The following is a 71,577-nucleotide window of genomic DNA, read 5'->3' as shown; positions in this document are numbered from 1 at the left end:
AAAGCTGATTCCAGTGTATAATACATTGCAGGAATCACACTCGGTCTGACCAAAGAAACTGTTTGAAAACTGGATTTAAACGCAGAGCAAGTGCTCGAACTCCCTGCAGTGAGACAGGCTGCCACGGCCGCCCCTCTCCTCCACCTCTCCGAGTGCTCAGCAGAGGTTGCGGGTGTTGCTTAGCTGAGGGCAAGCACTGCCCGGGCTCTGACACAGCAGCAACGATGAGAAAAGAGGGGAGGGAGAGAAAAGAGGTATTGCTATTCCTACTTACACCTACTTTCGACTCTGCGTGTTTGTACAGGCTTTTTATAGTTGGCCCAAGTATGGCGAGAACAAATCGAGCAAGCAGCTGGACAAAGCCTTGGCATTTGTGACCTATGCCAGCATGGAAGCATCCAAGCTTGCAGCCAAGTGGGCCTTGGGATCCAGCAAAGCTTTCAGGAAAGATTTGACATTCTTTTTCACGTCATGAGTGGTGCAAGTAGCAGCAACCCTGGATGTTGTTTTGTTAGTAGATTACACTACTGAGAGGCGATGTTTGGATTATATTAAATAGCTGTCAGCCTCAGAAGCTGTTCAACAATTTGAACTGTTGATCTTTTACATGGATTTTTTCCTGAGAGAAAAGATTTAGTTAACACTCACCATTAATCAATGAAAAAAATACACTTTCCCAACATTTATTCTCCTTGATCTTTGCTAATTCTCAAGCATCTCTGTTTATACTTGTCTTTATCATCTTCATAGTCATTGTGAGAAAATGCTATTTTCACATTTTTTATGGCTTATACTTGTTTATATTTTGTTCTGATATGGTCAGCTTCTAGTATTACATGTGGTTGAAATAGAAAAGACACGGCGGTAAAACAAAATTTCTGTGATTATTTTGTGGGTTACCCTTAAATTGACCGGTTCAGCTTCAAAAGTATAAAGCAATTAGTAGGAAAGGGAGAAAGGGCTGAGATGCCTGGAAGGGACGTATCATCAACCCATTTTCCAGACCTCCTCTCAGGATATCACCCATGGTGTTTGAAACTTGCTGGCTCCCCTGGGTGACCCATCGGTGGGGACGGCTGTACAGAAAACATCTGCTTCTCAGACCCTTGTCTTGTGAGGACTCGGCACGTGCTTTGCTTTCTGAGTATAACCAGCCTGCCGAGTTTGGTAGGACTGTGTACGTGAACGCACGTAAGCACAGGCAGGAGTGTGGCCTTCAGCCTTCATTTGTCCAAAAGCACAGATGGAAAAGCAGGTCCATTTTTTTCTCCTTATCGATCTACGGGAATTATCATATCATAGCGTGCTCCCTCACCTCGCGGCATGTGGGGATCAACGCGGTTTTAACCAGGCACATAAAATACATAACCAACAAACGGCAGGCAGCGAGGACAGCTTTAGAAGAGCCCCTTGGGGCTGGGAGCGTGTCCTGAATCCTGACCGTGTGAGTTCGGGACCTGCCGAAAGGTAACTGAAACGGTTTTCTCACGTGGCAACCTGCACAGATGCAATACTGGCCTTTCCAAAGTCGGTTCAAACTTTCTCTTTGGTGTCAACATGACCAAGATTTAACCTTAAATATTTCTAGTATTTTGGATAGACGTTGCTCGTTCTTTCAAAAAAAAAAAAAAAAAAAAAAAAATCAGAATTCCCATAGATTCCTTCAGCAAGACTATTACCACGGTTCTCACCGTGCCCTACGTGTTCCTCTCAAAATGGCGCGCTGCCCAAATTGTTGCTTCCTAAGCAGAGAGGCACATTTGCCTGTCTGGGCAAGGCACAGCTCCACCCTCGCGTTACCTGTCGGGCTTTTCTCTGCCGTCCTCTTTTTTTTAGAGATCCAGCCATCTTTTGCTGGTTTTCACTGCCAGGGTTAATTGACAGGTGTTGAGTACTGAGGAATTCTTGGTTCGGGTTTGTGACAGTGTCACAGAAACGTGTGCTGGCTGCTTTCAAATCCCCCACGAACCCTGGCACGGGCCAGCTCTCTCCAAAGAGTCACCTTCAAGATCCAGAGTCTTGGACTTGGCCGTGGAGCCTCCTGTCAGCATCTGGTCCAAGAGAGGAAGGGAGGCAGGACTGGAAGGGTGATGCCTCTGCTGTCCCTCACAGAGCCCACAGCTGCTGACGCTGATAGTAGTGCCCCGAAGGGTGAATTTGGGGAAACCACGGAGGACTGCTAAAATTTTGATGCTTCTAGAGGCATTATTTTAAGGTCTTAAAGACCCGTCTGCTTATGTCAGAACTGGTATCCACATTCAACACATTAGTATATTCTGTTTATTAACTGTTATGTATTAGCTTCAACAAGGGGGATATGGTTTTCTTCATACAGTCTTACTTCACCTACAAACCCTTCTGCTTCTAATAGACACGGGGAATATGATGAAAGAGAATACACTGTACCGTTCCAGAGAAGCTTAGACACGTTTTTATTTGTTAATGCATTCCACTTCCAACATATTTACTGCTGTAACATCTGGACAAAAAAAAGATGTTTGGTAAGCAGTGAAGTAACTTGGTAAAGTTGCGATGTCTGCAGGGGATTGCTCTTGCGTTACTATGTGTTAGTCACACACGCTGTGACGATATATCCAGTTAGTTAGGGTCCCAGGTTTATATTTTTGATGAAGAGATGAAAATGGAATTTTTAATAGGAAAGCAACAGAATAAAAGGGCCTCGGTGCGCATAGTTTAGTCTCCAAATTCAATTTTATTTACTTTTTTATCATTACGGTTGTACATGTGAGGCAACAAAGTGTTTCTTTTGCATTAGTTATGAAAATGTTTTAATAACTCAGCTGTCCCTAATCAAATCATACAGCTAATTCTTTGAAAATGTTTGATAACCAAAACCATTTGTAAATGCCAACACTTCTGTACACCTCAGCAGAACTGAACTTCTGCCGAAAATTCGAGCCAGAAGTATTCTTTGCCGTGATGATTTTTCTCATGCAACGACTTTGTCCCAAGGCTAGTCATCATGTATCGATAATTAGTACCAAATAGCTGGTGGTCAAAGAGAACTGTTAGAAAGCATTATGTCAGCCGTAATTTGATTAACAATAGCAAATTCTTTTTTGTAAATCATCTGGAATTAACACAATGAACAATCTAGGAATTACTACTCATATCTGGAAATGCCTAACGTTTCTGGAAAGTTATGTTTCCAGAAACAGCTAATGGTTCCTGTATTATTCATTGTGCTGATTCCCAGAGGACTCACAGCCCCAAAAAAAAGAAAAGAGAAAAGGCTACTGTCTGCAAGTAATTTGCAAGTAAGCCAAGTGCAAGCGAGCCAGTTACAATATAGAGCAAAATATTTCCAAGATTCGTCTCTGACTCTGCCCCGCCGAAGGCACGGGTAAAGTCCCCATCACTTCCAGCAAGAGTTAGAGAAAACTTGTTTAGAAAATGCAGTCCTCGTGTCTCTTTCTGAGTATCCTAGTTACCAAGGTAGTTATTTGCTCCATTTATGCTGAAGCAGCTTTGGACTCCCTTTTTGTCAGTGCAGCAGAAGCAACACCAGCAAATGTCCAGAAACCCTTCTCAGCGGTGTGCTCACATTCTTGACAGTGAATTAAGACTAAACTGATCCCTTTCACAAAAAAGGAGGGGAAATAATACTGATAAATGGACTAAGGCAAACAAAAGATTTTATATTGTGCAAATAATACATTTTAAATTATTGCCACGGAATTAGTGGTCCTAGCTATGATTTACAACTTGCAAGTCTTCCCAAAAGCTGTAGTATAACGCTCATTGCTCCCTTTAACACTTTTGAAAATCCTGTGCATACATTTTCAGGAATGCAAGAGACCCCCACAAAACAAGCTTGAGTTTGCAGGCCGTAGTTATGTATGATCCCAGCTGGACTACTTAAAAAGAACGGTAGGTTAGTTTTAATAGATGTCTGAGTGCGTTTTGGTTAGAGCATCCGTCTCAGCAGCTCCTTGTTAGTCCAAATTATTCAGTTTTACAAGCAACCAAAAGATTAACAAACTACCATCCGTGATTATTCAGCGAGTAATGTTAGAGAGCTTGGCCTGATACTTTGTAGGCTGGATCGGTTCAAAAGTATAATGTTTTTTTAAAAATCAGCAATAGGAGAAAATGAGCAAATTGCAGTTCTCCGAAGATAAATACATAAAAAACATAGAAGTAGGTTTAATGGCAATGCCTCTTACTTGCAGCGTGAGTGGCAAATCCTCAGAACTGTGCCTGGACGGCAGCCTGACCCAGCGTGGTTTCCTGGGGCAGCAAAGGTCAAGCCCATCTCGAAATTGTACCCTGCACAAGGTGCTTTGGGAGGTAAGTGTGAAGACAAGTAGAAAATGGGAGAACCTGTATGGTTTCCTTACCCAAAGAAATCTTTGCTGCTATTCCCAGCGTTTTTAGTTCTCGTAAACTACTCCTCCATCAAATTTACACGCAATGACTCCGGTGCAACAAGAGGTTAAGAAAACACAGGATATGTCACCCCTGGCCATCATCCCACGTGCAGACTTTCGGCAAAAAGGGAGCGATTCTGAAGTCCAATGCCGCACCAGTCCAGGAGCATAACCTGCAAAATACATTGTAAGACGACAGAGTAAGTAGTGATTTAGCAGGTTTGAAACCGAGGGTGAAATCCCACCTCCCACCAAAGGTACGGCACAGTGCCAGGGGCCAGCTTTTACCCAGAGGTTATTGCTAGTACATCCCAACGTACCACAGGGGAGCCAGAAAGGGGAATATTCGTTGCCTTTTTTTTGTCAAAGCAATATTTGTGCCTCTGATTGTGTCTGCCCTAAGCTATTTGGTAAACGGGGTGAAAGAGGCCACACGCTCCAGCTATTCCCTTCTAGTTGGCCGTTGCTGCTGCCACCTGCAGATTTAATGCTGGAAACTTAATTACGCAGGCTCTCCTTGGGAGAAGGGTGGGAGGGGAAGAAGAGGCAACCCCGCAGTTGTGGACACGCTCCCTCCGCTCTGAAGGCCGCTGGCCCCAAATAAACAGCGCACGATGGAGCCGTTTAACCCGCAGAGGTGTTCTCCCTGTGGGTTACTCTTGCAGAGAGGACGGGTTGTCCAGCCCTGCCTTCCAGGCACTTCTCGGTTTTGAATGCACCCTCTTAATTTTCATTTCAAACCGTTGTCACCAAAACATCGCTTCGGCTTGGTTGAACCTTCTTAAGGCTCCGAATAGCAAAGTGTTTTGAACACCTCCGAAACTGTGAAACAGAAGCATTAATTCTGTTATCGGAGGGAAGCTGCTCTTCTTTGTGCTTCTGTGGGTTTGGGCTCTGAGATCCCTCAGCAAATTGACGCTTGGGCATCACCTGTCTAACCCCGGAGGAAATCCTTCCAAGTCTGCCGCAGCGTTACGGCACTGCTGTCTCAGGCTTTCCAGCGCCCCGGCAAGATGGTCCCTGGGGAAAAGCGGGTTTATCAACTGGCCCAGGCTCTGGGAGCATAAAGCCCAGTGGGATTAAAGCACCAGAACGGACCGGTTTGTGAGAACAAATGTGGTGTTCAGAGGCTCTGAATGCCAGCAGCAGGGCCGGGGCTTTCTCATCCAAGGCGACCAAGCTGGAAGAGCCATAATATTTCCTAAACCTAAATAAGCCCGCAAACTTTATTCACTCCAGCTTCTTTCCATTAAAGCCAACCGTACGTCTTTGCTTCTTGACCGTAAACGTGGAAACAGGCGGGTGGCATTCCTGCCGCTCTGCCGAGCACCCCGTGCAGGCTGGTTCAAAGGCAGTCGCCGCAAACGACCGCGCTGGGGCTCCAGGTCGAGCTGCGGGGGCAAGTCTTACCAGCGCCCGTCGCATCCTCTGCAGGAGGGTCCGCAGAGCCCCAAGCGAGTCATCTCGGATGCCGGTTCCTAAGCCATGCCATTCTGAATAAAAGTCATAAATTGTAGGAGGAGGTATAAATTCCCTATCGCTATTCTGCACCAACCTCCGGCATGGGAGAATAACGCAGTGTTAGGGCTGCTGAATGAGTGCTCTGTGTGCGCCCAGTCATTAAAAACCTGTGGAACAGTCAACCATGACTGCACAGAAATAAATATAGAGCTGACTGTAAATAGTACCCCTTCACCTGCTTCTTCAAGTAGAATTTTATAAGAATGTTTGTTAAAGGGAATGATTTTTACTTTTTTTTAACAGGGAGATGTTGGTATATTTCAATTGAAACCATATGCTTGGTCTTACGCTGCTCAAATACAAAGTCAGCCTAGTTTTAAATTTAATACACTGTTAAAAACACCTAAATAAAATCCGAGTGAACGTGTTAGGATACAAAAAGGACATTTTCCAACTCCTAAAAACCAGATCTGGGAATACAAGTGAATTTTACTATAGCAGCACGTTTTGTTTTAGTCTTTATTTGCTACATTGGGAAAGGTACGGGTGAGAGGAGATTAAACCCGTTAAATCCTAGGATTATTTTGGGGGGTCATTTTCCATCTTCTCTCACTTTTGTCTGCACAAAGGATACTATTATAAATATTTCAGTTTTATCTGAGGCAGAGAATGGACAGGCTAAACCATAGTGGAGACATGTTTAATAAAACTACGTGCAGTCGGTTAGCCTGAACGTGTAGGCTCCCACTCTAAATTCAAGAGCAGGGACTGTAAAGGATTGGTGAGAAGAGGAAATCTGATGACTAGCCAGTATAAAATGTGTCAGGATCTAGCTTTTATTCAGGAATTCATCCCTGATCTTAATACCTGAGATCATATGTGTAAATCAGAAAATGCCATCCTTGTGAAGGTGGTGAAACTGGAAATTATGTAGGGTAAAATCTGCTTAAATTGTTGGGGAACTGACCTAGAGAATAGGCCTGGTTGAAATTCAGCTTTCAGAAAATTTCGATGTTTTCAAAACCCTGCCTCAAATGAATACATTAGATCACAGGGCCGCAAATCCTGAGCAACTCTATCAATGGATTAATCCCGTTGGAAATGACATCAGCATTTCCCCACCAGACTCTCTTAGACTTCTTCCAAGGCTTTTATTCAAATTCTTTTCCAGCCCTGCCTGAGCAGAACATGTCAGGTTTTAAGCTTTTTCGATTTTGTGAAGGAGGGAGAGAAGGAAAGAGAAGAAAAGTGTTTGGGTTTTTTTTAAGTCATAAAAGAAACCTTATTTTTCTCCTAACAGGTTACAGGCAAGGAGAATGCATTATCATGAATAATTAGTGAACTATGTTTCTGTGACATCTGCAAAGTGTATGTTTTCACATACAGCCTTTTCACGTTCACGTAGAGCATTAAAAATAACACAGAAAGGACTGAAAATCAAATCAACATTTTAACAGCACGATACGCTGTCTCTGTAACAAACCACATTTACAGTAATGGGAAAACTTCTCCATGTGCTGGCCAATGATGATGCTTTTTTAAGTGTTTTCATTTCCACCGAGGAAGTGTTATTATTTCCACTTCAGGACCTTGCTGAAGAAATACTAGCGATGTCCCTTTTGGAGTTTGAGGTTTTTCATCAACAGACAGCAACTTCACTAGTATAATACCAGTAAATATTCACCCCTCTTCATCTCTCTTTTAACCTCTTCCCTTCTTAGGAAGCATCCAGATGCATCAGCTCTCTTTTCAAAAATAACCCGAGCACATCCTCAATTTTCTGCTTTAAGCAAATTATATTTACATAAAGTAAACCAGCACCCACTACAGAGAGGGGCTGTGGTAAAATCTCTTTCTGTATTTTTCTGCCAAGGCTGAGCTCATTTTGGTGTTGGCTAACGTTGAAGAGATTCAATACTAATTGCATGTTCTTCTGAGACAACCAGCCTGACAGACCCTTTCTGTTAGTCGTATTCACGTTCAGCCTCATACCCGATACTTCCTACAACTACTCGTGGTTTTGGAATTTTGTTTTCTGTGTTGCTTATCCAAGAGGAGCCAGTGCTAAAGGACTCTATGCCCAGACACAGGCGTGGTTTCAGCCTGAATTCTGTGAAGAAGAAAAGTGTTATCAGAATCCGTCAGCCTTAAACATAAGCTAACAACAAAGTTGTTTTCTCTACAAAGTTGTATTTGAGAAACCTCTTGTTCAGCTGTTCCACTTCTGAATTAAACGCGCCTTTCTGAGACATTCAAGATTTCAGTGTAACCGCAGATAAGCATGCTGGTCCTGGAACATTCAGTACGGTTCGTCCTTCAGCATATTCATTCCTAATTTCTCTTGAATTCCAAAGTTATAAATGAATATTAGGTGCGTTATAAAAGTCTCATTCTACAGATCTTTTTTTTATTCTGCAGCATTTCTGCTACGTTCTTACGGCAACTTTCCTACCAAAAAACGGCGTTATTCTTTCACGGGCTACTTCATGCCCACCTCACTTGATGCCATTTGAGCATTCAGTGCTGCACCCTACAATTAGAAATTACACACACGTACTTGTTAGTCTCATGTTTAAACAAGGTATCTTTATGTAAAGCTATAGAACACTTCACAGCAGGAAAACAGAAGCCAGTAGTCAGAAAACAACATTTATACCCTAAAGCCTGTGGGGCCTTTAGGACCATATAACATATATCTGTTCTCCAAATTCATGGCCATTTACATCTGAAACATTCTGATGCTGCAAAGTTCACCGTGATCTGCGACAGAAATAGCAAGCACGTGTGAGCCAAGAACCAAAGAGGAAGCACTGCTTGCAGAGGGAGGTTTATGCAAGCGCCACCTGAAATCCAGTGCCGAGCTGCCTATTTGCCATCAGTTTACAGGCAATTTCTGGACTGCGGGCTGATTTTGGTGTTGTTGCCTAAGAGGTTATGCGGAGTCAATTCTGCAGTTCTTTACAGCGCTATAAACCTGATGCTGTTCGGTGGAAAAACAATGGCTTTACCACAGCAGAGTATATCATGCCAAGTATTTGTAAAAAGACAGTATCGGTATGCTGCTTTATTTTTGTTTCCAGTACTTTTTCCTCATTTTATGCAAAAGGGATTTTTAAATGCTTGAGCAGGCACGGAGGGTGAAACGCTGTCATGCTGAAATCAATGGGCCTTTTGACAATGCCAGGATTTCAATGAGGGCCTTCATGGGAGCATGCCACAAGGAGCAGCTGTTTCTTGGATGCATCCCAAAAGCTCCCCAGATATCTGATCTCATACAACTACCCCTATGGGTTCCCAGCAGAAAATACAACGTTCAGCAGAAAACAGCTTGCTCTCCTCCCTGGTTCTCTCCACCCCGCGTTTCTGGTATTCCTGAGAAATTCCCTTCTGCCCTCCTTCGGTTTTATTGCCCTCCGTGCCTTCCAGATAAAGCCAGAAATTACTTTTGAAAACTCTACGTTGACACTGATTTTTATGTTGTTATTTCAGCCGTTTCTGTGGTGTTCCTGTTGCCGTTAACTGTGATGGAAACGTCTGACCCTTCAACCCAGGTCTTGATGGATAAAGGTAATTGTTACTTTCGGTGTGCGTCTTTCAGGAAAAAAAAAAAAAAAAAAATCTGATTGTCATTCGTATGCACGTGGCTTGATGGACAGTTTAAGGGTATTCATTCATATTAGATTATCTCACTGCAGTCTTAAGATTTTTGTCTTTTAGGTGCGATTTTGGAATGAATAACGGCTAGTCGTGCACAGTATTGTTCTGTCAGTGTGGGCCTAAATCTTTTCCACTGTTTGACGCTTTTCAGTTAAAACTTAGGGTTCTGTTGCATTGTAATCCCGAACCACGAGAGGTATTGCCTTGGATCAGGTTGTTGTGTATCTTTCAGCAAGTTCCAGCTTTTACCAGAGCTTTGCCCACTGAGTCACCAAGGCTGCAGATCCCGTATTGCAGACTTCCCTCAGAAGCAGACATTCCAAGTGGGTTACTTGGGGAGAGACTATTTTGATGTTAAATTTAAATAAAACTTGGATAATGCACGTTGGGTTGAAAACAGCAGTGGCCGGGAGTCGGCAGCTGCAGCAGGGAGCAACAGACACCTCTTAGTCTCTTAATGTATGAAGAGACGGAGAAAAAGTATTTACTAAGGCTGGATTTTTTACCCACTGTGGCACTGGTGAAAGCACGACCATGCTGACAAAGCTATAGCGGAGTGATTTACAGCGCGGTACTTCCACGAAGAGACCTCAAAAGTGGAGTCCACCACAACCCAAGTATCAGCCAAACCAGTCAACTGGCAGTAACACCAGCCTGGGTGGAAACTTATGTAGATAAAGTACTACGGCTGGCAAAGAATTGGGAACCAAATAAAATATTAGGTGAAAGAAGAGCATCCTGGGAATAAAATTGTTTGAAAGAGCCCCTGTTGGCAAACACAGACCAAGGACAAACGCCAAGCAGGCTCAGTTGAATAAGCTTTAAACCTTTTATAGAAAGCTGAAGCACAAAAGCTTAGCCTAATCCAACCTATTTATATGAGCGTTTTCTGAACTTAATTACAAATTTAAAACGTTTCCAAATGTGCGGAGTGTTTCTGTTTGGATGGCTTGTCTGGCCTGGGTTTTCAGCAGTGCAAAAGAAGTTGCCTGGACTCTGCAAACATTGCTCACCTTGAGGTGTGTGTGCGCGTGGTCTTAACCGACTCCGAGACTTGGAAAGTCTCCTTGAAGCAATTCAGCAAGTGAACGGTTCAGCTATTACCCTTGCTGTCTCCGGGTTAGGTTTTTGTTGGTTGGCTGACTGGCTGGTTTACTTTTCGCTCTCGTTTCTTGGTGTTTGTTAGTCTTGTGACCCCCCGCGCTTACGTAAAGCGCTTCAGCAGGCTCTAAAGTCAACAGCTGGGAACGCCGATAGCACAGGTTATCGTTAAGTATTAAAGGCCACACTGACAGCGAGAACTTGCATACAGCGCTGCTGTGTCCTACCCTAAAGGGCCTGGCCACGTAGTTAAGCCCATCACTGAGCTCCCAGGAACCTACCGACCTACCCACCGGTAGCGGGGGCACCTGGGGACGGAATCAGCAGCCAGCCACCAAAGCCAGGTAGACGGAGAAAGGGGCCTCGCTGGAGCCTCTCAAGGAACCGCAAGCAAAGAAAGGAGCAGCTCGTGGAGCTCGGCACGCTTGGGCTCGAGAATAGCAGCTGGTCTCTACAGCAGGTATTTGCTTCACTTGCGCCCAGAGGCAGGATAGTTTATGATTAACCGAACAAAGGCGCCGAGAGGGAAGGGCTCGAGACTCCGCGTTTGAAACGTAGGGGGCTAAAGTCATGGCAGCATAAGAAACGGTAGAGCCAAAGCTCCCTGAGCCCCATAAGGCTCTGATCTACAATGCCGAGCGTAACAGTGAAAAAAGCAGAGATACAACATAAGCGCCTGGCCTATTTCCCACTAAAGTCAACTGTAAGCCCCATAGTTATTTACGACATGCAGAAAGTATCAGGATGATAGCTAAGATATTTACGCTGAAGAGGCGATACAAATATTTTTTTGCCTGCAAAGCCCTCCCGAACAGCGGTGGGAGTTTTAACTCCGGATGACTGCGGGATTTGGTATAATCTCTGCTAGCTGGTGATTTTTCCCATGAAAGGGGAAAGATGATGTGAAAGGAGCTGCTGGTAACTTTACGGACCCTTTCTTTTCGTGATCTCACCTTGATTTGACAACTCAGAAACAGTAAGGACAGATTTATACTAGTTACGTGCAAGGTTTGACCCTGCTGTCACCCAGCCACTGGATCCACGCGGAACACTGTTTCGTGAAAGAGAAACGCTCAAAATTCGACATAGTCAGCCCCGTAGGACGAACCGTATTTGGGTTTTCGTCAGACGCATCTGCCATGTCATTTGAGAACAGATTTTGCGCTTCCTTTCCCCACCTTCGCCCTATCGGGTTTATTGCGTTACACCTCCTACTCGAACCTGCGAGGTTTTTAATCGGTGACCGGGCGCGATGCCTGAGCCACCGAGCCCGTCCGCAGCCTCGAGGGCTCCCTCTGCCCCGCACCCCGCCTGTACCGAGGGGCACCGGGAGCTGCTCTGAAACGCAGACGATTCCGCAAAGCGGTCGTTTCAAACGGGAAAACGAGAAAAGCTGAGCGATTCCAGGTTTGGGGAGGGGGTGTTTAGTAAGGGGGGAGAGGTGCTCCGCCGGACAACCCCCGGGGAAGGGGCGGCGGGAGGCCGATGCCGGGAGGCGATGCCCGGGGGCGGTACCCGCCGACCGATGCCCGGGGCGGGTTTGGGGGGGGGCGGCCCGGCCCGGCCCTGCCCTGCCCGGCGCGGGGGCCGCTTCCTCCTCCGGCTTTTAAAGGCGGTGCAGCCGGCCCCCGGCCCCAGAGCGCCGCCAGGCCGCCGGCCGCTCTACCCGAGCCGGCCCGGAGCGGAGCCGGCCGTGCCCGGCGGCGGCAGCAGCGGCCCGGGGCCGGGGGGAGAGCTCCATGGGGCGGGAGCAGCGCGGCTCCGGCCGGCCCTAAGGCTGCCCGCCGCCGGCCGCGGCAGCATGCCGGCAGCGCTGCTCTTGCTGTGGTTGGGTTGCGTGTGCGGGCTCTGCCGCGGGTACTTCGAGGGCCCGCTGTACCCCGAGATGTCTAACGGGACCCTGCACCACTATTTCGTCCCCGACGGGGACTACGAGGAGAACGACGACCCCGAGCGGTGCCAGCTGCTCTTCAGGGTGAGCGAGCAGCGGCGGTGCGGGGCGGCGGCGGGCGGAGGAGGAGGAGGAGGAGGAGGAGGCGGCGGCGGCGGGCTCAGCCTGCGGGAGGAGCTGACGGTGCTGGGCCGGCAGGTGGAGGACGCGGGCCGGGTGCTGGAGGGCATCGGCAAGAGCATCTCCTACGACCTGGACGGGGAGGAGAGCTACAGCACCTACCTGCGCCGCGAGTCCGCCCAGATCAGCGACGCCTACTCCAGCTCGGACCGGTCGCTGAGCGAGCTGGAGGGCAAATTCCGGCAGGGGCAGGAGCAGGGGGGCCGGGAGGAGGCCCGCCTGGGCGACAGCTTCTTGGGGCTGCTGCTGCACGCCCGCGCCCTGCTGCGGGAGACCCGCCACATCTCCAGCGGGCTGCGGGACAAGCACGACCTCCTCGCCCTCACCGTCCGCAGCCACGGCGCCCGCCTCAGCCGCCTCAAGAACGACTATCTCCGCGCCTGAGACGGGACCCCGGCCCGCCGGCGCCGAGGGGGGGGGGGGCTTCGGCCGGCGCCCGCGGCCGCCCGGCCCCGTCCCCGCCCCGGGAGGCGCCGGAGGGCGCAGCCCCGGGCTCCGTCTGGAAGGAGCGCCCTCCTCGAGCGAAGGCGTCGTCCTTCGCCCCGGCAAAACTTATTTATTCGAGCCGACTTCCTAAACGAATAGCGCGGTTCCGTCAGCCGGGAGGTCAGAGGTACGGCGAAGTTAATAGCCCGTATTTAAAAAAATCACCCCACCCCACCCCGCTACATCGCTCGTCTTCGCTTAGGAAGCGAGGTGCGCTTTCTCGTACTCCGGTTCCCTGCCGTCGGTTTACGTATCGCCCGCTCTGCTGCGGCTCACCCGCCGCCAACGTGGGAGCAAGCGTGGTGCTCGCTAGCCGCGTCCGGACCCGCGTGTAGCAGAGGCTGAAATTGCTCGTGGTGCCGCTCCCCTTCGCGGCGAGACCTCGGGCCCTCTATTACCTTTCCTAACCTTTTGTAACGGCATGTATTCTACGCGCGTTAAACGTTGTTCTACTACGTGACTTAAAGCTGTGATTCCCACTCGCGTTTTGAAAGACGGGCACTATTCTGGCAGGATTTGTACTCTTCCAGGCTTGCTTATCTGTGACTCTGAGCTATCGTAACCCCAAGAGCCAGCCAAAAAGGCTGATGTCAGATCCTGAGAATGCTGATGCAGACTTTTATAGTAAGAAGAAGGAGTCCTAGCGGTGATTGTAGTTTCAGATCCCGAATTGGTTTCTTGGAGCGTTTCTCTAAAGCAGACAAAAAGGGTTTGTCTGTGCCAGCACAGTGACACATTTCTTGTTGGTGCCTTTGTACTTTTGCTAGCTAAGCTATTAATAAAATTATTTGTGCTCCCAGACAATAGCAAAAGTGCCTAGTGGGAAGGAGGGGGAGGATTGTTTGGGTTTTCAGACTCACTGCTATTTAACTGTCAAGTTGGGGTAACGTGGCTACTGGGTTACAGATACTGCAGGCAGAATCACTGTTTGGATGAAAAAAGTTCATATGTTGTTCTAATAAATATTTGAAAACAATGTTAAAGCACTTTTTTTTCCTTTTGTTGTTCTGCTTGGGACGCTCTTGATTTGAAACATGCTGTTGTAATATGTCTTTTCAGCAAAAAGTTGTGAGTATGTAGATCCTGCCAAACGAAATAACTTGCTTTTTAGTAAAAACAAATAAAAATGTACAGACTCAAGAGGTAAGCAAGTTTCATTAAAAGCAATGGTACGGAAGGGCGCGCAGGGCGGATTTTTTTGAGTTTGTAAGCCTTTTTTAAGAAACCAGCAACCTCATGGCACTGCAAGAGAAGCTGTTTGAGGCACATTTGAGGCCCGATCTCGTTAACCCTATGCTTTTGCCTGCAAACCATCCAGCTGGTAAGTTACTCAGCAGTGCAGTGGGCCAACGTAAGTCACCTGGGACCAGAGCGCTGGAGGCACCGGGCAATGTCTGGTGAAGGTACGTGCTTACAGAACCGCTGCAGCATCCAGGCAGCTCGCTTTCGCTAAAGGCGGTGAGGTGTAGCTCCTAGCAGGATACTTCAGATGTCAATTTGCACCTTTAGATCCCCGGTATCTTTGAAGATCTGCCTGAAAAAAAATGAAACGTTTTATTGATCGACTTCAGTGGAACCACTCAGTGTTATTTTCAAGCATGTTGTCAGGTTAGAAGGAATGACGGGTTCTAGCTCTTAAGGATTAATTTATTTGTGATACTGCCCTTGCTGCTAGGGTGAGATAGAACAACACAAGAACAAAAAGGGCCACCTGAGTCACTGAGTCTGGTCTGCCCACTATCGCAGCAAACCATTATAGCATTTCTGGGACAGATCCAGCTCTAGGAGCGCCTGAGGGTTTCATTCGCGTCCAATCTCCCCTTGCTCTCCGAATCTTACCCGTTTAGAAGTAGGTGCCGAAGATGTCACGTGGTTCCGTTTGTGCCCGGATGTTTCTTAAAAGGAGTTTTGGCCTCTGCTGACCCACCTTCTGAGTCATTGGTCATAACATGAGCTGTAAACATCAGTAAAGAAACTAAAATGGCAGGCCATGCTAGTTTTTTAGCCATATGAGAACAGTCTTCAAATCCTAATAGAAAAATACTAGCAGCAGTGTTGAACGCAGCTTCCTGAACATGCTTTAAGCAGCTTGGCTATTCTATTTGCAGTAGCAAACTTTTAGTCAAGCTCAAGCTATCCCAACGTATGCAGCATACCAAGAGAGTAAATGTTCGCAGAGCGCTTACTTTTCGATGCAAGAGATTACGTGACCTGTGGAGATTTACAGTGTAACGCATTCTGCTCAATACCCCTGTCTGTAAGTTGTCATCCAATGAAACAAAACCACGGTTCTTTAAAATCCACACTAATGTTTCATGTGATAAATATGAATATTTTGATAATTATCTCCATTGATTTACGTTTCAGCAAAATAGAAACATTTTTATATTTGAAACTGAAACAAAATCAGAATTCTGCTCTGTAATGTTAATTATGAAAGGCTTTAAATGTTCTTTTTCAAAAAGAAAATGCGTACATCTGAGCCTGGTCTACGCGTAAGTTCACGTGTTTAGTAAACGTGGGTCAATCTTACGTGGTTTTGATGAAGCCAGCGCAAAACTCTTTTAGGACATTTAAATCTCCTAGAATTTGATTTACATCATTTTGGCTGCTCTAAGCAAATGTATATATTAAATGTATCCATTAAATGTATCAATCTTGAGTCAGAGCTGACAGATTAAATGGCTTTTATAAATCTGCAGTGCCTGCAAGAACTGGCTGTTTAGTGATATCCAGCAGTTTAAAGTTTTAAATTCAAAGCAGTTCCTTAAAAACTATGAAAACTATATTGCAGTCCTCTTTGCAATCTTATTTTTTTTTCTGCTTTTGCTTTGTTTTATCTGATAGGACTTATTTAATTAGAAGAGATGAAGATCCTCTGGTTTTATACAGCCTGTTTCAAATAGTAAAGGCCTTTTTATCGTTGAAAACTCAGCAAGGATTTTAAAGCACAAGGCTTTAAAAGGATGATTGTAGCAGCTATTTTGACGCAATAGCTCCTCCTGTTGTGTTTAAATATTGCATCAGTATTGGATTTTTTTTTGATTTTTTTTTTAATGCAGAAGTTTCAACTAAGATTAAGCTGACTTGGTCTTTTTTGTGGTGTTCTGGAGATTTTCAAATCTATCTCTTTTTCAAATGTACATATTTGAAAAAATATATATTGCTTTCTGAATTTATTAAAGACGTGATGGTACTGAAAAGCAGATGACAATGTTTTCTGGAAAAAAAAAAAAAAGTCACGCAGCTGGAATAGTCACAGAGAGCTTACTTAATACTTAAGTTTTCTTTGCCACTCAGCCTGTGATTTAACTCATCGAAAGTCAAAGCAAGGCATTAAGAGACACGCCTCCGCTCCCCTCCGGGTAGCTTACTTCTGAAGGCAGTGTTCTGCTGTGGACGTTCTCACCTCTACTGACGTACACATGGAGAGGAAGATGCTCGGGGTGTGAATAGAGAGCAAACTCTGTGTCTCACGTCAGCACTAATAAAAGCTTGGGAAAGAAAAGGCTGTGCTTGCCTTGTGACAAGCCAACGGCTAGGAATTTAGCGGGGTGGTGGTGCAAGTTGTGGCTTTCTAAACTGCAGCTTCCAAAGTTTCACAGGTTGACCTACCCAGGACCATCCTGAGAAACAGAGAAGTCGAGGGAAGCTTTCAAAAACATGGTAAGCCTCTCGAAAAATCTTACGTGTGCCAAGCTGGGTGTACGCACTGTCTGAAGCCAAGTTGTCGCTCCTACGGGTTGTCGTGGGCTCAGATGCAGGTTGCCAAGACATGTACCTAGGAAGCAAAAGACATACTTGCCTTAGTCAATAGAAACAACCTCGTGAGCTACAGAGAAAGCATCAGCTCTGGTTATCATCTTCCCTAGAAAACCTGTATTCTGTGGAGAAATTCTATCGGGTGCCTCTGTTGCTGTTGGTGCAGCTGTTTATTTAGATGGGCTTCATGTTCTTTTACCAGCTTCTTGCTCATGCTTCTCAGATATCGCTTTTGGGATCGGTAAAGAAGTTTTCAGCTAACACTGAAGTGTTGTTGAGTGAAACGTATTTGACAGCCGTTATTCCTGAAGTAATCCTGTATGTTCAAAATCTGGCATTTTTCTATCTTTTAAAATGCATTTTTACTTACAGCCCATTGGGGAATTTATTTTCTATTACTTTGCTTTTTGGGCGAGCCATTAGCAAAAATTGAACAATTTGTGGGTCCATATTTCCTCCCCGAGGTATGTGAAACTGGCAAAAATACTGACCCCACTACATGCTTTATTAAAATCTTTTATTAGAATATATACGTATAAAAAGACTATAACTCTGTGCTTATTTTATTTTCTTCATAAAGTTGTCATCCTGCCTACAAGATCGGTTTACAACTGGAAAAGGCAGAATTTAATGACTAATTCTGTAACAAGAAAAACATATGGTCTCCATAATCATTACATTTTTAATGATGTGGCTTGGACAGAGTCATTCACGGCTTGTAGAGCCAGTCCTCCTTGAAAACTGCCTTACCTTGGGGAGGTATCGCTGACGGTCTCCAACATGCCATTAGCATTCTTTCATAAGAAAAGACAATGCCAAGTGTATCATACTTTTGCAGATGACAGACTTCCTTAGGCTGTATGTATACCTCTTTTAAGGGCTTAGAAACTGCTTATGTAGTAGTAATTGCTCGTGTCTGAACTTTCTTGGGGGGGGAAAAAAACAAAAGTCCTTGGAGAAGGTTGGCTTAGGGAGAGATTCATTATCTAGCGCTAGGTATTGGCAAGTGCAGGAGGACCGAAAAAGCGATGTACTTGCATCATATTTTCCATACTTTTTCCATGCTGCAAACACTTCACTGTGACAGTAGTTACCGAGACATAAATTAGTTTTAGTGTAAATAATAGAGACTTTACTATAGACAGGCTGTCCAAACTGCAAGATGATTTTTCTTCTGTCTACTTATCATCTCTTCTCAAAAATAACGTGACCAGGATTTTCTGTTTAGTGTTAGGTCCAAGACAATTAGTTCAGTGGGCCTTTGGTCTTAGGTTCTCAGCTTTTTTAATTAAATTTATCTAAGAGCTTGTTATGCCTTTACCTGGGTAATGCTAAAGAATTCTTTCCCATACACTTTCTGTGTTGACGGCTCTTTGGTTAATCAAGAGCGGTCAACTTTTCTCAATAGCAGGCTTTGTCCTTTTTTACGAATATGAATTTTTCTAATTTCATGTGATTTAACTGAGATTTGTATTAAAATTCAGAGTAATATGAGTGCATGTGTTAAATAGCTTGCAAATTATTTTTATGTTTTGATGCATTTTTACAAAGTAATATACTTATTAGCTCTGGACTCTTAACAGAGGCACAACAAAACACAAGCTAGTTCATAACTGGGTCAGCACGAAAGTCAGGATGCTATTAGGTTTGTAATTTTAAATAATATCTTGCATAACCTCTAATTTCAGAAGAGTAACCCTAGGGAAAAAAAAAAAAAATAGTCAATGAACAAGAGATAAACCACGCTCGGGTTTTCTTCCCCGGTACGAGTGCAGAGGAGTAACTCTGACCGTGTACATCAAGAATGAACTGAAGTTCACCCTGTGCTCGTTTACCCTAGAAGCTAATTTGCAACCAGGCCCAGTTTTTGTTTCTAACATTTATATTTCTGTGGCAATTGGGGTTTTCAAAAAGCCAGGCATCCCCCTGTGCTACATATATCCTGATACGTAGCTCCTATCCTAATCACCTTTCCATTGCGTCTGGTTCCGCAACCATATGCGGGCTGCGTGGTATTAATTTACTTACACAGTCTTACTGCATTTCATATTAATTCCTCTACATTTCTAAGCTACGTTTCAGTCTGCCCTGCCACACAGATGTCTCAGGCCTGCTCTGAGTTGCTACTTGTATGTCCTCGGCACGCGTGCAGAGCCGGGGCTCGCAGGACCAGGAAAACATTGTTATTGTTGGTATGTCTGACTCCGCTGGGAATACTGGTCTAGTTCATAGCCTTTTACTGTCATGTCAGGGTAACAGATTTATTGGACAAACATCGTAGTTTGCTTCCTAAGGATGTTCTGCTTCTTATGCTCTTTGCATGTTAGCCTGTGACCTTAAATTTTGCAATGCCCTTCACCTACTAATTGCTGCCAACCTTCAATTTATTTGGCAATAACTTACTTACCGCATAGACGAGTAGTCACATGGAAACCTACAGCATAACCCCCATGGTATCGTACTTCCCCGTACGAATGATAGTGACAGCGTAAAGCCCAAAGGGAATCCGTGAACTGATCTTGCACTACGCGATTCAGCAAAACGATGTTGTGACAGTAAAAAGGCACGTAAATGTACTGTAAAATAAATACGGTCCAGATTTTTATTATATAGCACTTCTGCCATGCCTCTTAAAATTCTTTCATTTATAGATACTCAGCAAATACAAGCGCAACACTAATGAGTCAGGTTTTGCTGAGTTATGTCATCTTGAAGGCAGTTTGTTTTTATTTCCACTCGGATAGGATACTTTTCCACTTGCGTATTCTGTAACGCTCATTACAAAAATAGAGACCCGGTCTTGCAAACGCCTTGGAGTGTTCTTGTTACAGAATGAGACTTACGACCGTTTCAATTCTCACACCCTCCCTATTATGCTTATAATACTTCAGAATGTTCCCTTTTGGCTTGAAAAAAAAATCTCCATTCTTGGTCTATGTACAGCTTTGCTTCCTAAGGTCTAAACAAAATTTCTTCTGGTTCTTTCTTTTTCAGCCTGATGGGGATTTGTATGTATGTTTATATACTTAGTTTATGTTACTAACAGATTTCACTCATTAAAAATCTCTAAATACATTATTTAGACACAACTTGACTTGTTTCTCCACATGAAAAAAATTGATTCACTTGATTCTCCTTTTAATTAGTAAAAATAAGAAATGAATTAAATGTTTTCTTTTAGCCAGTATGCATTTAATAGGGTGCGCACTGGTTCTAAAAGAACACAAAGAAGCAAAAATACTTGAGAAACCTAGTGTTAATGTAATAGGTTGCAAGGCCAACAGCATAAAAGTCAGGAAATTTAAAAACTGTGGCTTCTCAAGCAACAATCTACATTCAGCATAGTCAGAATGTTCACACTGCCCTTTCCTAAGGGCTACTACTTGCAGATTAGCAATTGACACAAGGAATAAGGTATGTACTCTTTATAGAATATCTGCAGGTACAGAATTCTTTTTTTTTTTTTTTTTTTTTTATGAAGGGTAATTAAAACTCTGGAATAAATAAGTAAAGCAATTTGTAAACAGTATATATTTTGTAAACAGTACATATGAAATGAACCTAATTATCTGCCAGACGTCCAATCTATCAAACCTTGAAAATAATTTAGAGTTTTTAAGCTCCTGGTTTCAAATAACATATTTAAGTGGAGGGGGGAGGTATACATTGGTTACTTATTAAAAAAAAAAAACACAGGAAGACAGCCATGACAACCATGAATATGTGTGTTACATAGAGAAAATGGGAAAAAAAACAAGGCAACGATGTGAAAGAAAGGTGGAAAATGGATTTGGGACCTAATTAGAAAGCAACTAATTCCTACCAGTCTTTCCTTAAAAGAAAGTAATGCATCCAACTCCATGTATTACAGCACTGTTTTGGCACGTGAAGATTGTTTTTTATTGAAGATGTCGAATGATAACTACCAACGAAAATATTTAATTTCCTATAAGTCACAGGCTCAGCCTTAGCCCTTTTTAACTGCCAAAATGCTTAGACAGTCTCTAAACAGTCATTGAATATTTTCACTTCTGCATGTACTCGTTTCCATCCAACTAGCCAACATTTCATTTTTGTGAATGCTTTACTGTCTGTGAAAAGTGCTGCTTAGGCAACATTTATGTTGAAGGTTTTCCCCTTTATTGGTTATACTGAGATGCCAGGACTTTTCTGGGTGCTTTGCAGGCCACAGTATGGCCACTGAGTGTCCGGTGGAGCAGGTGCCTCTTGCACAGCTGGGGAAAAGCTTCCCATCAGGAGGAAAATAAAGGTTGTCCTTTTCCTTTTTAGTTCAGCTCTTCTTTTTGATGTCAGTCATGCCTCCAGCTTATGCATACTGAAGAAGGTGGGGATTCCAGTCCAGTACAAGCTGAAAACTTCAAGACCAACATGCGCCGCTCCAGCCAAGAACTGGTAGGTGCTACATCCCACCGCTGCCTTCGGCTACACAAGCCATATTTCTGTCTGTTAGAACCTCCATCCCTTCAACCATGAGAAACACACTGTTCAGATAAATGCAGCATCAACATATTTGCCAGCCAGAAGGTATCAGGCACTAAATAATGAGCGTATGTTAACGCTGTTTTTAAACTTACTCCCAGGAAGCTCGTCTTCCTGAAGCTTACTGCTCACGAGATTTGTTTGACAGTAAAATCATGTCGTAGAATCATTTAGGTTGGAAAAGACCTCTAAGATCGAGCCCAACTGTACACCTAGCGCTGCCAAGTCCACCACTAAACCATGTCCCTAAGCGCCACGTCCACACGTCTTTTCAATACCTCCAGGGATGGTGACTCAACCACTTCCCTGGGCAGCCTGTTCCAACGCTTGACAACCCTTGCAGTGAAGGAATTTTTCCTAATATCCAATCAAACCTCCCCTGGCGCAACTTCAGGCTGTTTTGCCTCATCCTATCGCTAGTTAGTTGGTAGAAGAGCCCAGCACCCACCTCGCTACAACCTCCTTTCAGGTAGTTGTAGAGAGCGATCAGGTCTCCCCTCAGCCTCCTTTTCTCCAGACTAAACAGCCCCAGTTCCCTCAGCCGCTCCTCGTAAGACTTGTGCTCTAGACCCTTCAGCAACTCGGTTGCCCTTCTCTGGACACGCTCCAGCACCTCGATGTCTGTCCTGTAGCGAGGGGCCCAAAACTGAACACAGCACTCGAGGTGCGGCCTCACCGGTGCCGAGTACAGGGGGACGATCCCTGCCCTGCTCCTGCCGGCCACGCTATTTGTGATCCAAATCTGCACCATTCACCTGGAGGACACCGACGAGGGCCGCTCCTTCTGAAACAGCGGGGATGTTTTATGCCACAACATTGGCTGTGTTTGGTCACAGTCCCACTGAATCTTGCCTGCAAAGGCCATGTTTTGTATACGGTGATGTTTACTGTAGGCTACATCTGGCACAAAAAGAACCCAGTTTGGTTTGTGTTTCTTTTTTCTTCTTTCTTTTTTTCCTTCTCTCTCTGCTTCTGTGGTAAGCGCAGGCGGCTGATGACACCTCGTGAGGATAGCCAGGACACTCTGTGTCCCCCTAGGTCCTTGCTGCGGTCCGGAGAGCGTTCTTGGTCTGATCTCTCTCCTCACCAAAAACTGGGAGCCTGAAGCGGCTGGGAAGTGTTTGTTACACGCTGGGGAGAAGCAGCCGCCACGGGAAACGATGGCTTCTTCCACCCCTCCATCTTCAGGTGAAGGCCAAACGCCGCCTTAAAATCCATCCCTCAGCCAAGCGCAAGGCCAGCGCGGTGGGAGCAAGGAAGGAACCGAGCCCAGTTCTCTCCTGGTGCGTTTCGCGGGGGGCTTAATAATTCATGAAAGATTCCCCCCCCCCCCCCCTTAGCCTGAAGGAGATCCGGGGGCCGAATTCCCTGGGAGACTCCACAGGCGGGGGGGGTGGGTGGGCTGCTGCCGGGCGGGAGGCCGCGGCGGCGGCGGGGTCCTCCCCGGGGCCGGGCCTGCCGGGCCCCGCCGAGCCGGGCCTAGCCGGGCCGGGCCGGGCCGGGGCCAGCCCCGCCGTGAGGAGAGGGGGGGAAAACCGGGGACTCGGCGGCGGCGGGCGGGTAAGGCAGGGGAGCCGGGCCGGGGGGCGGGCCGGCGCCGGGGAGCAGCGGGGGTGCCGGAGGCGGTTTGGGGCCGGCGGCGCCATCGGCCGTATCGTCCTTCCCCGGCCCCCACTCGTGAGCGCGGGCAGGGCGGCGGGACCGACGGGCTTCTCCGGGGGGGGGGGGAAGCGGGTCGTACGGCGTTGGCGTGCCGCCTCCTCTGCAGAAGCTGCCCGCGCGAATGAGCTGCCGTGTCGTTTACTCTAATTAGGCTAATTTAGACGACTGAAAGGCGGAGCGGGAGTCCTGCCGGCAGGGTCTCTTCCCGGTCCTTCATCCGCAGCACTGCGCGGTCGCGAAGGGCCGTGGCCGTGCGGGGCTTGTGCCCTTCACGGTACACGTCTGCCGCTTTTATTTCTGTTGTGGTCCGAGGTGACGGCACCGGCAAGCGCTTTCCTGCAGAGACCCGCTGGTACACTTGCACACGAGATGGTATCGTTCAGCCTTGCAGTCAAAGGCGCTGTATTTATTTAGGGTTATTCTCTTTCTGAAGTTTGCGTTAATTTCTGACTCGGGCAATGCTTACAGCTTAAAAAACCTCCGTTCAAAGTGAGGCCAGTGCGGGCTCTTGTCTAAGTTTTCATGTGTCCGCGGTACCAGTGCAACTGGCAGCAGCGTTAAATTCTGTTACGTCCTACGCGGAGCCGGTCGCGTTGAGCAGCTTCTGATGCAGCAAACCGTGTTTAAGGCGTAGCTAAAACTTGGTTATGACACAAAATTATACCCTTCTTTTCTCTGTAGCTTCTTAATCTTGTGTGAGGAGAGCCTACCTTATCCAAAGTCTCTCAGCTGTCTTAAAGTACCACCAAATTAACCGGAATTAAATTTTAAGTAGGTGTGCAGGTAAAGCTAACGAACATACTGCTGATGTCAGCAAACGGGGGAGTCTGGATGATGTCTAGTGGGGTGAGGTCTGAGGAAACTGAAGGAGACAGATTTTTGAGAAAGAGAATAGTGAGTATTACCTTTTAACTGGAGAGCTGAGGAAGACTGAAAGTACAGCCTCCAGGTGATGGGGATCGCCTTAAATTGTAATTGCCTCTCAGCATCCAGGATGACCCTCGTCATGCTGCTGAGGATTACAAGTGAATAATGACGAGGCGGACAGAAAATTCATGAGCCTGAGCCTGGGATGATGTTCACGTGGGATGGTGTGACTCATAGGAGCTATTGGTAGTATTTGTTTTAAACTACACAAATCTGAGGTCTGAGAACTGAGAGCAGAGTTACATGTGGTGTCTTCCAGGTTTATGCAGGTAACAGTAGTTCAGAGACAAGAAACGCAGAGAGCTGTGATGCAGAGAATTTGCTTTGCATGATCAGTCGCTCTTTGATTTGACCGTGGTTATGAGCATGCTAACTTGGGGTGAACCGGTGAGTTCTGCTCATAGTTTAGTACAGAATGCAATTTCAAGTGTAAAATAGCAGCATGGCGATAAGCGTCTGTCTCAAAATTTCGAGGGGGCAAGAGAACGAAAAGTCCTGGAAATCTTGTTGGTAATTTAGCCTCCATTAATTTGAGATTAGCATCCTACTTCTATGTAAAAATGCGGGCGGGGCGGGAAAGCAATAACAAGGTAGACCTCTAAACAACTGTCAAGAATTGAAAAACTACACTGAACAAGATAAGAAAATCCATGTTGTGTGATTAATTCCATTAAGCATCTTCAGTAGCCTCCTAGAATAGGAGATGTGTTTTCTGCAGTGGCCTGCCACCATTAGCACCAGGCATTGGATTTGCTTTTCTTTACCAGCAGCTCAGCTGTCTTGGACTCGAGGGTTTTTGAGACATCAAGTTGTATTTCTCTAGCATCTAGTATTGTGTCTTAACATAAAGGTTTTGGGAAAACGGCAGTATAACCCAGTAGTTACAGTTGTGCAAATGATCAGGAATGGAAATCGTCATTTTGCCCAGTTACACCGTCTATAGGTATACTCACTAGTAAAGGGGGAAGAACGTTTTCTTCGTCATGGAGTGGGAAGGTAGTAGTTAGCTTCTGTGCGGTACTTTTAAGCGTGCAATTGCAGGATTTTCTGGAACAGTTCGAGTTCTTCGCTGCCATATGCAGGCTCACCTTAATGTCCTATACATGTTCAATGTAAAGAAAAATCATTTAATTAGAAATCAAGAATAACACACAGTTTCCAGACAAATCCACCCAGTCCATGGACACCTTCCCTTTCCCTAGAGCATGCTGGAAACGGGCAGAGCCATCAGACAGGGGTTTCTTGTCCATGTGGCAGCTAGGGACTTGGTGGTGCTATGTGAGGAATATTTTGTCCCAGCTCTACGTGTTCTGTCCTCCGTTGCTCCAGGAAGGAGGAATGCCAGCCCCGAGCTGCCTTTGGCATTCCAGCAGGAGCTCCAGCTGGTTACCCTCTTCCCCCTTGCTGGTTTGGAGCGCAGGAGGCTGGTGGTCCCTGGGACGGTGAGAGTGGCTGGGTGCTGTGTCTGTGACCTGCAGCTGGACAGCCAGGTCTTGCACAGTGCAGGTGAGAAAGAGGGGGCTCGATGTGCCTGACACTCACCAGGCACACAGGTCCCAGCTGGGAAGGTTGAGGACTCTAGTAGAAGTAAGGACAAATCCCCAGTTGGTGTGAAACATCTTACCGGAGGAGCCCGGTGAAGACATGCTGCGTGGCCTCTGTGGAGAACTTGACCCAGAATACTCTACCACCCCACGGATGCAAATTGGAAAAAATCCTTCTGAAGGGAGAAGTTGCTGCTGGGATGCTGTGTGTATGGAATGGAAACTAGACTTGCAGATCTATTTAATTTGTGTATCTAAGAAGAAAAACGTCCAGAGGACATGCTGTAGCAGATATTTTTAATCACTGTCATCTGGGTTTTCATTTTCATAATGACACCATGATATGACTAACTCAGGGAAAACACTAAACAGCCTTTTTATTGTTACAAGATTTCTCTCGGTACGTGGCTAACCTGAACAGTTGCTTTACAGCAAAGACAGAAAGAGAAGTTTAATGCAAACCACCATTAACAGTGGTGTTTTGCAGGTACAGGTTCATTGAATTCAATAAATAGACAGAAATGAAAGAGCTGAATATGTCTGGAGTCTCGGGGCAGAGTAACCGTAGACAAAGTAGATCTGCATATTACAAAAGCCACGTGTAATGATTTTTATTAATATTGCAAAGCATCCAGTGGAATTGTTTCCTACCCTAAACGTATTGAAGGCTGCAGCTGCAGCCTGTGGAGGAGGATCCTCCCCTCTCTCTGCGGGATGCAGTGGCTCTTTCAGATTCTGGCTGTTAGGACTGGGAGTGTTTCAAGGGAGTACTTTGTGATGAACAATAGGTTTGACTGATGACACCAAAACCTGAAGTCTCGTGGAACGGGTACCACCGACAGCAGTGTAGGCTTTCTCTGTCTGGTAGTAAATTTTAGGGCTGCCACCAGCCGTGATTCTCCCAGCAGTATCGCGTTCAGTGAATTGTGCGTAACAATGGTGGTCTGTAAACAGAAGCGTCAGTTCATGATGAAGTGAATGCCATGAAAAGTAGCCTTGCTGAATGTAAACACTGACGGTGTAACGCTCACGTTGGAGCTAGTTACTGAGGCGCTTTTTGTAGTCAGTGCAGAGAAAGAAGAGCTCGGTTCCTCTCATTCTAAAGCAGGTTTCTGACAAGGTCAGCTGAATTGTGATCCAGAAGTGCCTGTTAGGAGTGCTGGGGATGGTGCGTATGATGTTCAGGTGCAGGTCCCTATGGTACCTGTCTGAAGTTCGGCGAGGTGAACCCTGCTGCACAAGCCTCTCGCATCCAAGCAAAGGTGAAAATTCCCATTTGGCTCACGGCCTTTGCCGTTGTAACCTAAATGACATGTAACTCACCTCAGTAGCTTCCAGAAGTTTTATAATTCTTTTTTTTTATCTAGAAATTGTGTCTGGCAGGATTGGTTGCATCTGGGTTTTTTTAGGTTGTTCTTTTGTTCCAAAGCATTTACAAAACTTACTGTCGCAGATTTAGAAGATGTTCTGCTTGCTGTGCATTTTGTGTGGCTCAGTTATCCATTACCGGGTGAACAAATACCAGTTAAGCGATATCTGTGATAGGAAGACAGTAAGTTCACCTCAGTTTCTGGCCGTAAAAGAAAGTTCTGACGTGGTTTTCTATTACCACTAGTGTTGTGAGGAGTCTCTTACAAGCAAGTTCAGATTTCTTAATTGAATGGTAAAATAGATGCCTAGCAGCCCTTTGAATCTGGCAGGCTTCACGTAGGACTTCAAACTTAGTGATGAATTTTCCCTGAGAGACACTCAGAAAGTAAAGGCTTAAATATTTTTTCCTGTCCCTTGTTTTGCCATTTTGAAGAAAAATATTTATAATAAGTTTGTATACAATGTCCAGGTAGTTATAACTTCCATGCTAAAGTTAAAGGAAGAAGAGCCTTTGCTTAGATTAAACACTAAGCATGTGAATAATACTTAAATTATCTGGTAAGCCACCTAAGTAAGATGAGAAAATTGTGTACAAAATCAGTACGTGAAATACGTGATGGATGGATGGATGGATGCAATGAATGTATGAAATACATTACGGACAAGCTATGTAATGCCCTATTTAGGTGGGTGTATTATGTATATCCAGTTGTCAGAATTTCACCTGCCCCCGCTCTGGTAAGCCAGAGGAGCTTCCTGGTGGCCTTAAACTTCAGAAGCAAATTCTGGTTCTCATGGTCTTGCCTTAAGCAGATACCTACAGGAGTACCTACCCACTTATATTTAGTACACAGAGAAAAGCATCCGTATCCTCAGAGGAGCTGGGTAGTTGGTTCTGGGAAGAGTGGTCTGTGCTTGAATTCCTTGTATACTCATATGCTTTCTAGCGGTCGTCGTCTTATATTCAAGTGGATGCGAGTGCCATGCTTTGTGCTGGACAATTCAGCATTGTCCCCATGTCAGGAATTTTCTGGTCTTGCTTAACCTATCGTGCTTTACAAGTTTTCTGGTGTGCAGCTACCTGTTCACCAATCTTAGGTAAACTGGATAAGGGGTATATGTGAGGATACTCAAGTCTGTCTGCGTCATGCTGACTTTGGATATGGGTAGTATTAGTATTTTAGGGATTCAGGTAGCTTCGTGTGCAGAAGGGCAAGTATCAACAGTCTCTGAGCTGCCTAAACAATTAGGCAATGGTTTTGTGACTTGCGCTCCTGCATCTTGATTGTCCTAATTCCTTCTAAACTATATTTGGTTGCTTAACTGTATTTGTGGATCTGACCCATTACCATCCGGTAAGCCTTGAACAGAGAACTATCCTGAAACCGGTACAGATGTAGCAAAAGTTTACAGTATGTTAAAATGGCCATCCTGAGTTTTGGGGTGGGTTTTTTGCGGGGGGAACCAGATATTCTGAAGTTTCAGTGTATTAGAAACCTTCATTGTGTTCCAGTGCTTGTCTTCTGTTTCAAGGAGATTAGAATAAGTATCCAATTATCACATGTTAAAATCCCTAAACATACCACATCTTTGCAGTCATACATAATAAAAGTTTGTCCAAGAAACCTCAGGAGACTGCAGCCAGTCTTGTGGTGTAAATATTTTTACAGTTAGGAGAAAAATTCAGTTACTTGAATAATGCTTTGGAATTAAGGTGGAGATACACAAATATATATTTACATATGTATGTTTGTGTGTGTGTGTATATATATATAAAAAGTCTGGATATAAAAGAGGTTTAAGTCTGTACACACAAAACCAGCTGTGGCTTGGACTGCATTGCAAGTGAAGGTTGGTAATTATTGTGTGCAAACAAGAGAAAGTAGAAGTCAATATTCTGATTTGCTCTATTCAATCAAATGAAGGAAAAACCAAAGGAAACCCAAGGGTCCTGTACAGCTTAGTTTTAACTTGTAGCAAAGGAAAAAAAATTAAAAAACCTTCTGACAGCTCCAGTAGGTCTCGGTGAGTCAAAATACTGAAACCAATGAGGTTTTTCCTGTGCAAAGACAACTGGGGAGACTTTGGTCCTGGCAGGGCATCAATATTTTGCCCTGGGAGCTTAAGAACAAAAACAACAGAAAAAGATACTGAATAAATATGCAATGTTTGAAATGGTTAAACACTCTATTAAAAATATATGTAATGATTTATCGTTTCAGGGGGAGGTCAAGTATTTTTCTGAATGAGAAAAACATTAGACCAGAACTTCTTTTCTAATTTAAGATTTGGATGTATCATCTTTCTGTAGTACAGTATGCAACTAGCTTTAAATAAAAGACTATATCTATAGAAAGCAGTCCGGCTGTGAAAGGAGAAAGGAGCTCTTGCAGAGCTCTGTTGCTGTAGTTCAAGTCATGTTTACAAAGCTTTTCCTTGCAGGGAGGTGGATTCTGTGTTCTCTCTTCCATAGTGTCCGCAGCAGGAATTAAGGTATGTGTGCTTTGAAGCTTTAGTTTTTGAACATGGTTGGTAGTAGCTCCTACTTTTGATTTGAGGAGCTCGTCTCGAGGTGCCTTTTTAAAAGAGACTGTTTGTGCGGTACGTATTGAACTGACTGCAGAAACAAAAGACGGCCAAGATGACGAATCAAATTGAAGCCCTGCTAAACTAAGGGATTTTTGAATAGATGGATCTGAGTACACCCCCCGCGCCTCAAAAAATGTGAGCGACAGGTCACGAATGTTCCTAAAGGTCTAGGTAGCAGGCAGGGAGGGCAGAATCACCTTAAAATGGACTTCTTGCTGCACTGACTCCTTCAGTAATAAACTGCTCTTCACGGTCTTTTAGGAGCTCCACGAAGGCGTTCTCCCTCCGAGGACCTCAGTAGAGAGCCCCACATGTGGCGGGCGGTGGCTAACGTCCTGCCGAGGGCCAAAGTCCCCGGAGGGAGGGCTTGCTGCCTGCCGCCGGCGCAGAAGGGCAGGAGCCCGCCCGCCGGGACCGCTCGGCATCGCTGCCGGGACGCTGCTCCGGGGGTCCGCGCCGCCCGGCCGCTCAGCATGGCCCCGGGGATACAGAAGGTGGAAGCTCTGGATGCGGGTCACGTCGTCCGCGTGGAGTGGGAGGACGGGAGCGAGAGCCGCTACCCCTGCGTCTGGCTGAGGGACAACTGCCAGTGTCCCCGCTGCTTCCTCCGCTCGGCCGGGGCGCGCAGGCTGGTCTTCGAGGAGCTGGACGTGGACATCGTGGTGAAGGAAGTCGCTCTGGCAGACAGAAAAAAGGTACTTGAAGCAAACCCGCATTTGCCCTCTCGTGAAACTTCTCTGACGATGCTTGTTAACCTGTAAATTAGAGGCAGTCCCGGGTTATACTTTAATCCGCATTCATTTATCCGCAAACCCTATCGTGTGTTTGCAAAGCGTTTAGGAATAATCGCAATTTGGGGAACTCGGATCTTCCCACCTTTATAGGAAACTTCACTTTAGAGGTGTTACGCAGAGGCCACAGAAACCCAGGCTGCGGTTTTTAGAATGTAATTGCGCTTTTTAAAATTCTGCTGTATGTTTCTTCATCACCAGGTGTTGAAAAGAAAATATAGGCATTCCCCACACATTTAATTCCACTTACACTTTTTTCCCCTCCATATTCTATAAGCAAATGGCTTGAAAATCAGAAAAACAAATGGCAAAGTGATGATGACCTTCGTCCATAACAAAAATATCAGTTTATTAGCTAATTTCCAATGTGCACAAGACTTCATCCTAGAGCAAGCACTCAAACCAAAGCCGAACCCAATACTCAGAGTTGGCCTAGTGTCTGTATCTATTTCCGTATCTACCTATCTACATTAACATTTGTTCATGTAAAAGAGGAAGCTATTGGGCAAGAGAGGACAGGAACTGCCCTCCCTATAATTTTAATCTTTCCTGCCATACAAAAACCTAATATATCATTTAGATTTTATAGGTTTTATTAAAAGCAGTATGTGGTTCCTTTGATATGCAAACTCATTTCCTTCACTTTACGCTGAAAGGCGTTTTGAACATGTTAAAGACGCAGCAGTCAACTCTGTAGCAGCTGGGGCAGCCTCGCTGCAGGGTGAGTTTGCAGAGGCTGACCTGTGCGGGAGCATGGCTCGGCCGCACGGTAAGGGTCTGTACTGAGGAACTCTGGGCTCCCAAGTTGATTGTTTGTTACCAAAATTAATGCCGTGTAAATTCATGCTTTGAATAGGCAGATGTATTACGACAGCAGAGGGATTGTCTGCTTCCACTTCTACTCAGGAGCTGATTAAAGCACAGCACTAATCCTAAACTGATACTGGCGTTTTACCGTCACGTGAACGAGCGGAATTATGCAAAATGGGAATCGATACCTGCTCAGTAGCCTTGAGAATTCAGCTGACGGTGTGTGCTGCACTGAGCTCTTCCAGTTCATGAAAAACAAAGCCTTATGCTTTCTTTCCGTGTTTTTTTCAGGAATTAAAAAACCCAACACCTTTTAAAAATTTATTTGAAAGAGGGAAGACTTTTCAAAGTGAGGAGAGGGATTTCTCTCCTAGCATTTCTTTTTTGCCTGCCTCTCTTGTCCTTTTTCTTTTTTAACAAGCTGGCAGTGTTTTGGAAGATATTTTTGCTCTCTTCTGAGCTATGGTGAAGCACTCTACCCACCGATATGTGCCAGCTTCTGTGATTCTCCTCCTTCTGCTAAGTGCAGCTCCCACAATGAAAGCAGCCCACACAAAACAGCAAATTAGGTCATGGGTTCATGTGAAAATGACCATTGATAAAAGGTGTCAGAATTTGGATGATGTTCAGGTTGGGTTTTCATTACTTGAACAAGCCATTATGCTCCAGAGAAAGCTTAACTGTGATATTATTGATCTAAATATTACAATTTCTGCAATTTCAAAGGGTTTTTTGGTTGTTCTGGGTGGCGGGTTTTGATTATTTTTTTTTTGTTCTAAAATTATCTTTTGTTTTATGTCGGAAGATCTCTATTACATGGCCCGATGAACACGCAAGCGAATATGAAGCTGAGTGGCTGAAAAAACGATGCTTCTCTGAGGAAGCCAGAGCAGAAATGCGAGAAGATTTATTTTTACCAGGTAGGAATTAAAACCACATCTGTCATGCTTGTTTCAAACGCAAGGGGTCTGACGCTGACAGTCCCGGCTAGAGGTCCCTGTGTGAGGACCAGGTCTACCCAGCCGGAGCACTGGCAGCCGCTCTTGGTGCTCAGCGCCAGGCTGTGCAGGCACATCAGGAGCCCGTGGTTACCCTTTCCCTCTTCTAAGCTCTCGACCTCAGAGGAGTTCGACTGGTTGGGCTGTGTTTACTTTCCTAAAAGCTTTTTCGATCCAGAAAGGGTTAGTAGGTCTCAAAAATGAGCCTTGTGGACCAGCGGTGGTCTATGTGACAATGCAAGTGTGCGTGTGTGCTGTTTAAATGATTTAAATTTTTATTTTTAGGAAGATTATTTAGAATTGCACGGGAGTTGTAACTGAAATTTTAAAAAATCCGTTTCCATGGCCTTCTGTTAAAAAGTAACTGTGTAGCATAGGGGTGTCTAGTGCTGAAGTTCAGGTTGTGTTTGCTCTGCGTCCCATACTTACTGCAGTAGTTAACTGTCTTTTGGTCGTGAAGCATTTTGTGCAACTGGCAGCGTAACATTTACCCGCTACAAATCACTTACCCATTTGAGTGAATAATTATAAACCCACGAGGTTTGTCACGATGCAGATCATCATTTCTTTGGCAACCTTTCAGGCTGTGAGCATGAAATGTGCGAAAACTTGCAGGATTTCTGCTCTTGCTCTTGACAGTGTTCCTGTGAGATCTGCTGTTGCAGAAAGTTGTGGATCTGTATTCAGACTTAAGATGGTATCCGTTGAAACAGGATATTACTTTAGAAAAAAGAAACCAGAGGCAGGCTGATGGTGTGAAACTCAGATCCAGGTATCAGTTTCCTCAGAGTTCAGCAAAAGGTAAATCCGCGATTGGTTTATGCTCCTTTTTTGGAGTGTTTTTTATTTGGTTTTTTTTTTTTTTTTCCTGTGAAAGATGAGAAATGGGAAAATGTGTGGCCCTAGGTATCTCCTGCATCTGAGCTTTGTTTGGCACTTCAGGGACAACCGAAGGGGCCAGTTATCTTTCCCAGCTTCTGCAGGTCAGATATTCCTTAGCTCCTAGCACCCGTTCTCCTAAACAAAAGTCAGTTCTTAAGATTCAGCCTTTTATATCTGGCTTAAAACTTTAAGTGACAAGTAGTATTTGTATTCATCTCAGTGGATCGTGTAACAGACCCTTCATAGTTCAGAAAGGAACTTTTTTCCCCTAGTGATATAAAAGTTCATATCTACTTTAGCTTTGGCAAGAATAAACTACACTGTTTACTATTTTGGAGGGTTGGGCACGGTCCCAGAATGAACATGGTGAAGATGCAAACCTCATTCAGGGAGACTAGACTTGATTTCTCAGGTAGTAAGAATTTTTATTTGGAAAAATGAAGATGCTGTGGAAGCTAGCAAGATGGTTTGTAGCCTTTGAGGGGATCAATGTAAATCGAACGTTGCTTTAATTAATGCCCAGGCGAATTAGGCTAGATCTCTGGTTATGTTTATTAGCAAAGGTGTCAACAACTGAGATTTCAGTATTTCGGATGTAATGCTACTTTTTTTCCCCCGTTATGAAGTCTAACTGGCTGTGATTTGCCTTCGCACGCACACGTTTACACAGTGCTCGCTCTCAGCATCTAAATACAATGCCTGTTTTGGAGGCCAGTTCTCCCCTCTGCTACTGCTCTTCTCCAGTGGAGCCGTCCAGGCAAAATATACACCAAAGAGATGTTTTATTCTTTGAGCAATGCTTTTGCAAATTCTGTTTTCCATGGTAGATCTGAAGAAATAGGTTTATAAAGGTTACACTAAATAAGGGCCTGCGTTAACTTCAGCTCTGTTTAATAGTGTTATCCTGCTTTTCTTCGTATTCTCAGAGAAGACCTGGCTTGCTGTGATGGACAGCTTCTCCCAGCTTTTCTCAGGTTTCGGTTGCCAAAAAGGCTGCAGTTATAATGCATGTGAGTTTGCTTGCTGGCTGTTTAAGACCTGTTTCTCATTGTGTATAGGGGTAAGTTTAGAATTCAATTCCTTCTGGTCAGTGGAGTTACACCCTGCAAATTGCATGGCCTTAAGTAGCTAATCATATCCCAGCAGTATAGTGTTACAGACGATGATATGGAATGCCAGCCCTGCATGCTGGTTCAACAACTATAAGAGCAAGCTTACCAGACTGCTGTAGTTAGAGGTTAACCTTCACTGCTGACATTATCACAGCTGTGGCTTTTTTTTTTTCTTTTTTTTTCTTTTTTTTTGCAAGTGGTTATTTGCTTTTCATGTTGCTTTTATGATGTTTTTTCATCATAATTTCTGATTAAAAAAACTAGATGTCAGGCGTGTGTCAAACCTGAAAAGAAGAGTAGGTCAGATTTTCACTGCACGATGGAAGGGACTATAAATAGCTCTATGGCAATATGTCAAGAGTTGCCTTTTAGAAACACTGCCAGATCCTATCCGTGTAGTATGCAAACAAGTCCGCTATTTGTGTATATCGAGGCTCGTTTCAGCCCAGCCTACAAGATACTTCCAAAAGAGCAGCAAAAGAGCCATCTTCTACTTCTGCAGCTCTGATGTCTCGAAGGTACTCTTTTTTCCCCTCCTGTTTACTTGTGTTCTCCCCAACAAATGTCACAGGAGTCATTTACCACCTGATGCAGTCTCTCTGTAACTCACATTTTGTGTGTGGTAGAGGAAGCTTGTGGGAGACACTGAGTACGCCAGGTGCTTTGCAGTATCCAGCCTCTCACTGCATTGCATTGCATTTGCTGAGGCACATTTTCCAAGACGCTGGCATCCCAACAACAGGATGTGAGGGGGAAAAATTATTAAATAATTTTACAGTGATATTTTCCTATTGGGTGGCGGAGAAGACAATTCAGCAGAGCACCTCCTGCTACTCAATGTTTTTAACCGTAGGTTCGGTTAAGGTTTTAACCTAAGGTTAAACGTTTCAGGTGATGATTGTCCTTTAAAATGTGACAATATGATATTGGATACATATCCAGCTCCACCGAAGTTTGAATCAGGATGTTAACAGCATCAATGGTGCTTTCAGTTTCTCTGCTAGGTCCTGAGATATGATAATTTTAAGGGGAAGAAGTTAAAAGTTGTGTTTTACTAAAAGAGTTTGCTCATTTGAATTTATCCTGTAGCGATAATTAATAAGAGCTGCCCCCATGAGTTAGGCTGCCATATACATAATTCACAGTACAGCAAAAACACACTTGGCCTTCAACAAACATTGAAACACACATTGTGGACAAAATAATTTTAGACGAAGTTAATCTGTGATGTCTAGACTTTTTCCCACATGACTGCAGTATAGAAAGTTTTGACCAGCACTGTCCCAACCTGCATAGTAAATGCTGAATAATTCCAAGTGTTTGTCGATGCGTGCACACCATCTGCAGGAACTGGGCAAAGGCCATCTTCTCGTTTTGTGCAAACTCTAACGTAGGTGGCTATTTATGACTAACCTGGTATGACCAAGAAATGGGATTTTTTTTTTCCCTTCCCCCACCCCCCCAAATTATTGTTCTGAAATTCTGAAAGAGGCAGTGACTCATTAATTCTTTCAAAAGTATTTCATTCTTCCTATTTTGAAAAGCACATAGATCTGGGGTTTTATTAGTCATAATGTAAATGGTCAATAAAGACACAAAATCATTCTGCCAGACCTTTATTTTTATCCCTTATGAATTTTTCAACTATATTTGTAAACATAAAGGTTTTTAATTTGGCAACTGCAACTGTGCTGTGCAAGTGAGACCTAAGGCTGCCCAGGCACTAATGGCTCATTCCTATCTTTCTTCCCCCTTCAGCTTTCAGAGCCTATGTTCTTAGATTTCAACTGTAGTACAGTGGAAACTATATTAACTGTGGTTACGCGGTGGGAAAAAAAGTGCTATGCTGACATGATAAAATAATGAAGAACGTGAGTGGGATCAATTACCATCAGGAAATACTGGGAAAGAGCACAGTCCCTGTTCAGTGCAGCTTCTTGATAGATTTTCAGGCTAAAGGGGTTTTGTGGATAAAAATGGGAATAAAGTTCCTGTTGTTCGGTATATGGGAGAATAACATGCCCTGTGGGACACACAATTTTCTAAGACTTTCATACAGATTTTTTAAAAAATATTGTTAAGTAAGTGGAAGAACTTAAATATCTTCACATTACAGGATCTTTTTTGGTTTATGATATATGCTTTCCTGTCTCTTTTCCAAAGAATTATGGACCTGATAATTTGTCAAATTGTAAATATTGGACAGCATATAACATTTTCGCCTGGGGCTGAGGAGAAGGATATCTTTATAAATACTGCTTATTTCAATGTAGACCTATCGCTTGCCTCTCTCCTACTACTGTTGTACTTACCTGGCTGTGACAGTCTCTGGGACTAGTCAGGAGAAGTTCTTCACTGCTTTTCATACAAATATGAGGAGTTGTTTAAAAGTAGTTCACACGTATGGCAGACATAAGTGTTAGAAATTAGACCTCAGATCTATTGCAGCTACTAGAAGGATTAAAACTGTCACCAATATATTTGAATTAAACTCTTAAGTTCTCTCTGAAAAAAAAGCCACAATTACTAATATGTAAAGCATAAAGATTAAAAAGGCTGTAGGAAATTCTGTGCTAAAATGATGAGGAAGTTGCCATATAAACTACTCTCTGCAACTTACCATATGCACCTGGTATAAGTAATCATCTGATAGTCAACTGCAGAAAGGCAGTATGATTGCCAGCCAATTTCCTCTTTGCTAATAGTAAAAACATTTATTATGCATACAGCCTTGAGCTGGTATATAAAGCTGCAAGTTTCTCCCCATTTTGTACGGCTTTATTGCTGCAAATGAATCACTTTAGTTTAGTCATGGCTTTAAATTTTTTTTCCGGTTCTTTCTGTTCATGGAGATTATGCCTTTCTAATATTTTGAAAGATTTGTGCAGTGCAGTAAAGACAGTGGTTTGGCTTGTGCACTAAGTATGCAAGTTTGTTCTTCGATTGTTTTCCGTAATTTTCTTTGGCATATTTAGTATTAAACAAAGTGGTCACATTCATATTCTTAGCATAAAGCATTTGACCCTGTTGCACATGATATTTTCATGAATGTGCTAAGGAAATGTGTCATCTTTAAAAAATAGTCAAAGAGTAGCTGTAATGGTTTACCATCAAGACAGAATGCTATATCAAGATAGGCTTTGCAAAGGTCTGTGCTTTATGCAATACTGTTCCTTATCTTCATAAATGACTATGATGGAAAAGAATAGCCACATTAAATTTGCAGATGACGCCAGCCAGGGGTTGACTGGAAGTGTGTTGAAGGACCAGGGTTACGACTGTAAATGACCTTGACAAATAGGAGAAAGGGTAAAACCATGAAAAATTCTTTACTGGGTCGGGTGACTAGTTCATCTAGCCTAATGCTCAGTCTCCAACAGCACTGTAGTAAAAGCATGTGAGCCAAGCCACTCTCTGCAGTCCATTTCCTTCGTATTTCTTCAGCATCCTCAGTCGTTGCATCAGGGTTTTCTGTAGGAGACTGCAGCTCAGCAGCTGCTCGAGTGCAAGGTAGGGAAATAATCACCCGGGTTGGGTGGGCTTGGTACTGATCACAGGCTGAATGTGAGCCTGTGCTGGCAGGCTGGTTTGGGATCGAGGCAGACGTTGCTTTCAGCTGAGTCCAGAGAGAAGTCTAACGTGCAGCAGAGATGAAGTAGTCCTTCTGCTCCATTTGATGGAGTAAGGCTTCTGTAGCGTGTATCATTTTGGGGCACCACACATCAAGAAAGACTACGAAGTGCCCATTGGAAAGCACTGTAGATGATTAGTGGTCTAGAAACATCGAATAAATCGAGTGCGGGGTCGGGGAGAGAGAGAAGGAACCGTATGTTTTCCGTGTTCGTGGTAGATACATCACTATACAAATGCATGTGTACATATGCGAACAGGTTTTCTTAATGCTGTTTAGAATAGGTAAAAATCTGAGCTCAGACAAACTGTTAAAAGTTTCAGATTAAAAGGAAGATTTTAAGACATGAAGTGAGGGCATGTTTTTAATAGCGATAACTTTACAAGCTGCACTGGATGTTTTTTTCCTCCCAGATACCAACTGCTGCTGCGTTCCATACATTTCCCAAGATTAGTAATACTTGGAGCTGTACACAATGCTTTTCCAGCTTTTCCAGGCATATTTACCACAGTGTCATTGCAGAGTACATTGGCAAATGTCAAGGGGGAAAGGTTACTCCTGCAGCAGCTCAAAGACTAAGCTCTTGGCTGCGTCAAGATGCCAGCAAAGGCCTGGGAACTTGGAGCCTTTCTTCTCTGAGACATGAGGTAGGATTTATAAGCATTTGTGTACCAGCCTGCACCTTTAAAAAGAGAAACAAACCCAAACCACTAAGGATGCTGGCTGCACTTGTCACTGGAATTGAATTCATGTGAGAGAACTGGAACTTTGAGGACAGAGTTTATAGCCTTGCCAGGCAGGATTTAACTATATTTACCACCTTCTGTCTTTGGTTGGGTTTTGTTGTTGTTTTTTTTTTTTTAAATAAAAAGTAGCTAAACATCAAAAAAAAAAGCCTAAGAAGCTGCTTTACTTGAACCGTTTCTCAGTTTTAGTAGCTGCCTGGAGAGTATCAGTGGACGGTTCACTTTCCTTGAAATTTGCAATTTCCACATCATAGCGGTGCTGTAAAGGTTAAACATCTCTTCAGTCAGCAGGCAGTGTTGACTCCTGGATACACTGCAGTCTAGGAAAGGGTAAATTCCCAGTACGTTAGCAGGATTCACATCATTGATAGTTTTTACACGGAGAAAAGCTTGCTCTTGCAGGTTGCTTACAGAAACATTTTGAATTTAGCTTTTGTCTCCCTCGGCTCCATAGAGTTGGAGATGCGAGGCCAGATGACGGCCTCCGCTGCAGGGGGTCTGGCTGGGAAGAAGACCAAACCAGTCGTCGTTCCTTGAATGTTCTCCACAGGTCAGCTGTAAGGGTCGGCAGGTTTGTTATAGCGAAATCAAGGACGGTCCCAGACAGGTACGCTGAGCGTGCGCTGTTTTGCAGTGCTGTGGCAAAGCAGGTGTTTGCAACAAAAGCCCAAACCACCCCAAAACCCAACACCACGGCCCAAGTCCATTGGCTGCAGAAGGGGCGTCCCGTATTAGGTGGAACTTCTAGCAAGCACAGTAGGAATCGGGAATTTGAACAAGAGGACCCTACAGTCCGTGTAGTCGGGGAAGCCTGGGGCGCCTGGAGCTGCAGTTAAATTCCAGGTGCATATATTTATTTCCCAATGTGGGGAAAAAATCTGTTGGTGTATTCCTTGAAATACTAAGATTCCTTTACTCCCTGTTTTATATAAAGAAGATTAGGAAAATATTTATTAGCAAGAAAGACTAGGAAGGAAAAGTTGAAACTTAAAACGTTGCTTTAGTTTTCACATGGTTATTTACCCGCACCAGCACTGAAGCTTAAATCTGCCTTTCAAAGGATACTCTTGGCAGTTCACACAGCATACCTAAAATTATTTTAATTTCATAACTTTTAATAGAGAAAAAGGAAAACATTCATATTTTATTTTTTCCCCATCTTTCAAATGTGTGAAAGGACATATATTGAGTTAAACACACTGGAGCAGTGAGTAGCAGGCCACGGAGTGGTCTCAAAAAGGAATTTAATGAGGTGAGATTATATCTCTCCTCAAGGATTGCGCTTTTTTCGTTTTGTGAACATGTTGTGAAATTCAACAGCTTGTCAATCATACTACAGCTTCTTTGAAACACAGGGTAGAGTATGAAAGATGGTCTATGTGGATAGCTTATATTTGGGTATGTGCGTTGTGTTTCTTGGACAGTCTCTAACTAGCCTTAGCCAAAGGGGAGAGGAATAGTAGTGGCTGGAAATTTGCAGACTTTGCAACTATTGAAAAATGTTGTAACTATGTAGTGTCTGGTTCGCTTTTTTTGTGAGCATTTTGTACTTGCTACCTATATCTAGAGGGAAAAAAAAAAAAACCAAACCAAACCTGGCCCTTTACATCTCTTTGAAGTGCAGCATAGCCCTCAGTCATCAGGTGAAATCCCCCAGAGCTCCCATTCTGAAAGCTGCTTGGACTATGTAGTAGTTTTTATCAGTCCTGTCCGTTGAAGGGTTATTATTAGAATAAAAAGAGGTGTAGGTGTTTTATAAATGATGCCATCTGCATTTTTCAAACTTTTATGGCCTCATTTCTAGTACGTAATCTCTGTGATTGATGATTGGACAAGTTAACTGAGTATTAGCTAAAATACCAAGTGAGCTAGATGTGATTATTCTGTGAAATAGCTAAAATCTTTTCACGCTTTATTGTGCGCTCTCTTAAGAATAAGCAGCTTCAGACTAAATACATAAAAACAAGGGAAACCGGTTATGTCTTTACTGTAAGAACAAGAGCTCTGATTCAACATTTAAGAGAATGCTTGACTTAAAACACTGCTGTTTCGAGTTTTGCAAAAAACTAGAAGCAATGCAAAATTTATGCACAAAAAAAAAAAAGTAATAAATAGCAGCTTTGTCCTGTTTACCCATTACTGTGCAATGTCTTTGGTTTGAATGTGTGTGTGTGTTTGTTTATGCATGCAAACCAGTAAACTGGCAAACTTATGAGATATTATGAGTGGAAATTAGTGAGAAGAGAGCAAGGGGGCAGGCAGTGTTGTATTCGGGGACTATAAATCTGAAATAGGTCTTTTGTACAGGACAGAAAGTAATTACCCCACATCTATTTCTGTGTGTTACAGTAACTTTGAAGGGCAAATGTATCTGTCGAAATGGTGTTTTGTATCTGCCACCAGCCCTGCTTTGCAGATCTAGTGAGCAGATCACACCTCATTTCTTCGTTCTGCAAGTTAACGTGTACCGTTATTAATACCCCACAAAAAGTCTGAAATATGTAAGACCCAAAGTAGCTATCAAAGAGCCTGGGGAATCACAGTCACCGGGGTTATTTTGCTTCTGAAAAGAGCCGAGCCATGGCAGTTGATCGTGGTACCGCAGCCAGCCCGGCTGAAATCAGTGGAGGGCACAGAGTGCCATCAGGGGTTATAAAGGCTTGCGTGCTCTCTGTTCAATGGTAAAATGATTTTTTCCCGTGACTTAGAATCGAATACACCGTGTGAAGGTTTCGGGCGGTAGCAGGCGGCGTGCGAGGTGGGAGCGGGGCAGAGGTCCGTCGAGCGGCTGGCGCTGGGGGTACGGCTCTGCCAGAGCCCGGGATTTCGGCAGCAGGTGATGCATCTCTTTCTGCTCCCTGACAGCTGCTCCCACCCTTCAGGTCCCATCTTTCCTCCTCTGGGGCCCAGGACAGAGACTCTAAAAGAGAGCACGGCAATGGCTCAGCTCATCTTTCCTTCTCGTCTCTCTCCCCAGACGGCTGCAGCCGCGGGCGACCTCCCGCAGCGGTGGGGACGCTTTCGGCTGTGAAGCTGTAGGACGGTCTGTTACCAAGTCTCCTCGTGGACTTGTACCTCAACAGCCTTGGGAGGGGTGGTGGTGGGATTCACCAAAACGTATTTCTGACATCGCCTCAGTCACCCAAATTAGAGGAATTAGAGCCTTTGCTGGAATTTTTTTCAAACATGAGCAAAAAGCGTACTCCTGTGCTCTGTTTCGTTCTAAGATACAGCCGATCCTTTTGACTGACTGTTCTCCTCATAAATTCAATGTAAGGGAACCTTCGGCGTAAAAAAAAAAAAAAAACCGGTCAGCCCAAAACATTATATTTTGCTGAAGTTATAAGCATTAAAAACAGAGTTTACAACAGAAAAACCTATTTCTGAGGAAATCTTAGTACCACCTATTATTAACAACTCTTTCAATAATATAGCTACTGGTATGTGTGGTGTGTGTATGTGCTATCACAAATATACACAGATAAGCAGCAGTAGTGCAAATACAAGGGAGAAGACAATTACCGGTGATGCTTTCTAGCAAAGCAGCTTAATAATAGTTATATCTTGACCTAAGATTCATTTACACTAGTAAACCCGTAGGCGTTTCAGTTTTAATGTACTAACAATGCTTACAAATGCAATTTGTAACAATAAAATCACTACCAAGTCCCTGTAGCAGCTTGCTTTCAGGTGCAGGGGCAACCATTTCACTGGGCTTTAAACTCTGTACTCTTTTAAACTTCCTTTACTATTTTAAAATCCCCATGAATAAACAAATAAACAAAAGACCAGGATGGGTTCAGTGGTCCAGGGACACTGTGCAGTATTTTAGGACAGTCTTCTCTGGAATTCTTTCAGCCGCAGAAGAAAATCACTGTTAGTTGTAAAGTACCAAATGTGACCCACAGCTGTGGAGTCCAGTGTCCTCTGCCAGTAGCACAGACAATTTACATTGAAGTTAACTGCATTAACAACTGGCAGACTCCAGAAAGTGTCCTGGTGAGAAGCTCAGCTTTGGGCTCCATGATTAATTTCCTGCCTTTTTCCTTTCTGTCTACTTTACCGATCTCTTGAGTTCTTGGCTGAATGCACTGGAGCCATTATAACTTAGGTGCTATCTGTTTCGGGGTTGTCTAGCAAAATTGTCCTGGCACGATTAGTCTGGTGGGGGGAAAAAAAAAAATCTTGATTATTTTAACAAAGTGACCTTGGCCTGTGACTATTGAGGCCAAAATAATCACGGGGTTTAGTTATTATAAATTTTTGCCTGCGCTAATGAACGGCTACAGCACTGCCTTTTATTAAAAGAAATGAATTTGATTTTGCAAATGTCTGAAAATCTTAAAATATACCTGACTGAAGTAGTTTTAAACAGATGGTTAACAAAGAGGTTCTTCCTGCAGCATCTCGATTTGTCCTACCTTCTCCATGTGGACAAATGACTCTATATCAGTAGTGTTTTTTTTCTAGATCTCTTGTATGCTACTGGTATGATATGAACATGATTTGAGTTTGTGCAAAATTATGTGTGGAATCATGGGAAGTATGAATATTGAGCTCAGTTATACATCAGTTTGGGGAAGTCAGTGACAGGTCCCATCACTTGAGGAAGAACAGTCATATTATATTATAGGTCTTTTCAAACTTCAGAATATTCTGAAACCGACAGGCAAGAGAAGTCCCAGGGAAATGGATGTTTGAGATTAGAATTACACAATTTTGGAAGCACACAGATGGTGCTATATTTGGCCTTGTTCCCTGTGAGTCTGCTAATTTTACATGGAAATTACTTTCCTCATCTGTGTTTTGCAATGGTCCTGCTATATCCCTCACCCAAGGTCTGGAGCATACCCAATGTGAAAGGAATAGTTGGACAATTTCACTGCCAAACAAAAAAAAGAAGTCTGTGGAGCAAGGTGATATTTTCCAAAGCTGTGAGCATTGGCCAAACTTGACGAGTTTCACAGGAATGGCAAATGTACATTCCTAACGCGTGACCGACTTATTTGCCAAACTTGACACTCGAAAGAATGAAAGCACTAGAACTTCTCTGCTAAGCCAATGTAGCAATTTTGACTTGGCCAAACTACTCGTTTTTCACTGGTCTACGCTTTTGATCCATTTTTGCTGTTGCTCAAGCTTTCTCAAAATTATTTTCGGCAGATACTGCCATGGAAAACCTCAGCCCAAATGGTTAAGGTTTACCAACTTTACAAGCAAGTGAAACTCCTAGAGAGAGGTGTGAGGCAGCTCCGGTGGTAGAGAGCTCCTCCAGTTGGACTCTCTGATGAAAAATATTTCATGGACACGGACAACGGAAACCGCTGGCCTCAGGTTATTGAGCAAGCGTCTTCACAGAGCTCTGCCGGAAATTTTAATTGTACAACTGTTTCCTCTGACGTACTCCGTAGGTTTGATGCACGATGTTGAGCTGTGTGGGTAAGACGCAGGATCTTGCTGTGGAAAGGCGGTGGAGGAAAAATCCATAGTTGCCCACTGAGGAAGTCGAGGATGTCTCCAGCTGCAGCCTGAGAGATAAGCATTTGGTGCTCAGCCATGCGGAGAGCCATAACCTGCCGCCTTCTCTGTATACATCTTTCTTTGGCCATTAAAATGGCCTTGGTTTCAGATGAGGCAACCTTTTGGTAAGAGTTAAAAATCAGTTTCGGCCGGGAAAAAGTGTCACATAATTCACAGCTTTCATATTGAAAAGCTTTTTCAACCTGGCTCTTTTATTCTTCATACTAGTACATTGAGAATCTTTTATTGTTCTTGGCGCTGGTCTGCTTTCCGCCAAAATGGATGGGTTTTTTTTTTTCCTGCAACGATGTTCATCAAGTTCAACAATGTAGTTCTGGGAGCTGAGGGTGAAAGTCTAAGGCAAACAGAGTTTGTCACAAATCCTACACCTTCTAGCTGAAAGGCTGACAGTTTTGAATGGCTGGATGAAAGCGCCACGCAGAGAAGAAACCTTATTTACTTGCATTAAAAAGAAGGGCAATATTAAATCACAAAAAACTCAGTATAAATAATAACAGCATTCCTAGGGAGAAAGCAACAGAAGACAAACTACAGCGGGCAGCGCCGCATTGTTCTGGTGAAAACCTCCAAAATCGTACACATCATTATGGGGTGGGTTTGAAAAGACTGTGCTGATGGCAAACTCACTTGGGCGCACGCAAGACTGTACTGCAACCCCGTCGTGAATAGCTATGAAAAGTTTAAATAATTAGACAGTGGGTTGCCCTCAGGTGACCCCCGCGTGGTCCCAAGGAACGAATTTGAACTCGAGTAACCCTTTGGGCTAATTGGTTGACCTCAAGTAACCCCGTGGGCTAATTGGTTGACCTCAGGTGACCCCCAGCATGATTCCCCAGAGTGGGAGTTTGACCTGAAGTAACCCCGTGGGCTAATTGGTTGACCTCAAGTGACCCCAGCGTGGTCCCAAGGCATGAATTTGACCTCAAGTAACCCCATGGGCTAATTGGTTGACCTCAAGTGACCCCCATGGGCTAATTGGTTGACCTCAAGTGACCCAGTGTGGTCCCAAGGCATGAATTTGACCTCAAGTAACCTCGTGGTCTAATTGGTTGACATCAGGTGACCCCCAGCATGGTCCCCAGAGAGGGGGTTTGACCTCAAGTAACCCCAGTGTGGTCTCAAGGCACGAATTTGACCTCAAGTAACCCCACGGGCTAATTGGTTGACCTCAAGTAACCCCATGGGCTAATTGGTTGACCTCAAGTGACCCCAGCATGGTCCCAAGGCATGAATTTGACCTCAAGTAACCCCATGGGCTAATTGGTTGACCTCAAGTAACCCCAGCATGGTCCCAAGGCATGAATTTGACCTCAAGTAACCCCAGTGTGGTCTCAAGGCACGAATTTGACCTCAAGTAACCCCGTGGGCTAATTGGTTGACCTCAAGTAACCCCAGCGTGGTCTTCAGAGAGTGAGTTTGACCTCAAGTAACCCCGTGGGCTAATTGGTTGACCTCAAGTGACCCCAGTGTGGTCGCAAGGCACGAATTTGACCTGAAGTAACCCCATGGGCTAATTGGTTGACCTCGCGTGACCCCAGCATGGTCCCCAGAGAGAGAGTTTGACCTCAAGTAACCCCATGGGCTAATTGGTTGACCTCAAGTGACCCCAGCGTGGTCCCCAGAGAGGGAATTTGACCTCAAGTAACCCCGTGGGCTAATTGGTTGACCTCAAGTGACCCCATGGGCTAATTGGTTGACCTCGCGTGACCCCCAGCATGGTCCCCAGAGAGGGAATTTGACCTCAAGTAACCCCATTGGCTAATTGGTTGACCTCAAGTAACCCCAGTGTGGTCCTCAGAGAGCGAGTTTGACCTCAAGTAACCCCATGGGCTAATTGGTTGACCTCAAGTAACCCCAGCGTGGTCCTCAGAGAGAGAGTTTGACCTCAAGTAACCCCATGGGCTAATTGGTTGACCTCAAGTAACACCAGTGTGGTCTCAAGGCACGAATTTGACCTCAAGTAACCCCGTGGGCTAATTGGTTGACCTCAAGTAACCCCAGCGTGGTCCTCAGAGAGAGAGTTTGACCTCAAGTAACCCCATGGGCTAATTGGTTGACCTCAAGTGACCCCAGCATGGTCCCAAGGCATGAATTTGACCTCATGTAACCCCAGTGTGGTCTCAAGGCACGAATTTGACCTCAAGTAACCCCGTGGGCTAATTGGTTGACCTTAAGTAACCCCAGCGTGGTCCTCAGAGAGAGAGTTTGACCTCAAGTAACCCCATGGGCTAATTGGTTGACCTCAAGTAACCCCAGTGTGGTCAGCAAGGCACGAATTTGACCTCAAGTAACCCCATGGGCTAATTGGTTGACCTCAAGTGACCCAGCGTGGTCCCCAGAGAGTGAGTTTGACCTGAAGTAACCCCATGGGCTAATTGGTTGACCTCAAGTGACCCCAGTGTGGTCCTCAGAGAGAGAGTTTGACCTCAAGTAACCCCATGGGCTAATTGGTTGACCTCAAGTGACCCCATGGGCTAATTGGTTGACCTCAAGTGACCCCAGCATGGTCCCCAGAGAGTGAGTTTGACCTCAAGTAACCCCATGGGCTAATTGGTTGACCTCAAGTGACCCCAGCATGGTCCCAAGGCATGAATTAGACCTCAGGTGACCCCAGCGTGGTCTCAAGGCACGAATTTGACCTCAAGTAACCCCGTGGGCTAATTGGTTGACCTCAAGTGACCCCAGCGTGGTCCCCAGAGAGGGAGTTTGACCTCAAGTAACCCCATGGGCTAATTGGTTGACCTCAAGTAACCCCGTGGGCTAATTGGTTGACCTCAAGTGACCCCAGCGTGGTCCCCAGAGAGGGAGTTTGACCTGAAGTAACCCCATGGGCTAATTGGTTGACCTCAAGTGACCCCAGTGTGGTCCTCAGAGAGAGAGTTTGACCTCAAGTGACCCCATGGGCTAATTGGTTGACCTCAAGTGACCCCAGCGTGGTCCTCAGAGAGTGAATTTGACCTCAAGTAACCCCATGGGCTAATTGGTTGACCTCAAGTGACCCCATGGGCTAATTGCTGGACCTCAAGTGATCCCAGCGTGGTCCCAAGGCATGAATTAGACCTCAGGTGACCCCAGCGTGGTCTCAAGGCACGAATTTGACCTCAAGTAACCCCGTGGGCTAATTGGTTGACCTCAAGTAACCCCAGCGTGGTCTTCAGAGAGTGAGTTTGACCTGAAGTAACCCCATGGGCTAATTGGTTGACCTCAAGTAACCCCAGCGTGGTCTCAAGGCACGAATTTGACCTGAAGTAACCCCATGGGCTAATTGGTTGACCTCAAGTGACCCCAGCATGGTCCCCAGAGAGGGAGTTTGACCTGAAGTAACCCCATGGGCTAATTGGTTGACCTCAAGTAACCCCATGGGCTAATTGGTTGACCTCAAGTGACCCCAGCGTGGTCCCAAGGCATGAATTTGACCTCAAGTAACCCCAGTGTGGTCTCAAGGCATGAATTTGACCTCAAGTAACCCCATGGGCTAATTGGTTGACCTCAAGTGACCCCAGCGTGGTCCTCAGAGAGAGAGTTTGACCTCAAGTAACCCCATGGGCTAATTGGTTGACCTCAAGTGACCCCAGCATGGTCCCAAGGCATGAATTTGACCTCAAGTAACCCCAGTGTGGTCTCAAGGCACGAATTTGACCTCAAGTAACCCCGTGGGCTAATTGGTTGACCTCAAGTAACCCCATGGGCTAATTGGTTGACCTCAAGTGACCCCAGCATGGTCCCAAGGCATGAATTTGACCTCAAGTAACACCAGTGTGGTCTCAAGGCATGAATTTGACCTCAAGTAACCCTGTGGGCTAATTGGTTGACCTCAAGTAACCCCAGCGTGGTCTTCAGAGAGTGAGTTTGACCTCAAGTAACCCCATTGGCTAATTGGTTGACCTCAAGTAACCCCAGTGTGGTCCTCAGAGAGCGAGTTTGACCTCAAGTAACCCCATGGGCTAATTGGTTGACCTCAAGTAACCCCAGCGTGGTCCTCAGAGAGAGAGTTTGACCTCAAGTAACCCCATGGGCTAATTGGTTGACCTCAAGTAACCCCATGGGCTAATTGGTTGACCTCAAGTGACCCCAGCATGGTCCCAAGGCATGAATTTGACCTCAAGTATCCCCAGTGTGGTCTCAAGGCACGAATTTGACCTCAAGTAACCCCATGGGCTAATTGGTTGACCTCAAGTAACCCCAGCGTGGTCTTCAGAGAGTGAGTTTGACCTCAAGTAACCCCATGGGCTAATTGGTTGACCTCAAGTGACCCTATGGGCTAATTGGTTGACCTCAAGTAACCCCAGTGTGGTCGCAAGGCACGAATTTGACCTCAAGTAACCCCGTGGGCTAATTGGTTGACCTCAAGTGACCCCAGCATGGTCCCCAGAGAGGGAATTTGACCTCAAGTAACCCCATGGGCTAATTGGTTGACCTCAAGTAACCCCATGGGCTAATTGGTTGACCTCAAGTGACCCCAGCGTGGTCCTCAGAGAGAGAGTTTGACCTCAAGTAACCCCATGGGCTAATTGGTTGACCTCAAGTGACCCCAGCATGGTCCCAAGGCATGAATTTGACCTCAAGTAACCCCAGTGTGGTCTCAAGGCATGAATTTGACCTCAAGTAACCCCATGGGCTAATTGGTTGACCTCAAGTAACCCCGTGGGCTAATTGGTTGTCCCCAGGTGACCCCAGCGTGGTCCCCAGAGCTTGACCCTGAGCTTGTTTACCAGTAATGACTTATTCTTTTCTTTTACGTGTCACCTCAAGGAACCCCTGTCTCAATTTGCTCTGTCGCGTCTTCGGGAAGCAGCGTGGCTGCGCGGGGGCTCCAGCGTAGCGCCGGTGTCACCCCCGGGTGCCTGCCGGTTTGGTTTCCCGGCTCCCCCATCACTGTTTGAGAAGAGCCCCCCCTCCGCGAGGCGTCCCCGGCGCAGCGGCGGGGGGATGCCCGCGTCCCGCTCGCGCCAGCGCCCCGTCTGCGCAGGAGCTCTGCTCTCCCGCCCCCCCCCGCAGCACCTCGCGCGCGCGGTTTTCTTTGGGGAGTACGAGGGTGCCGGTGCTGCGTTTGGAGCAGAAGGATAAAAGCTCTCAAGCTCTGTCTTGTCTGTCTGGTACAACTGAATCTCTGCGGCCCTCTGTCCGTACGTACCTTTACGTATAGCGGTTGCAGATTTGGTGATGCGTTGAAAAGACATCGGCGCAGTTTGAAACTTCAAAACAAGGCTCTACTAGACTGACATTCATTGGCAGTACGCGTGGCCAAGGATTAGTTCTTAATCACCATCAACACACAGGCAAACAATTAGTCCTTAACAAGCTTGTCCTAAATTAGCCGTGAGTATAAAACAGCAGAGAGCCAGCACCCAGGGTTTAGTAGTTGTGTCCTGGAGTTGGTGCTGGGGTTTGTATTGCTTTTGAGGTGAGGGGGAAGGAGTATTTTTTGGTGAAGGAAGCCAGACCTGAAGTATGATACCTTCTTTTTTCCATTTTTTTTTTCTCATTATTTATTGGTGGTTTATTCTTCTCCTTCCACCCCTTGAGAGAATGGGGGACAGCACACCTCCTCTTGACCGAGTTGGTTTCTTTTTGCAAGCAGGACTTCCTTTGTGGGTTTTTTTCTAGCATGTTTCCTCTTGTCCTGTGGGGTTACTTTACCTTCAATTACTATCTTCTCTACCTACTGTACGTGTGGGGTTTTTTCCCCTCTTTCATACTTTACTTCTACTTGTTTCCGATATTTCGCATGTGCACTTGTCGTCTTCTTTGTGCTTACTTATTCTGTGTATGTTTTTTCTTAGCTATTTCATAAAATGCCATTTACTGATTTTGCTATTAGAATTTATACCATGCTACAAAATGCTTCCACCCAGTCACTAGTTATATTATTTTAGTGTGCCCACGTCTGTGTTTAAGGCAAACCTCATCTCTTGCTTAACTTGTTTCTACTCTTTGTATGCAACAAAGTCTTTAGTCTTAGGACTTGGCTCACCCTTGGGTGAGTGTGGGCACGTTCCCTTCCTATTTGCCATGAGCCATCCAAAGACCTGAAAATGAAGAGCAGTGAGAGACAAGTTCTAAATTCTTCATCTCGGTGTGTCTGTATCTTACCTGGAGAAAGGTGAATGTTGCCTGAAATTAGGAGAAATGAAGTAGAAGGCATGGGACTTCTGTCCTGAGATAGAAAGGAGGCAGGAAAGGAAAAGCTATTTTTAGGTCCATGTGAAGGGACTGCCTAGCTCTGTAAACATTTGGGCCATTCCTGTGGCTCGCACTGGAACTGAGAGTTTCTCCAACACAGGCTAGGACAAGCCACTCTTCATTAGACCTGCTGACAGGAATTCCTTCTTACCTTTGTGTTCAAGACCTTATGAGAGAGAAAAAAATCCCAGTCTTGCTATCTCTACTTGAGTCAAGGTCTCAAAATCTAGGGTTGTCTCGTGGAGGAGGAAGGGAAGAGGACACAAAATAAACCAAGAAGAAGAAAAATAAAAGCAAGAACTAATAAATAACCGGACAGCCCAGAAACTGATTACAGGCAGCCCGAATCCAGGTGCACTCACGCCTTAATGCCCAGACACAAGGGTTTTAGCAAAGCAGAGCAAAAGTACTTGCTGGGAAGACGGGGCTGGCTAGCCTCAGCCGAGTTCCTCTCCATCTGCCTGGTGGGACCCGTCCTCTTCACATCTAGTGCAGGAGGATGCTGGTTTCGGTTGCCAGCGCACACCCAAGAGACCTGCAGTGACACGCCAGGAGTGACAGGCAGCGTGTCCTTCTCGAGAGCAGAGGGGACAACCAAGGGCTTTGCTCTAAGACCTTGGCTACGGTAGTTGAAGCCGTGGCTGAATCATCCATCGCCTTGCTTTCAATGGTGACCAGATGCCAGGATCAACGCCGGGGGAGTTGTGTGTTCTCCTCTGGGGAAGCCTCATCAGGTGAGGGACGTATCCTGGCACTTAAAGTAGGCAGAGTAGGCTGTGCCTTCCCACGGCGTGCCTGGGGGCTTAGTGTCCACCTAACCCGGGTAGATACATAACAAGCCTTTCCTTTTCCAGGTGCAACCTCCTCAAAATTTTAAGCGTGTACGGTTTTGTTGAGTGCAGGATACTGTAGGCATAACTTTTAGAACTTACTCACGTTGGAAGATGAGATTTGGATTGTGTAGCCTGTCATAAAATGAAAAATCTGCCTAGATTTCATGATCATATTTAATTATTACTTTATTTTGTCACTGTATGTTTATGCTTGTCTCTTCTGTAGATCTTTACCAATGGATATAAGGCCATGTTGTCTGACACCAGAGTACATTCTTCCTCAGAAAAGAATACAGTTAAGAGAAAATATTTGGAGTGTTTTCGAGTTATGACCCAGCATTTTAGTTTTATTTCCCCTCTCTGCATTAGGTGATTTATCTATTTGGGAACTCTCCAGCTGAACCGGAATGTGACTGCTTTAGGATAGGTTATGAAATTTTAAAAAAGCAGTATTAAATCAAAGCCAATAACCATTACAGGACTGTGATACTAGAAAATAGTAATAAGAATTGGTCATGCATTAAAAATCCACGTCTGTAGACACAAGTGTAGATATACTGTTAGAGAAAGGTACAGATTTAGCAGTATTTGGGTAGCTGTAAATACATAAAAGGATCAGGCTAAGCAGCATTTAATTTTAAAGCTGCATAGATTTTCACTGCTTTTGTAGCTTTGGATGATGTGCTGTGCAGCTGCTGCTGGTTTGAGGGGACAAAAAGAAAGAAGGGAGTAGCAAGAGGTCTGAAGGAAAACCAGGCTCAAAATCCCTTTCCATTCTGCCTGCAAGTCTATACCTGCCTCTAAGAAATGCCTCTAAGAATGCAGGTTTCCACTTTTGGTATCACAAGGTCTATTCAGCAAGCAAAGGCCTGACCATGGCGTAGCAGTTCTAATATTCTTCTATTGTCATATGTTCTTAGAATCAATTTAGTTTGAGTGATGAGCAAGAAGTTACGTCATGCCCAATCTTTCCATCATTTTCTTTACCTTCTGGCAGTGCTTGGATTTGTTAACATCTTGGGCTCTCCTTTGCATCTTCCTGAAATAAGATAAATGCTGGCACATAAAAAAAAAAAAAAAAAAAAAATCCCTGCAGAGGAAAAGAGAAGGAATGACACCATCCTGCAGAATTTAACAAAACTGGGTATGATTTCATGAAGACAAATCTACAAAAGAAAATTGATTGGTCACTGATGCAGTTGATATAATTACTCTAACAGCTTCTAAGCTGTTATATTGATGTGTGTCTTCTCCTGTTCCTTCATCAGGAATATCATCTTTTCATTATTGTATATCCATACAGCAAACTCTCCAAGAGAGATCTCGGGGTGCTCCATGGTATTTTACCCTAGACAAGAAACTTTCAAAGCAGTCTTAGTTTCAAGTTTTCACTCTCATGGGTCACCAGTACAGAGGGAAAAAATGAATATGCACATTTCTAATGTGCTGTTAACAAAAAAATATCCCTTTCAAATGGTCTTTCATTCAACTTCTGAGTTAAAATTTCTTTACTGCAACGTTTTGCTGAATTTCATCATAAAGATTGCTTGTTACCCATGCAAACTCAGGGACCCAGTTTCAGGTGGTTGACTGCAGGATTGAGGGTGTATTCCCAAATGCATAGAAATCCTATTAACTTCATACTTCAACTATGTCCTGAGCTTTGATGCTAAAACAGCTCAGCACTTATTTCCTTATTTCTTCCCTTTCAGAACGCCAGTACTGGGGCTCAGACCTGCAACTTCCCAAAATACCTTTTGAAGAAATCATGTACGATGATGAAAGTGCGTACAAGTGGCTGTGCACCCTAAAGAAAGTAGGAATTGTGCTGCTAACAGGAGCTGCTACTAGGCAGGGAGAGTTGGTTAAACTTGGCCACAGGATTGGGTTCCTGCGTCTCACTTTTTATGGGTGAGTTTGGTTTTTAATATCCTTGCTTTGCCAGCTATGTCATCACCTCTAATGTATTTCACTTCAGCTTGCTGGACCTCTTTTGTGGATTAACTTATTAAAACAAGGGGAAATTTTTTCTTCTCTGCATGTTAGAAAATGTGGCGTCAATATTCTGTAAGAGAGGATTGTTTTGCTATCACAGGCAAGGTATGTAAAGAGCATCAGCTATAACATCTGCTAAGAGAAGGAAAAATGCCTGAAAACAGATGATGTCAAATAAAAGGTAACCACAAGATAGCTGTACTTATCTACACCACAGAACAAAATCAAAAATCCCTAATCCAGTCCCCTTATGAATAGAGGAAGTTATCTGTACTGAAACTCTTTCTTAGCCTGATTTCGAGCCATGGAAATGGGTAAGACTTAGATGACATTATTATGTCTCACATCACCGAGAAGATGGGCACAGTACCCATTTCTCTGCTTTCAACTGAGTCTGCTCTGAAAAGCTGCAACCAGTCCCAGAAAGCATTTTTTTTTAAGACTGCTTTTTTGCAAAAGTAAGAGCTTAGCCGGCAGTGTTGCAGGATCAACATCATCCTGTTGATGCCAAGAGGTGGTAAACTGAACCTCTACCTCCTCAAGCCCCTACTAGGCGAGTAAACGAATGATGATGGTAGCTCATGTCTTTCTGAGCTGAGTCGGTGACCTCCATCTAGCTAAGGAAAGGAGTAGCGTTATCAGCTAACATATTGCCCTGTCCCTCACCCCCAGCTGTTGGTATAATTTTTTACAATGCATATAAAAACCCCTATTATTTGGATTTGTGCTTACTCTTTAAAAAAAAACAAAAAGAGGCAAAAATAGATAGTAACATTTAAATATAATTGTGATTTCTTGGTGCCTGAATAGCCACCAAAACCAGAATGTTCAGAGTTTCCCATCTGAAAAGGTCCCGTCTCCCCCATAATAGAATAAAAGATAATAAAAATTATGGCAAAAGTTCTTCTTCACTTAGATTTACCTCTAGTTCAGAACCATGTGGGTAATAACCAGTGTCTCCTCCTTTGTCTAAAAAAAAAAAAACCTAAAATAAATAGAATTGGGAAAAAAAATTCAACCTTGGCCAGAAAGATCACATTCCCTCAAGACTGCAGGTCAGAAAGAAAGATTTTCTGCCCCTTAACACTCCTATGTGAAGGAATATCCAATGCAGGTGAGGTTGGTAAAAGCAGCACTGTGAGACCAGGAAAAATGTGTTAACTCAGAATGTTAATTGTGAGGCGAAGGGGAGGAAGGTGAACAAAAGGTCCCTTCTTCAATCTGTGATGCTCATTAAGACTTACTGTTACATCTTCATTTTGCAAGTATTGTTCCATCATCAGCTATAGAAAAAGATGTCGCCGATGCTGCTGGCTTTTAGATTTAGTGAACAATTTCTAAGAGGCAGAGAAACAGCTGTTGTGATACACTAGCAACTTCTAGCAGCATACAAGTTGCTTCTGACCCAATGTCCATCCTTCATTTTTGTTTCATTTATGTTGGAAGTCAGCCTGTTTGTGCAGAATTTTTCCCCACGCTTCAAACTGGAAAAGCTGGCTCAAGGAATCTTCTAGAAATTGGCAGAAACTGAAGTGAACTTATAGCATGTAGAACAGCCTGTGAGAATGGCATTTTAAAATCTTTTTTTTTTTTTAATTGTCTTCCAAAAAGAGGGGATATAGAGAATAACTACTTTAAAATACCATTAATATTATGAAGCTTTTCTGTCAGTTCCAGCTGCCATGATAAATATGTGTAAAGCTTTAAAGGGAGTAACATATGAATGTACTAGGGTAGTTAAGATAATGTACTTTCATTAAGGTGTGGTTTCCTCTTTCTGCTTACTGTGCCAGAAGGAAAAGTGGTTTTCAAAGTTCACTGGGATTCAGTCAGGTTAATCCTACTGAAATAAAGGGGAGCAGAACCCCCTGCTTGACTTGGAAACCTCATCCAGTTCTAAGAAACAATTTCTACTGCTAAAACCATTCTTAATCTCAAGCACTTCTATGGTCTCAATTTAAAATTTGCATCATTATGAAAATACTACTGCTTTCCATTTCTGTTTTGATGCGATCCTAATAACAGATGACAAGGAGATTCTTAGGGGTATCCAATCCTGATCATATCTGAGGGTGTTTCACAGCTTTCCTTGGTATCTGAAGGATAAAACATTCGTTCTGTTTGTATCCAGACAGCTGCACAAGTGTTTTGAGTTAGGAACGAATATAACAAGCCTCAGGTAACAACAAAAAATGTTGGTTCTTTGTTAAAGCATACCACTAAAAGAAAATATATAATATCTCCAAAATACCTCAGGGGAGAGGAAAAAAAAAAACAAAACACCAAGAAAACTAAACAACAACAACAAAAAAAACCCGACCCATACAACCCCTTCAACATATACCATGGATTAGTGCTTGGGTTACAACAGAACCTTTAGTTGCTTTCCTAAGTTTCAGGGATGAGGAACAGGATCTAGAAGAAGTTTGCAGATCCTAAAACTGGAAATGATCTTTAAATCTTCTAGTCTAATGTTCTTGACATGGCAGCCCACTGTTTCACCTCTTGTCCATCTGCTGAGCCCTGTAACACGTTTTTCACTAAGGCATTCAGAAGTTTTTGATATTTAACTCAGCAGCATTGTAAGATAAAAATCTACCATTCTGTCTGGTGCTCTGTCAGCTCTTAATCATCCTTGCTGTTTAAAATAACTGCCAACTGTTTGTAACATCCAGCTTGTGATAACTCCGCTATGTTTGAGAGACTGAACAGTCCCTTACTGTGTAAATGTGCATTAACTGTTAGGATATACTTTCCTTGTCTAAGTTCAGCTAATGAGAGATTCAGACTGCCCTAGGGAGACTTGCCAGTTTATCAGTTGTCATCAGAATGTTGGGGTTTTTTCCAATTGAAAAAAGTTAGTCTTGCCCCTCACTGACTCTTCCCTAATACGATTATAAACAGTAATGATTATTAAATGCTTCACCTTGTTTAAAGTCAGCTTGAATTATTGTTTACTCTCTTTAAGGATGGTTTCAATAAAAGTAATTTGTCTGGATGAGTTCTGAGTCTTTGAGAGATATATATATATTTACATTTAAATATAAATATATATATAATATATATATTTACATTTAAAAGTGTTTTAATACATCCTACAAAGAACCTCCTGCCCATTAATGTTCCACACAAGATCAAGGTTGAAACGTGACCTTGGTCCACACCATTTGAGCAAGTAACGGTTAGAGCTCCTTTCACTGTTTAAATCAGATTTACTATTGGTGTTGATTAAACCTTATTTTTATGTTTCCTTAAGTATCAGCGTTCACAATAAAGGAATGATAAAAGGCTGTAAATCTCCTAGCTTTTCCAAAACCTATTTGTTAATTCATGCATTTATTAGGCTGCAGAAAGAGGGTTTCTATGTTACGGAAATTTTCTAATTGACTACAAATTCTGCATTTAAAAGAAAACATACTTGGTTAGAATATTCAGTTTAGTTGAATTTTGGTTTTTTTCTTTTTTGCTTTTTAAACAGAGCTGTTGTATTTGAAAGTCTTGAAGTCTGGTTGACATCTTCGCAATTGAGCCACCATGGTTAGATTTAAGTCATTTGACAGTTGCTCATTATGTTTCTGTGTGTGATTGGGTAGATCTGCAATATTACATTAAAATCTGAAGAGCATAAGGTCAAAGGGAGCCTGACATCCAAAGACCAGTTTTGCAGACTAGTCTGCGTTTCAAGTAACAAAAACCAGCTCTGCCACAGGGTGAAGTCAACAAGCTCCGTACAGACCAATGTCCAGCTCTGGAAAAAAGAGTGTATGCTCCAGTGCTAAAGGAAAGGCACAGTTACAAAAGGGGTACGATGTGTATGATACTATGTGCATATGAGCAGAGCCAAGACTTTTGGGGGAAGAACCAAAACTGTTGAAAACACTTTTATTTTTTTTCAGAATATGTTGCCAGCTTGCAAGGAGAGAAAGTAACTGTACACACAAAGGCAGCTTGCTCTGGAGTTCAGAGCCAGACTCAGTGAGCTGATTTGGGGCATATTGCTTATGTCTTGGCTTTCATTTTTCCAGTTCAGAGATCAGATCCTGTTTAGCTGTCTCCAGGATGCACTGTAAGGATGCCTTTGTTAAGGCCATACAGTAAAAGCAAACGTAACACTCACACTAATACAAATGTAAGCTGCCAGAACCGTACAGCACAATTATCCTGCCGAGGAGGCGTACAAGGTGAGTTTGTTACCCAGACAGATGAACCTTGACCCAAAGTTTACTTGAGTCGTTAGAAGGATACTGCCTGCCCTGCCATGGAGTTTTTCTGGCATTGGATGAAGTCTATGGGAAACATTTTACAAAAGCAATTATCATCTGTGTGTGCGTGTGGTTTGCAGGCAAAACTGACACACTGCTTCTGAGCATTGACTTCTCAATGCATTGTCAGGAGTTGTCGGTTTATCTTTTATCTCTGTTTAAGAGGAGTTTCTTTAATTGCAAAGGCTGTATATAGAAAGTTGGGTTGCAAAATATTATACCTTTTCAAAAGAGTTGGTCTCCGTTTTGCTGCACAGCTATCATCCAAGTCTCCTTCCTCCCTGGGCGCGTGCACACATGTTACAGCCCGACATCTTCAGCAACGTTTAGCTGCTCTCATCACCATACTGGTGATGATGATGCTTTGAATTTGAACTGCCCTGAATTTTTTTTTTTAATGACTCCTTAGACCATGTTTGTTCATTAAGAACTCTGCTGGGAGGAGGGGCGAGTGGGAAGAGAGAGCAAGGAAATCCTAAAATACTACAAAATACAAGCAGGATCACACATAAACTTTGTATTGTTACGTGTAGTGGTTTAAGAAATTATCCATAAAGTATTTTAAAAAGTTAAGTCACAAAACTAGTTTTAAAAGTTTTCATACAGCTGTGTGTGAAGTCGTGGCATGCTAAACTTGTCAGAAAATAGGGAACTGTATTCAAACAGCTTAATAACCCAGTGTTTGCTAAATGCGTAAATGTGTAATTCATCACGCGAAGTCCTGAAAAAGACTTTAATGGGTTTGGCTTATTTTTGGATATTTGGGGGGCTGTTTTATAAGGAACAAGTTTGGGGGTTTGGGGGCTTTTTTTGTTTTTTACCATGTATAGCTGGAACCCAGCCTAAAAATATTCTAGAGAAGAAAAGACTTCTTTCCCTATAGTATCTTTTCTCCTAATTTTACCTGTTTTGTTTTCAGCTATAGTTATTGTAGTGCCTGGTCTTGTTGCTCTTACATATTTCTCGTAGTAGCAGAAACTCCAATGAGTTTTCAGTCTTAACAACAGACTTAGAACAGTATTTTACAGTCCATCTCTTCACCTTTAAAACAGAAGTTCATTTCTTACTGGCATCCAATTCTGAAGTGGCTTTTACAACTGTAATAAAATAATAACTTTGGGTAATTCCCTTGCTATTTCACTAGCAGCCAAATACAAGGCCTACCAAATATTATAAATAAAAGGATAAATTTGGAATTGGCAAGCTTGCCAAATAAAACATTACCTCAACAGGGCCATGAATTTTAAACTGAAGTGTAACAGCAATGAATATAACCCTGACACATGGAAAAACAAAAGCCTTTTTTCTTGTCTAGATGTCTGGTACATGCTGCTTAAAATGTCATTACTGTCAAAAGTGGACTGTATCAGTCCTATAACAACATCAAGGAGTTCAGCCCTTTTAAATTCACCTTTTTCTTTACGTTACAGAGGCACGGCTCCATTAGCAAGCCCTCCAGGCGTACCACGGTTCATTTCTCCACCTTCTCATGCCCTAGACCTCGTGCTCCTCCCCTGTTCTGAAGCCTTGGCCGGGGCTTGGGGGGGCAGGAGGGGCGTCCCTGGGGTCCCACCTGCACCTCCCGGAGGGCTTCAGCTGCAGGAGAAGGATACGGGTCCCAAATCTCTTATGAATGACACTTGGATGTTTAATAAAGGGCAAGACCAGGTGATTCAAGTGTGGCTTCAGTTCCTAGTGCAGGGGTTTGCCAGGCTAAGGATGTAAGAGGCAGGCTAGTTGCCTGCTCAAGGAGACTGAGCCCACATTGCCACTTAATGCAAAAAATTGCTACACCTGCCTGGTGCCAAATTTCCTCCGCTGTCAAACAGCCTGAGCAACTGATATTGAAATCTGTCCCTAATTACTAAACCATAAACCACTGAACTCTGCTTTGCTCTCCCTAAGGGCCAAGAGTCCTCTGCCGTTACCCACATTTTCTTCCTTTACTTCTGTGCCTTCTCTCCCCACGACGGAGTTGATACTTCAGCTCGGTTAAGACTTTGACAAAGTAAGGTTGATTTTTTTCACGTTCAGCGCCGGGCTCCCTATTAACATCTCTGACTTCAAGTCGGTAACTTGAGCGTTGACCGAAGCTCCTTGCGTGGAAGGAAAGCTCCCGGGGACCAGCTCCCCTTGCAAAGCGTACCGGCACGAAAGCCCTGACTGCTTCTGCAAAACTTTACAATGATTTTATACAGTACTACCATTCCAACAATTGTATATATTGCATATAAATGAGACAATTAAAATACATTAAATTGTTTTAGAACCATCAAGCAACACCGGAGCCTTTTAAGTGAAAGATACAGTGAACCTAGCTACCTTCAACACTAATGACAAGGACGATATAACAGGCTATTTTTTGGCTGTAAAATTGGGAACTACGGAAGTGTGGTTGAAATTATCATACTTGAGTACTGAAGTCATGTACCGATGAATATGTGCTGTTCCAAATAATAAAAATTATTTCTCCCAGGCAGTTAAACACATTTGCAAATATTCAAGGGGGTTTTCCCCCTAGCAATTTCAGAAATTTAGTTTTAGCATTTTGCATAGTTTCTATACTAAATACCACTCCTAGAACAAAAGTGTTTGTATACTCTCTGTAATCGTTTTGGTCTGCATGTTCTTTAGCCTATTTTCTTTTCAAACTATTATTAAGAAGTAATGCTAGACACACACCATCTGAAACATAATATATATGGTCTTCAATCATGTGAACTCTGTACAAATAAAACATGTGGTTCTTGGTCTTAAATTCTGCTGCATGGTGTGTCACTCGAAACAGATTTTGATTGTGCTGCAACGTGATATATTCATGCCTTTGTCATATAACTAAGATTTTTTTTTCCTGCAGTCATCAGTAAATTTTCTTACTGAATTTTGTCAGATTTCAAGGCAGAAACTATGTAACAAAATAAACGGGGGTAGTTCTCAGAAAGAGCATCAGAGAAAGGGAAGAAGTTACAAAGTCTTTCATCAAGACGTTTTCCTTTAGCGGCAAGTCTTCAAGTTACAGGAAAGATCCCCCTGCAAAGGATGCTCTGTATTTTCTAAGGTCATAAAGCTTTAAAAATAATTTGGGGGGGAAAGTAACGTAGCTTTTAACAATTTCATATTTCATTGATAATGTGCTCCACCTAGCAGGGGAAAATGGAAGTTTGATAAAAAGAAATGGGCCAACTTCCACTCTCTTTTTTCTGAAGCCTCAGAAATAAGATGATGATTTATCCTAGCAGATACCTCTTGGTTAGTGTCTTCAATGGATCTTTGCATTCAGCAAAGTACTGCCACTGGGAAGCCATCATTTTTCTAGGTACCGCGCTGGGGCCAGATGTCCCTTGGCACACTTCGCTTTCTAGCCTGAATCTAGGACTGCTGAAATAAGCTGCCTTTGCTGGGGTGGGGGGACACTGCTAAATCATTCTTTCCTTATTATTCTACAATATTTTCATGTTCAAAGATGGACTGACTCTTTTGTACTGTGATTTCAGAGTTTCAATGTGTACTGTCTGGCATGCTGGCTGGCTGTTTTAACGTGTTTTCTCTTTTCCCTTTCATTATAAAGACCAACTTGGCAAGTGCAAGACAAAGCAGATGCTAACAATGTGGCTTATACAACTGGGAAACTGTGTTTTCACACCGATTACCCTGTTCTGCAGCATCCACCTGGGGTAAGGCGAGTCTACTGACTTTTTCACAACACAAAAGGGGAAAGGGAAATGTTCCTATAGCGTGAAATACGGTTAGCATTCAGTGACTCTGAATTTTGTCTTAAAAGAGCAACGTAAAAATAACGATACGTTAATCTGCATGTAACAGTCTATATACACATGGGTATGCAATATATACGTTCTGATGTGTGTTCTGTATAACAAGCCCATTATGTGCCCTGTAATTTTTAAATGGAATTCACGCATATGAGAAAACATTAGAGTCCTGTATGTGCTTTTGGTACTGCTGTCATTACGTTCAAAAAGTTAGGTGTCTAAATGCTATAGTCAAGTTGACATTTTAGGACTCATCTGTTCACCTCAGGAGGGGAACGTATTAGAAGAAATACGATTAAGATGTTAGATTCTGTTTTCTGTGAATGGATTGAAGTTAGACACTTATTTGCCCTTTCATAATAGACGAAAAAAAGGGGCATTCTGAAAAGCTGGACAGCCACCACAGAAAATATGTTTTCATCTAGTCCTTGTCATATCAAAGTCTAATCCACAGAGTTCACCAGAGGACTGGAAAGTAGTAGAAACAGGTACAAAGGAACAACGATAACCCTGGAAAAGCTGGCATCTATAAAATTGCCCCTTCTAATGTTGTGGAGTACTTTGTATCAGTTATTTCTATAATTAGACAAAAAGCCAATGTGATTTATCCACAAGTAAGTACCAAATACTTCACACTAACATCACCTTTTATAATCATTTAGATACTGTTCGTTAATGTGGAATAAGAATGGAATAGGGCTTCATTAATAGCGAGCAGATGTGAATTAGCTCACTGTCTTGTCTGTGCCAGAGCTCACACTCTGCTATGAAACATTAGAAAAAGAGCATAACCTTTTTCATTCAAACGTGCTTGTAAGAAGTAAAAGTATTAAAGCACATTTTGAATTATTTTTGAACATTGTCCTCAATGTGCAGTTTTCTTTATTTATCTAGTTATTACACAATATTTGAATTCTTAAGATGTATTTATTACAAATATTTGAAGAAATGTTTTTAAATGGATGATGATTAGTTTCAGAACTGTCCCATAAAAATAGCTTTAGGATTTCCTGTGTTTTCATCTGGCAACTATTTTTCCAGGAGATATCCTGATTAAAAAAAAACCAAAAAAACCAAAAAAACTACTGATGATTAGATCTAGCAGATACATCAGCTCTCCAGAACGTAAAGCTATATTCTCATTTGAACTAAATTCTCCCTTTGAACTTTTCCAGAGTCATTTACCATGAAGTACATTACTGCAGCCCTAGTTAGCAGTGCCAAGCTGTGCTTGCCCTGCGCAAGGCTGGCTGTGACCACAAAAGAAAAAAGCTCGTGGCCTTGTGCTCCCTTCGGTGGGAGCCCCGAGTCCTCCCCACAGCTTGTTGGCCAAAAGGAGCATGGCAGGAGCGGGGGAAGCTGCTTCATCAAATGAATAAACTACCTTGCGTCCTTTCTAAACAAGTCCCCCTTCTGCACTCTTGGTTATTTCAGCTTTCCCTTTCATCGCCATCACCAAGGACCGCGGGTCCAGCTGGTGAGGACATTCTGGGACAAACCCTGTTCTCTGCTCCTTTTTCTCCTCCTGGGTTTTTTTTGTCTTTTTTTTTTTTTTTTTTTTTTTTTTCTCCTAGTGGTCTCAGAAATAATTCACCATCATGAACGCTGTTACCATTGGTGTGACAGATGTATTTTGTGTTGTTTGGCTGAGATGAACGCTTACACTGTGTGATGCCGGACTCCCTAATGCCACGGGGAGTTTTACCGCCTGTGTCAGTAGCTCAGATTTACACTAGGGCAACCGAGAGCCCAGTTTAGGCTTTCTGCTCCGTCTTATGCCTTGGCACTTTCACTGTGAGGTGAAATGAAACTGTCTTAATCCTACTTTATCATAGAGACACTGGGCCTGTTGCCTTCAATGACAGCCATCTTTTCCCCCCTCTGTGAGCAGATAATTTACAGCAGGTTTTGTTTCTGCAAGAGAAAGCTAATCCTCCTTGTTGAGATGAGACTGCAATGCATTTAAAATTGTATGGCTGCCACAAAGAGGGACTCAAAGGAAAGAGGCGAGACCAGAGCTTTGCAGTTGACTCGCAGGTTGCAAGCGTTAGAAGATATCCCAAATGGGATGGATTTATGAATTCACTACTTCAATTTTCTGCCTTTGTGATAGTGGTGGCAGAGGGCTGTGAAGCTGCAGTGATGGGAACTCAAGTCTTTCACTGAAAAAAACCCCAAACAACCCAAAACCAACCACAAAAACAGAACCACAGATATGAGGGAACTGATACTAATGAACTGTTAAATATGCAGGCTAATTCTTTTTGTAATGAGATGTTAATTCATTCCAGGTTCAGTTTCTCCATTGTATAAAGCAAACAGATTCAGGAGGTGAAAGTGAAGTTGTAGATGGATTTCACGTATCCAACAAGCTGAAGAAACAAAACCCTGAAGCGTATCAGATCCTGTCCTCTACTGCTGTAGACTATACAGATGTTGGGGTGGACTACTGTGATTTTGCTGTGCAATGTAAACAAAGAATTATAGAGTGAGTAATTTCAACAACATCGAAAAATAAAACCCCTGTTTTATGGTGGATTTCATGTTGGTAGGAGAAGGTCTGCTCCTGCCACCTTGTGGGGAAACACTGGTTTAACTTGGTCTATAGTTATTTGGGGGTTTGGGGGATTTGGTGTTTGGGTTGGGTTTGGTTTTTTGGTTTGGGGTTTGGGTTTTTTTTTTTTTTTTGCCAGTGTATGACTTGTTCTGTGCTTTGTACCGCCACAGCATAGTTCTCCTTGTTTTGCCACACTAGCAAGAAGTGGTGGTAATTAGAGCAACTCCTAGGTAGAGACACGGGTTAACGGCAGCTGGGTCTGTTACTAAATTCCAGCCGATGTACATCTGTATCGTGCCAAAGAGAGGTCATAATTTGAAGCATTTAGATTAAGAACTATATACTATAAAAAGATCAAATGCGAATGTTAATAATCTCTTCTGCATTTAAAAAGTTTATGATTCTACAATTAAAGAGTATAGTACATAGATTTTTGAGCAAATTAAGTGTCTACAGTTTCTCCTGATTATTCCCTTTTCCTAGTTAGGATTAATTATCAAAATACAACCCAATAACAATTTGAACTTCAGTACAGAAACATACTGAAATTCCAGCGGCAGAGCTCAGTTGTTGTTTAACCATCTTAAAATGTTTCTGTAACAGCATAATACATTCTTTTTCCTTTCCTTCTCTGTTTCATAGCGTGGATTCCAGAGGCCAAGCAGTTCGCATCAATTATAATAATGCAACAAGAGACACAGTGTTTGACATACCAGCTGAAAAAGTGAGGCCGTTTTATGCAGCTCTAAAGGAATTTGATGATTTATTAAACAGCACAGAATACAAGTTTACTTACAAGCTGAAACCAGGTCAGTAAGTTGCTTCTCCTCGCAATGATTTTTTACATGTTTTTCCTAACAGTCAAAACCACTTGAGCGTTGTTAGCATTGGTTCCGAGAGGAAGTTTCAGTCCTTCTATCACCTATTTTATTTCATACTGCATCATTACATTCATCTCATAGATTTCTTTTGCCATTTCTATGCTACAAAAGGGAAAAAAAAAAAAGGTGGGGCAAATAGAGTCTATCTATTGATTAGTCCAATGTATCTTTATGCTACATCAAAACCCCATACCATATAGGAAATTGTAACTTGTCATATCAATAGCACCACAGATGGGAAATTTCGTGTGTAAGACTGCTGTGCCATCCCAATTCACTGGCTGGTCATTAAATGATGCACAATCACATACTTTTTCCTCTGCTTCATTTGATGCAGAGTACGGATGTTAAGCCAAATGATCCATCTCTCTCTTTATGACACTTCAATTTGTTAGTGGGACACCTTCCCAATGGCTGCAGGAGTTGCAAAACATCTAGAAGATGATACAGATGCATAATGTGCATAACGGTGCAGGAAGCTGAACAGCTCCGTGGGGAATTCGGTTATTGTCTTTGCTTAGACACCGAATGCCAGCGTAATGCTGGATGGATTACCGAGGGTCACTGCTGCTCTGCTGCTTTTTCTGGGTGGCCTGTGCAAGACATCTGGAAGCAGACTTGCAGAAGTGCTCTAAACTTCAGCTAGAGTTGTACAGGGCTGTGTTTTGAGCATAAAGCATGCTGCAAAACTGCCCTTTACTCTTTAAAAGTCAGTCTGTGCATATATTTAACTAGTTTGGCCTTAATCTCTGTTCTTTCCAGCTCCCATCTCCCCAGCTATAAAATAAAGATAAGAATAGTCCCTCATTCTCTCAAGAGATTTTACAAAAGTAAATTCATTAGTGTATCTGACTGCCTCAGGTCTATGAGGAAATGAATCTCTCTCTGTTGGGAACATGCAATAAAATAATTTATAAGATCACATAATAAATGGTAAAACAAAGTACCTCACATTACATTAGCACCATCCATCCCATCAATTAATGCACCAAAGTGGTGGTAGTGGGGAGGGGGAGAAGGAAAGAAAGATTATAAGGTTATTTAGTTAGAGATTTATCGTAACAGTGGCACACAAGGGAGAAAAATTAAAATGGCATGCTATCTTTAATTATGTGATTTCCTAACTTTCAATGGCTTGACTTTGTTCTCATGAAATTCTTTTAACAGGGATAGTAATGCAGGATGAGTACAGTACAAATAGTACCAGACCGATCAAATAAAATTCATCCTAGTGGCTTTCACCCTTTTTATCCTTCCTGTGGATTTGCTGTAGTCGCCTTTCCCCTCAAGGCCCGCTTTTCTCAGCGTGAACTCCCCTGCCACTCTGCTTTTTAACTCCTGGTTGTACAAGAAAAGAAGCAGAGGCCAAAAGGGACCTGCCCTCTCTGGTTGAGAACGACCAGCTAAATTAAAATTACTGTGTCGTTGCTGTGTCTCTCCAGCTGAGCTACTTGAAATTCTTGCTCCCTAACTGTTGATATAAATCTACTTCCATGTTATCTGTTTGAAGGAATCGGCTATAACACACCAAATATTGAACTTTGTGCAATCTCTTTACAGGAGACATAGTGACGTTTGATAACTGGCGCGTGCTTCATGGTCGCCAGAGCTACCAGTCGGGATCAGAAGTGACTCGTCACCTGGAAGGTGCCTATGCAGACTGGGATGTGGTCATGTCAAGGCTCCGGCTCCTCAGGAAGAGGGTCCTGGATAAGGACTGAGCTTTCTTCTAACTAGAAGGAGCAAAATCTAGATCGTCTAACCTCAAAAAAAAAAAAAAAAAAAGTCCCATTTTCTTGTCAGAAACTAACATCACAAATATATTTTTGCTTTCCATAAGCTAAGAAACCTGTTGTTCTTAACACTTTAAGATTTATCTGTGCCCTGGTCCTTGAATCTATAAAATGCATTGCTACCTCTGTCAGTTTATTTGCTTTTTAAAATCAGTGTGCAAAATGGCTTGAAAGATTATCACTTTACTGGGCTGACTGGGTATCACAATGCCTTCCTTTGCCTCCACAAATGTACATGCCCTCCCTAGAAAGCTTGGAAGGCAGCATCAAAACAGAGCTTAAAGTATTACTTACTAAAGGTTTGTTATGAATAGCGCCTTCCTCTATGTTCAAGAGAGGCATTCTTAGTTGCATAATCATAACTAAAATTCATTATCAAAATAAACAACCGCTGCTGTGGAGTTATTTTTTATACACACACCTTTCTAGGTAGACCTCCACTTTAATACGAAATGTCATTCAATAGATGCTGTATTCTGTATATCCCGCCGTACATGTGATGACTATCACAGGCACAAATAATTTTCCTACATTTCTAAGTCCGTAAGCTCAGAAATGCTAGAGCTACCAGAGAACGCATCGTATTAATTTTCCTCTGCATTCAGAATAGAAATAAATCTCAGTGTAGAGGTCGCAGATAGGGTCAGAAATCCCATCCGATGCTGTGCGCAGGCATAATTAATTTCTGAAGGGCAGACAGACTTTTGAGTAAAGTCAGGAGGAGGAATGCTGATGCTGCTTGGCAGCTAGAAACCACAAAGCACAAGAGGGGGTTATTGACTCCGCACCTGACAGAGAGGCGGCAACTGAACTCGGGTCTATTTTTGTTACGCCAGATACAAGAGCACACCTCTGATAGACTTGGTCTGCAGGATGTTTTCCTCTAGGTTGCATTCTGAATAGAGATTACGCTATGTAAAAATTACTGCAGCCAAAGTAGTCGGTTTTTTCCCTATATTCGGATGCCAAATTGAAAGAGTTTTAAAATACTTGTTTTTATACCCAACAATACGTCCACTGAGTTTATTTTTCACTGTCCTTATAGCAGCAGAGTTAACAGGACGCCCTCTCACCCGACAAAAAACTAGACCTCCACCCTCAGGTCTGCTCTGTTCAACTGTTTATTTTCAAACTATTCCTTGAAAGTCAAATAAATCCTAGTCTCTTCCTAGTAGGCTAAAACAATAGAACTGTAACTACAGAATTAAAGAACTGTAGAATTAAATTTGTTGACACAGAAAACCTTAACATCAGTGACACCCTAACATCAGCTTGCAAACACTTCCATAGCTTCTACTCATCATTGACAGTCAACAGGTATCTCAGCTGAATAATCAAATAAAAATAAATCAGGCTTTGGTCGTGACCTAGCATAGTGCAGTTCAAATCCATTCCTCTTTAGTAAATAGTGAAATGTTTTTATCAAAGCTAAGACATAGCGTAACAAAACTGGCTTTTAGTGGTCATTTGATTTCCCAGCACCTCCTTTAATAATTAATTTTGGAAACATGAGGAAAGTATTTTTTGCTTTTGCTATAAAAGGGAGAAAGGATGAGGAAACGTTAATACCTATATTCTGTAAGACACCAGCAGTACTGTGCTTTAACTGTGATATTTTCCATAGAACAATTGAGTGAAGATTGCAATTTATAACTTTAAAACAAGACATCTTGGGATTTATACCAATGGTTAATAGGGAAGAGGTATTTTCTGCTTTTATTCTGTACTTTTCTAAAAACTGGTTTATTCAAATATCTGTTTATTAAAAGCTATTATGGAACCGATTACTATTTGGGGGCTCGTATCTAATCTCGCACATAAAACATCTTGCACACAGATACGAAGTCATTATTGTCATTTACAAATATTTGTAAATATGATTAGACCTGGATCCATTCAGGTTTGTCCTGTATACTTAACATATAGTTAAAATACAACTAAACCCATAGCTTTGAACAGCTATGGGGAAAACAAAAACCAAATCAAACCAAACCAAAAATTTAATCGAGGTTCTCAACGGATCTAATTTTGCACTGCTGGGACTTTCTGGCAGTGAAGTATGCCCTATTAAAAACTCACACAAGAGATCCCTGAAGTTCATAACTTTATGCCTGAGATATGTTGTACTTTATATACTCGCACCTCCTTGAACTGTCCATATTTCCCCAAAATATGTAGTATCAATGTTAAATAACTAATAGTAATTTTTAAAAAGGCAGCTTTGCAGATCGCAGGCGTATGCCATATCCACAGGCAAGACGGGCGGGTGTAGGAGTGCTGTGGCTCCAGGTTCCCAACAGCACAATCACCCTGCTTGCATGCAATTTTCAGCGTATAAATCCTTCAGTATTCTATATAAACATAATTCAAGCTGCTGTATATTCAACAAAAAGTATTTCACGCAGAATGGAGTACAAATAACGATAAAAACTGTTTATCAGTGGAAATGCGACGTCCTGCACAAACAAAATCCAATCCCTGCAACACCTCCGTGAGCTATGGCACAATATCCAATTTAACTGGGAAAGGGTCAGGCTACCCACGCAAACCTGATGCACAGTCATCAAAAGTTATGTTTATGGCTGCAAACCCTCTGCTCAACTTCTAAGATCCGGCTACTATCTATATCACAAATTTTTATTCTAAACACCTTTGCATATTACTATAGTTGTTCTGGGAAAAGAGAGTATTTCTGTTACGTATCGGCAAAGTAGATCTGATGACTATGCTGGTACCTGGTCAGGCTAAATAACGGAGGAGGGCCAAGATGGATTTATTCCCCTTCATCTCCAAATCCACACCAAAGAATGACATTGCGAAGCTTTCAGCTAGGTCTAGCTTCTGATCTGCCTGCGCTACCGACATGCGCAGGTCACCCAGCGCGGGTACCCCAGCCTTCCCTGACTGCCCGGCCCAACTTTCTCTACCGTCTTACAGCAGCAAGAAAAATTAGCTGGTAGTAGGTGTTTGCAAGACAGCTCCGAAGAAGCTTTGGGCTGTATCCAGAGGGTGCTAACGGACGTGATTTCACTTAGCGGGTTGTAATCCAGAAGCTATAATGCCACATTACCTTTGTGCTGCCCATGATACATCAACTGTCCAGCCTGTGGCCAGCGGCTGGCTGCATCTCGTGGGCTCACCGCACAGGTGGAGAAACAGGAAAGACACGTGTCCGTTTTATTATTTGCAAATGCCTTTTCTCTTTTGTCCTCTCCTTTTTCTCCTCCCATTGCATTTTGTAACGACGGGCGCTGGATCCAATCCCATGGAATTGTTTTCATGTACAATTTTTTAAATATTTTTTATAGATCAGACTTCCAGCTAGTTTTTAAAGCTTGCTGAAAGCAAACGGCGTCTTGGCCGTATCGGTACAGTCGCATCTCTGGGGATCACTTCAGCACAGCTCCTCCGTAGCCGCTGCCGAGCTACCCGCAGCACATGCCAACTTTTTTTGGCTGGGTGGACCGTAAACTCATGTCCAGAGAGATTTCCAAATGCCTATTGTGGGAAGGAAGCTAGATTAGCTGCCCAGCTTTGCAAGTTGAAATAATTGCTTTATATATGTCCAGATATATCTAACATGTCACGTATGTATATGTATACACACAGAGGGTGATGTTACCCAGCGGCATAAGCAGACGCAGTCCTGTTTTGCGTTTGGTCGGTACAGCCTATGGTAAGGTCAAGAAGACTCGCTCCAAAGAGCTCTCTCTCGTTATCCAGCTCTTGCCTAACACACCGCCGGCAGCCGGGCTGGCCTGCAGCGGACGCGGCTGCTGTCGCGGGGTCACATCGTGCCGGCGTCTTTTAAGCAGAGATCCCACTGACTTCACGGCGGGGTAAAAGATGAGAAGACGTTGTAGCCGACAGACTGTTCTGCAGCAGCGGGAAATGCAGGCGCTAGCTGCTCCCTAATGCTCTTCGGGTATTTCTATGCAAAAAGACATTTAGCGATTAGGCTCAAACTCCATTGGTACTTTCAGGTTTATGTGCTGTATTCATTTTTACTGTAAGTTGGAGAACTAGCTATACTCATTAAAAGAACGATCATTTTGTGACTGAGCCTTCCTTACTTTAAAATACCTTCAGCTTCTAACCTATTTGTACAAGTTGACAGGACACAGAGCACATACTGCTGCTTAAAATTCACACTTCTGTAAATTCACAGCAAATTAAATGCAGCCTTTCATCACATGTGCAATATGTTACTCCTGGAAAATATGTATTTATTCTGTACTGTGTTTTTCTCTGACACAAATCAGAGAAAGTACTTAGCGATCTTGTCTCAAATTCTCCCTAAGGCAAATGAGTTTTTATTCTAATCTGCACATTCATAAAGCTAACTGTCAGTTTGGGGCAAGTCCATATTTGAAAGTTTTGTGCTGGAAATTGGAAATCGCTTTTGGTAAAAGCTAACGTAACAAATATATTTTATACACACATTTTAAACTAACAGCAAAAGATCCCCCCACCCTGTTATGCCAGTCTGGTAGCACAAAAAAGATGGTAAAGCCCGAGACTCGGAAAGAGCACAAAAATCCTCTTTAAAAAAAAATAAAATCCACCCCACGCCAACGCAAAAAGGAAAATAAGTCACAGCTGCTCATAAGAAACCTATTTTTATATACAACATCTGATTAAAGTCTAGAAAAGGAAATTGTCAAACCCAGGGAGCTAGGTGATGTAGCTAGAAAACAGCCATAGTACCAAACTTGAACTAGAGCATAGACGTGGCAGCTATATGGATGTTTCTGGCTGAAACCAATCTCATTATTGGACACGGGATAAGATCTAAGGGAAGGGAGCGAGGGCATTTTCCAGTCTCGCAGTCTCCTGCAACATCTCCTGCAGGACAGTGCTGGGGGGACAAGAAAAGCAGCTGGAGCAACAAACGAGCTACTATTTCCCCGGCTACTTAAAAGGATCTTCAGCAGACCCACAGCAATTCAGAGCAGCCCCAAGGCTGCTCTGCATCGTGTCAAGGGCATCTGGTCAACCAAAGGATTAGGAGCTGCTTTGGGGGTGTTTTGTGGGCCACGAGCCGGTTTAGTTAGCGAAACGTATTTAACAAGTCAAATGTTTTATGTATTTTTAATGACTTTTCTTTAATATGTAAAAGCGCCCGATAACTTTAAAGCAGGCAGAGGATTTTCTTTGTTGCCACGCCACGATACATGTCTTTCCCCGTCAGCTCAAGCAAAACAAGGCAGGAGGTCTAAACATGTGGATAGCAGAGCGTGGTTTCTCTATCGTCCTTTCTTTCCAAGAAG

At 43.5% G+C, this 71,577-nt stretch overlaps 2 protein-coding genes across 2 annotated transcripts; both read left to right on the top strand.

Moving 5' to 3' along the window:
* Window positions 1-12,325: 12,325 nt before the first annotated feature.
* Window positions 12,326-14,307, top strand: FIBIN (fin bud initiation factor homolog). Its single transcript, XM_030039367.1, has 2 exons — window positions 12,326-13,084; window positions 13,138-14,307. Exon 1 carries the CDS (start codon window positions 12,412-12,414, stop codon window positions 13,063-13,065), a length of 654 nt encoding a protein of 217 aa, XP_029895227.1. The 5' UTR covers window positions 12,326-12,411; the 3' UTR covers window positions 13,066-13,084; window positions 13,138-14,307.
* Window positions 14,308-29,318: 15,011 nt separating this feature from the next.
* Window positions 29,319-68,091, top strand: BBOX1 (gamma-butyrobetaine hydroxylase 1). The gene is made up of 8 exons (XM_030039366.1): window positions 29,319-29,426; window positions 29,784-30,217; window positions 31,929-32,043; window positions 52,762-52,960; window positions 60,875-60,980; window positions 63,368-63,564; window positions 64,276-64,442; window positions 66,075-68,091. Exons 2-8 carry the CDS (start codon window positions 29,834-29,836, stop codon window positions 66,233-66,235), a joined length of 1,329 nt encoding a protein of 442 aa, XP_029895226.1. The 5' UTR covers window positions 29,319-29,426; window positions 29,784-29,833; the 3' UTR covers window positions 66,236-68,091.
* The last annotated feature ends 3,486 nt before the right edge of the window (window positions 68,092-71,577 follow it).

This window comes from Aquila chrysaetos, chromosome 16 (genome assembly GCF_900496995.4).
Source record: "Aquila chrysaetos chrysaetos chromosome 16, bAquChr1.4, whole genome shotgun sequence".
Classification (NCBI taxonomy): domain Eukaryota; kingdom Metazoa; phylum Chordata; class Aves; order Accipitriformes; family Accipitridae; genus Aquila; species Aquila chrysaetos.
The sequence above is the reverse complement of the archived record's forward strand: the minus strand, read 5'-3'. Positions and strand labels throughout refer to the sequence as shown.

Coding starts and splice junctions, on each gene's coding strand:
- FIBIN (XM_030039367.1), top strand. CDS start 12,412: ATGCCGGCAGCGCTGCTCTTGCTGTGGTTGGGTTGCGTGTGCGGGCTC.
- BBOX1 (XM_030039366.1), top strand. CDS start 29,834: ATGTGGCGGGCGGTGGCTAACGTCCTGCCGAGGGCCAAAGTCCCCGGA. Junction 52,961..60,874: donor CTGCGTCTCACTTTTTATGG/GTGAGTTTGGTT, acceptor TTCATTATAAAG/ACCAACTTGGCAAGTGCAAG. Junction 60,981..63,367: donor TTCTGCAGCATCCACCTGGG/GTAAGGCGAGTC, acceptor AATTCATTCCAG/GTTCAGTTTCTCCATTGTAT.